The 72,089-nt window shown below is 43.5% G+C and overlaps 1 protein-coding gene across 1 annotated transcript; it reads right to left on the bottom strand.

Moving 5' to 3' along the window:
• Positions 1 to 12,813: 12,813 nt before the first annotated feature.
• LOC149463167 (solute carrier family 13 member 1-like) lies at positions 12,814 to 71,153 on the bottom strand. The gene is made up of 16 exons (XM_089675888.1): positions 70,817 to 71,153; positions 58,811 to 58,939; positions 56,347 to 56,483; positions 53,107 to 53,282; positions 47,974 to 48,010; positions 46,891 to 46,936; positions 44,136 to 44,174; positions 40,112 to 40,260; positions 38,765 to 38,884; positions 34,735 to 34,833; positions 31,404 to 31,505; positions 29,967 to 30,067; positions 27,793 to 27,920; positions 24,003 to 24,164; positions 20,191 to 20,328; positions 12,814 to 20,049 (listed from the first exon to the last, which is right to left on the bottom strand). Exons 1-16 carry the CDS (start codon positions 70,991 to 70,993, stop codon positions 19,909 to 19,911), a joined length of 1,881 nt encoding a protein of 626 aa, XP_089532014.1. The 5' UTR covers positions 70,994 to 71,153; the 3' UTR covers positions 12,814 to 19,908.
• Between the last annotated feature and the right edge of the window lie 936 nt (positions 71,154 to 72,089).

Raw genomic sequence — 72,089 nt, 5'->3', positions numbered from 1 at the left:
TCCCTGGTCTCCTCCTGCCACGCCCGATTGCAGGACTTCTCCAGGACTTCCCCCATCCTCTGGAACTCCCTACCCCAATCCATCAGACTGTCACCTACCCTCCTCACCTTCAGGCGCACCCTGAAAACCCTCCTCTTCAGGGAAGCCTACCCCAACCTCACCTAACACCCGACCTCACCTAACAACTAACCTCCTCCACTCCTCCCGCCTCTCCATCCCCCATAGCCATCTCCTCCTGTGCCACCTTACCCTCCCTCCTAGATTGTAAGCTCGAAAGAGCAGGGCCCTCGAACCCCTCGTGTAGTGTATTGTCACTGTCTTGTCTCATGTACTGTCCCCCCTGCTACTGTACAGCGCTGAGCATACCCTTTGGCGCTATATAAATACTGTATAATAATAAATAGCAGAAAGCAGAAAATATTTTTTTTCAAACTTTTCAATAAATAGTAAATAGAGTCCACCTGTGTATAACTTAAATCTCAGTATAAATACGGCTGCTCTGTGAAGCCCTCAGAGGTTTGTTAGAGAACATTAGTGAACAAACAGCATCATGAAGGCCAAGGAACACACCAGACAGGTAAGGGATAAAGTTGTGGAGAATTTTAAAGCAGGGTTAGCTTATAAAAAAATATCCCAAGCTTTGAACATCTCACGGAGCACTGTTCAATCCATCATCTGAAAATGGAAAGAGTATGACACAACTGCAAACCTACCAAGACATGGCCGTCCACCTAAACTGACAGGCTGGGCAAGGAGAGCATTAATCAGAAAAGCAGCCAAGAGGTCCATGGTAACTCTGGAGGAGCTGCAGAGATCCACAGCTCAGGTGTGAGGATCTCTCCACAGGACAACTATTAGTCGTGCACTCCACAAATCTGGCCTTTATGGAAGAGTGGCAAGAAGAAAGCCATTGTTGAAAGAAAGCCATAAGAAGTCCCATTTGCAGTTTGTAAAAAGCCATGTGGTGGACACGGCAAACATCTGGAAGAAGGTGCTCTGGTCAGATGAGAGCAAAATGGAACTTTTTGGCCTAAAAGCAAAACACTATGTGTGGTGGAAAACTAACACTGCACATCACCCTGAACACACCATCCCCACCGTGAAACATGGTGGTGGCAGCTTCATGTTGTGGGGATACTTTTCTTCAGCAGGGAATGGGAAAGTGGTCAGAGTTGATGGGAAGATGGATGGAGCCAAATACAGGGCAATCTTAGAAGAAAACATTGTAGAGTCTGCAAAACGACTTGAGACTGGGGAGGAGATTCACCTTCCAGCAGGACAACGACCCGAAACATACAGCCAGAGCTACAATGGAATGTTTTGTTCAAAGCAGATTCATGTGTTAGAATGGCCCAGTCAAAGTCCAGACCTAAATCCAAAGGAGAATCTGTGGCCAGACCTGAAAATTGCTGTTCACAGACGCCCTCCATCTAATCTGATAGAGCTTGAACTATTCTGCAAAGAAGTATGGGAAGAAATTTCACTCTCTAGATGTGCAAAGCTGGTAGAGACATCCCCATAAAGGCTTGCAGCTGTAATTGCAGAGAAAGGGGGGCTACAAAGTATTGACTCCGGGGGGCTGAATACAAATGCCGCCACACTTTTCAGATATCTGATATCTGTATACTGTTATTCCCCATATATAACACTGATGTCTGCGATATATAACATTGATCTCCTTACATTTAGTGTTATTTCCTAAATATATCACTGACATCTGTACATTGTACGGCTCCGTGCTCAGATATCAGTGTGCACAGTGCATACAGGAATCAGGGTGATTGGATACAAGGTCAGGTAGGGAATGGCACTCACTGTACAGATATCAGTGTTATTTACACTAACAATTCCCTATATATAACACTGACATCTGTACAATGTCTCTCTCTCCCTCCCTCTCACACTCTCCCTCACACTCTCCCTCCCCCCTCTCCTATCTCTGTTTCTCCCTCCCTCCCCCTCTCCCTCACACTCTCTCTCCCTCCTTAACACTCTACCCCCTCCCCCTCTTTTCCTCACACTCTCCCTCCCCCCCTCTCTGTCTCTCCCTCACACTCCTCCCCCATCCCCCTCTCCTTCTCTCCCTCACACTCCCCCTCCCTCCCCCTCTCCTTCTCTCCCTCACACTCCCCCTCTCCTTCTCTCCCTCACACTCCCCCTCCCTCCCCCGGTCTCTCCCTCACACTCTCCCTCCCTCCCCCTCTCCTTCTCTCCCTCCATCCCCCTCCCTCCCCCTCTCCTTCTCTCCCTCACACTCCCCCTCCCTCCCCCTCTCCTTCTCTCCCTCACACTCCCCCTCCCTCCCCCTCTCCTTCTCTCCCTCCATCCCCCTCTCCTTCTCTCCCTCACACTCTCCCTCCATCCCCCTCTCCTTCTCTCCCTCACACTCCCCCTCCCTCCCCCGGTCTCTCCCTCACTTTCTCCCTCCATCCCCCTCTCCTTCTCTCCCTCCATCCCCCTCTCCTTCTCTCCCTCCATCCCCCTCTCCTTCTCCCCCTCACACTCTCCCTCCCCTCCCTCCTTAACATCCCCCTACCCCCTCTCCTTCTCTTCCTCACACCACACACTCTCTCTCCCTTCCTCCCTCTCCCTCTCTTTCCCTCACACTCCCCCTCCTCAACACTCCCTCCCCCTCTCTGTCTCTCCCTCACACTCTCCCTCCCCCCCCCCTGTCTCTCCCTCACACTCTCCCTCCCCCCCCCTGTCTCCCCCTCACACTCTCCCTCCCCCCCTCTCCTATCTCTCTCTGTTTCACCCCCCCTCTCTGTCTCCCCCTCACACTCTCCCTCCCCCCCGTCTCCCCCTCACACTCTCCCTCCCCCCCTCTCCTATCTCTCTCTGTTTCACCCCCCCTCTCTGTCTCTCCCTCACACTCCCCCCCCCCCCCCCCGTCTCCCCCTCACACTCTCCCTCCCCCCCTCTCCTATCTCTCTCTGTTTCACCCCCCCTCTCTGTCTCTCCCTCACACTCCCCCCCCCTCCTCTATGAAGGTGCAGTGCTGTCTCGGGGGTCAGGGGATTAAACACTGACCTGTAGCAGGATACAAGGCAGGCCAGCTCAATGATAACTCCACTCTGCCAGCCCCTGCAGCTCTCCATCTTCAGCCCCTGTGGCAGGGATATGGCCCCGCCCCTCCGCTGAAACTCTGAGGAGAAGAGGTGTCCGAAGTGCCTGCCCCATCCACCATCACTTTGTGATCCAGGCCGGCCAATATTAGTCCTCCCCTCCTTCTCTGCACTTGCTGCATGAACCAGACCTCACTGTCCGTCCCCTCAAGGCTTGCTTGTTTCCTCCTTTCAGCAGCGGCACATACAAGGACGGAGCCTCTCATGGGGCCCTCTAGTGACCCCGATCCCTCGGGCAGTGCCGGAATGGTCAGCCTGCTCCTGGTTGGGAGCCAGCAGATCTGAACCTTGTCCTGGTGTTATAGGCTTGTGAATCCCATCCATAGACAGGAATAACATGATTTCATTGGGCGCTGGATACATAAAACATGAATAATACAGATGTAAGCTGAGCAAAATATGTCCCACACTTCTTTTACTTGAAAAAAAATGACCCAAAAAATGTGATATACAAACACCACATAGGAAGCCCGATGCTTTATCCACGGTCATGTACCTTCCAAGCCAGGGTCACGTGACCTTATTTAACCATTTGCTGTCCACCCAATAGCAGAAATACTGTTACAGGGCATCAGGGGTGCGCAAAATCACCAATATATACGTGATTTTGCATTTCCAGGTAGGGGGCGCGTGCAAGTCGCGCACGAACCCTACCCGTTCCCAGCCCTGGTGATCGCCGAGTAATACCGTCAGGGAGATATTACTGTACGTAAACAATATAGATCTCTCCCCTGTCAGCTCCTGCACACTGCTTTGTATGGCTCTGCATAGCACGGCCGTACAAAGCAGTGTGCTTACAGTGCAAAGCACAGACACAGCCCCATAGTAAAACACACACAGCACACGGTTAACCCTTTGATTGCTCCACATGTTAACCCCTTTCTGCCCAGTGTCCTTAGTACAGTGTCAGTGCTGTTTATTAGCATTGATCGCTGTATTGGTGTCACTGGGGATGTCAGTGACACCGAGTCAGTCCCCCCCCTAGTGTCAGAATGCCCGCCACAGTCCCGATATAAGTAGCTGATATCCGCCATTACTAGTAAAAAAAAAAAAAAAAACAAATTCCAATATGTATATATGCATTTGTAAACGCTATAACTTTCACATAAACCAATTAAATTACATGTATTGGGATTTTTTTTAGCAAAGAAATGGAGCAGAATACATTTTGCCCTAAATGTATGACAAAATTCGATTTTTACTTTTTTTACTGGACATGTTTAATAGCAAAAACTAAAAAAATATAGTTTTTTTCTCAAAATTGTCAGTCTTATTTTTTTGTTTATAGCGCAAAAAATAAAAACCGCACAGGTGACGAAATACCACCGGAAGAAAGCTCTATTTATGAGAAAAAAGGGCGTAAATTTCATTTGTGTGCAGCGTTGCATAACCGCGCAATTGTCAGTTAAAGTAGTGCAGCGCCGTACAGCAAAAAAATGGCCTGGTCAGGAAGGGGGGGTAAATCCTCAGGAGGGCAAGGGGTTAACAGAGAGCGCAGCCTGAGCACTCACTGTGGTCAGATATCGCATTAGGATTGCGATCTTTTGGTGGTCTAAAAGTTTAACCATTTGCCGCCCGCCCTATGGCCGAATGGCGGCCGGCAAATGTCATCAGCGTTCCGGTTGGACGCCATATGGCATCCTCCCGCACATGCTCAGATTGCACTCCTGCAGAGCCGCGCGATCTGTCACCAGCCGTGTACCTCAAACATGGCCAATGACAGATCTGAGCCCCCGTTGCTGGTACCATGTGACCTGCTGTGACCAATCACAGCAGGTCACATGACAGTTGTATACAATGGATGGCTTCATTCATGCCATCCATTGTATACTAGTGTCTAGCTGTGAATGGTCACAGCTAATCACATGCACATGTCATGTGATTAGCTGAGGCCAAATCACAGCTAAACACAAAAAAAAAAAAAAACCCTGAATGAATCGATGTCATTCAGGTAAATGCTTGCTAAGTAATTTTTTGCTATAAGCAAAGTGATTCTTTGCTATAAGCAAATTGTGTAAAAAAAAAAAAAAAAAAAATACTGATCACTTCCCCACAGTAGTACAATGTTACTATGGTAACATTGTACTACTTTGGTCATAGTGAAATATGAAAAAAAAATCTGAAAAAAAGTAATAAAAAATAAATAAAAAAAAAATTATATATATATATATATATATATATATATATATATATATATATATATATATATATATATATATATATATTTATATATTTTTTTTTTTTTTTTTTCATACTGATTAAATACCACCAAAAGAAAGCTCTAGTTGTGTGAAGAAAATGATACAATTTTAGTTTGGGTACAATGTTGTATGACTGCGCAATTGTCATTCAAAGTGTGAGAACGCTGAAACCTGAAAACTGGCCTGGGCAGGAAGGTGTAAAATTGCCCGGTATTGAATTGGTTAAGTACGGTTACTCAGTGTATAATAGCTGTTAGTGATGTCATGGAGATTTATAAAAGCCATCTGCTGAGAATAGATACCCAGGGCTGAGAACTACCATACTGTCCATGTATGTATAGAACAGCCATAAAGAGAAACGCGTGAAACAAGATTAGCGTCAGAACACAGATTCACTGACATATGTAAAAGAAATACATTTAAATGGCCGCAGATTCTGTTTCACATAAATGATGTGTAAGTATCTTTTTTCTCTCTCTCCAGCCAAAAATGAAAAAACAGCTAATAGTGAGGATGACAAGATTTCACTAGCTACATCTACCATGGACAACAAGCAAGTCACCAGTGAGGGCAAGGAGACCTCACTGGCCAAATCCATGAAGGAGGACAAACCAGTCCCCAGTGCATGTGAGAACCTACAGAGGACAACAAACCTCCTGTGGCTCCAGTCACAAGTGAGGGCAAGACATCTCGTTTGGTTTCAGATATCAGGGAAGCAAGGAACAGAGTAACCTCATCCATTCCACTTGAGAAGGACCACTCCTACAAACCTACTGTGGCAGGCGCAGCACCCTTTTGGTGCCTAGTGCGCTGTGGCATTAGAAAAATTATGCAATTGCTGTTTCTTTGTTTGATTAGACTGACTTTACTCTGTAATTCCTCCAATGCCGCTCTATGGATGCAGTAGGTTTAAAGAGCACACCGAATACTTTAGTTAACTTCTTTAATAACTTCAATCTTCTTCATATAACACTGCTTACAATGGCTTATTTCTTTCATATTACAATGGTTTAATTCGTATTACATTGGGTTGATTCGATAGCTTATGTCGATACATTCGATAGGATTCGTTTGATTATGATTACTCTACAGTGACTTGATTCGTAAGTTCGTTAGATTACTCTACAGTGACTTGATTCGTAAGTTCGGTGGAACTACAAGTAAACACATACAACAGTTTTTAGACACAGATCTACCTGCACTGTTAAACAATAGAGGAACACACAAGTGCATTAAATACCTATTTGGCCTTCTCTACTTCCATGGAGCTTCTCTGATTGGAACTTTGTCTGTTTCCTCCTCTGTCTGGTGAGCATGTGTCTCTAGAACAGTGGTTCTTAACCTGGGTTCGATCGAACCCCAGGGGTTTGGTGAGTCAGTCTCACGGGTTTGGCGGAGGTGAAGACCCACACCCGACTCATATGATTCGTGCAGTAAATATTCATTATGTTTTTGTGTGAAAATCATGTTTTAATGGTTTTGTTCTTAACGGTTTTGTTCATTTTGTGCACCTATGTATAAATATATACCTAAATATATACCTATGTTTTGAATTTTAAAATCATATTTTATTTTTCCAATTAAGAAGGGTTCGGTGAATGCGCATATGAAACTGGTGGGGTTCAGTACCTCCAACAAGGTTAAGAACCACTGCTCTAGAAAATCCTAGCAGGGAGTTTTACACAGGCATAAATGTGAAACTGGCTGGGATTGGTTAAGGCTCTGTATAGTGTGAGGCTGTCTGTGATTGGCTCACCTTATACTAACTCTTAAAGGCATATTTTCCTTTTCTGCTTCTGCTAACACAATTAGTATAAAAATGTCATATAACAATCAAAGACATAAATCACAGCAATGATTCTGCTTTTGGCTTTAACATATGCACATATATACTGTACTGAGGTTATTGGCAGGTTTGGTATATGTGAAACATATTAACCTAGGACTGGTCTTAGCTGGCTAGCTACACCTACCATGGAAAGTTCCACCTTCCATAGAGTACTAGAAGAGGGGACCTTTGGAGAAGTAGTGTTGGCCTCCCATACTGCCATTACCGAGAAGGTAGCAGTGAAAATGGTTCATAAAATTCAACCACTTCACAGTGATCCCAACTTTGCCTTTTTAGAGCGCTACATATTGGAGAAGTGCAGCATCTACCCATTTTTCCCACACCTATACTGCTCCTTCCAAACGGAGACTCGTCTTGCCTTTGTTATTATAATACAGGATTTATATAGCGCCAACAGTTTGCTCAGCACTTTACATTATGGTGGGAGACAGTACAGTAACAATACAGTTCAATACAAGAGGGATTAGAGGGCCCTGCTCCTTGGAGCTTACAATCTAGGAGGAATTGTTATGGAATTCCTGGGTGGAGGGGATCTCAAAGCATTCATTAAGGCTAAAGCTCCATTTGATAAAGGAACCTAACGATGTCTTACTGCCGAAATTCTGTGTGGACTGCAGCACCTTCATTCTCTTCAGATTGTCCACAGAGATCTAATACCCAAGGACATTCTTCTGGACAGCAATAAGCATGCCAAAATTGCCAATTTCAGCTTGTCCAACAGAATCAAAGATCGTATGGGGACACCATGTTGCATGGCCCCTGCAGTCTATGCTGAAAGGCTATACTATTACCCGGCAGACTATTTCTCATTTGGGTTAATAGTATATGAGATGGCCTTAGGGAAGCATCCCTTTTATAATGGATGGGATAAATGACTGACCTTGGCTAGGATCATGTACACAACGCCAACCTATTTCCCAGTGGGCTTGGACTATCACCTAAATAAATATAAAAGTTACGGTATCCAATAAACAGAAAAAACTACCAAACTAAACCCTCTAGCATACAGGTCTATCTTTCACCCTTGAAAGTGTAAATCTCAATATCACCCCAATATGCTCAAAACACTACAATATGAATACAAAATGTGAAAATCCATATAATTTACAAAACCCGCCCCCAAAAAAAATAGTCATTCCAAACTCTGATTCCAATATGGAAAATTCTCAGATCTTTGTTGCCGAGCCCTCCAATTGGCTCCCAGGGAAAATATGAACCTCAAAAAAAGAAAAACTCAAAGTGCATTAACTTTACAAAAATAAATACCAATATCTTTAGGACAATATGCACTGTGCGACTTCAAATCAAACGTGACCATATAAGTGAAAAGCAAACGCTGTTTAACAACCGTGATTATGAGTCACTCTGTGAATATAAATAATCCAAGTGACAATACGGTGTGAACTTCTAAAGTGTAAGGAGTAAATACCCTTACCAAAAAACCATGCCTTAATATCACAGGGGGAATATTCATAAAGCTCCAAAGAACGCCTTCCCAGCCTGAGTAACACTCTTTATGATGTCATCACAGCCTCATAAACGCTTCTCCTGGATGTCAATGGGACAGCACAGTGGCTAAATGGTTAGCACTTCCGTCTGGCAGTACTAGGTATACAGATTGTGGTCCATTAGCTGGAAAATCTTGTGCAGGGTGCAGCTGGGCATGGCATTGTTACGCACGTGACAGCGCGGTTTTAGATTTGGCTAGTCCTTCGGTCACGAGTTTGGTGAGAAGGGCAGGGGTCTGACGCCGCGATCGTCACACATAGTACCCATGCTCCACAGATGTGTGAATGGTATATAAAAAGGATATAGTGTAATTCCATTTGTAATCATAGATATACTTTAATATTATGCTTACATTAAAAAAACACCTTATTCCCATAACTCCAAACCTCTAGGGTTGCTGAGCAGCCTCCAGGAATGTTTGGCATGTATTTCAAGTGTCCAAGATGGCCAATCCGCCACTTCCGGTTCCTCTCTGTGCGTCCGATGTCACTTCCCTTGACGAGTTGCGTCACTTCCAGGACTTAACCATAAGGGGTGTGTTCGTCGGACTGACCAGCCGCACTTTATACCTCTCCTCACAGTGGCTCCAAAACTCCCGCCGCCATTTTAGGAGAGGGAAAGCTGCCACTACCGTTCTCGAACATTAAGGTCACTGCCTATTCGCTGCAACAACGGCTATTGTACTACTTGTCTCTATGTGTATATATACCGAAGCACTTTCATTTGCACCATATATCCCCACAACAAAATATATCTCATATAAATCATCATGCACCCCATATATCCAAAACCCATAACCTACTATAATCCTCACAATATACTCATGGGACTATATCGCCTATAATCCAGATAATGGGGGCATAATCTATATAAAATATAAGATATTTGTAAATATATACAATCGTGATATTACCTAAATCTATATACAACTAACAGAGGTTCCCTTATATATATTTATATAAAACTTTGTAAGGACTTCTTAAAATCACATATTTATATAACCATACTTAAATAAAATATAAATAACATCAATTATTATCCTATTTTCATAATTATCTCCTCTGGTCATGTTCACTAATGATAAATAATAATTAAATATAAGTATATTAAAGTTAAAAATAAAAAAAATAATCCTCAATAACATTAAATAAAATACCATATTATCTGAATCAATGGGATTAAAATACATATATAATATATAAAATCCTATAGACCATAAATTTTTAAAACCCTAATTTTTTATTCTTAAAATATAAAATAATTTTATATTATTAATAAATTATAATACCCCTTATATTACCGATTAAATTTTATTAAAATATTGAGAGAGAGAGATCTATATATATATATATATATATATATATATATATATATATATATATATATATGTGTGTGTGTGTGTGTGTGTGTGTGTGTGTGTGTATGTGTGTGTTTGTGTGTATATACTGAGGCAAAAATTCTGTCGCAAAGTCATGAGTCATGCGAGAGGTAGATTAGATTTCTAGGGATGTTCTGCACTTAAATAATGTACTGAAGTCTTCCAAGATTCCTTACTGCCAGAAAGATGTTTAAATTTGACAATTAAAGGAACAAAAAAGGTGGAAGACAGGTGCTAATGCCAAGCTGCGGTTTCTAAAGCGAGCAAAATCCTCTCTTGTATTAAAAGAGGTATAGACTCCAGAGAGAGAGATATCATATTACCCCGGTACAAATCATTAGTAACACCTCATCTGGAATATGCAGTTCAGTTTTGGGCACCAATTCACAAAAAGAACATTGAGGAACTTGAGAAAGTACAGAGAAGGGCAACCAAACTGATAAGAGGCATGGAGGAGCTCAGCAATGAGGAAAGATTAGAGGAACTGAATTTATTCTCTCTTGAGAAGAGGAGATTAAGGGGGGATATGATCTCCATGTATAATACATAAGGGGGGATATAATCTCCATGTATAAATACATCAGTGGTTCATATAGTGAACTCGGTGTAGAGTTATTCACCCTGAGGTCATCACAGAGGACAAGGGGGCACTCTTTACAGCTGGAGGAAAAGAAATTTAATCTCCAAACACGGAAAGGTTTCTTCACAGTGAGAGCTGTGAAAATGTGGAATAGACTCCCTCAAGAGTTGGTTCTGGTCAGCTCAGTGGATTGCTTTAAAAAAAGTCCTGGACTTTTTCTTAGATACACATAATACAACTGGATACTAACATTTATAGGTAAAGTTGGTCCAGGGAATATCCGATTGCCTCTCTGGGGATCAGGAAGGAATTTTTTCCCCTGCAGGAGCAAATTGGATCATGCTTTGCTGGGTTTTTTTTGCCTTCCTCTGGATCAACTGTGGGTATAGGATTATAACTTCTTTTTTAATGGTTGAACTGGATGGACTTCTCTTTCTTTCAGCCAGACTATGTAACTACTAAGAAAGATTTGGGATCATTTTCTAATCTCCCCAACAGGGACACAAATAGCTATAAAACCTGGCAGGGGAATATAACGCCTCAACACTTAATCAAAAACTAAAGATACAATTTAATGGTCAATTCCATGTGAAAGGGGCTGCCTTAATGCAACGTTTGTTAATATAGGGGCTTTAGAGCCGTTTTTACATCTGGACTGTTTACACGTTGTCTTACCAATCTTCCAATAAGAATAAGGACTTCTTATTATAGTGAAAAACTGTGTTCGTACTCTAAATATAATCCATACAATACATTACTTGGCCCTGTAACCTATTTTTGTCGTCCTGATAATGTCCTAAGTGAGCTCCCGAACCCCTTTTTTTTCCTCTCACATCTGTTTGGAATAAGAAGTGCATGTTCGTTGAGATCATGTGCACTGATCTATCCCAGGGGCGTATTTACCACAAGGCAAACAAGGGACTTGCGTAGGGCGGCATTTTTCAGGGGGGCAGCACCAGAAGAAGGGATGGAAGAGGGGACACGCGCACCATGGGAACCAAGTGGGATCTGAGAGAGGCTGCGGGTTGCTTGATGGTCTATGTAGAGCCTGATTCTCTTTCCCGGGGATGTCCGGAGCTGTGAAGATGTGCGTCTTTCTCTCTATTGCCGGGAAGCGGGGTTAGTGTCAGGCACCGCCCGGCGGAATCTCTAGTGATCCACAGAACGGGATTCCCCAGGACGCGGAGTCTAAGTCCCAGTCTGCCTTTTCACCAGAGCCCCTGATGGTGGGGATGGACTTGGTGCGAGACTGAAACCAGATCGCGACCCCTGAGTGCACCCAGCTGTGGTAGAGGGGTCCCGCCGAGGGTACGTGCCAGGGGGGGAGCCTGCTGTGAAGAGGCTGACAAGTCCAGGTCCCGAGCGGGATGGATGGATGACAGTCAGGAATGAGCGTAGTCAAACTAGCCAGCTCGGTAACGGTGGAGGCAGGTAGGTACCAAACAGTAGACAGAGAGCAGCCGGGTCACAAGCCAAGGTTCAGCAACGGGAGGTCCAATAGTAATATACAACAGGCAGGAGAGTAGTCAGGGACGAGCCGGGGGTCACAGCAGGAGAAGGTCAACACAAATCAGGACAAGCAGGATCGGCAACAGGAACACACTTCAGAATACGGGTACAGGAACTAGACCTTGCGGCAACCTAGTCACCGTCTGGCCAGTTTAAATAGTGCGCCCTGCACAGTCATTGGTGCAATTGCCGATGCCCAGGTCCTAGTGCCTGCACATTAGTGCACCTAGGCAATCTGTGTATGTGCAGACCTGTGCGCCGCTGCGAGACCCGCAGTCCCTGACAGTTAGTGTAAGACTCTCTCAGATGAGGGGCAGGGGTGTTGTTGATCAATGTCAGGCTCTCTCCACGGGAGGGGGAAGGGAGGGTGTTGGTCAGTGTCCGTGGGGACAGATGATTTTTATGTTGGATAGGGCAACACAATCCCTAAATACACCACTGATCTATCCACACTACAAATCCAATAGTCTAATGTCGGGAGTTAGAGAGGGTAATTTGCATACAGTGGGACCATGGAGAAGGAATGAAGCCACCCTCTAACAGGTCAGATCACAGCAAAGACAAAAAAGGATTTGGAGGAGACTAACAGCAATAGAATACATACATGAACGTTAAAGTCCATCCCAATCACAGTATGAAATAATTTGGCAACAACACAAGCATTAATACAATCACTGCATTTTTTATTCAAAATTATTATTATTAAACACTTGGAGTCCATTGTTAGTCTCTCCAGGTTAATAAGATACATCATTTATAGTAAAAAATCCTCCCAAAAACAGAACTTGAGCTTTTGTGCAATCGACCTGTGATAATGCAATTATTTTACCCTACTGTGCAAATAAAAAAATAAGCATTGTCCAGCACATGCCAAAAGGAACATACAATAGTTCTGCCCGTACGGCTGCAGTTCACAGACAGAGCAATTAATGCCAATTCAACAAGAGCATACAAAAGCTTTTAATATCAGTAACAGCTTCAGGTATGCCATGCTCCTGGCTTGTGGAGGGATGTTGTTGTTCCCAGTCGTCTTTTTTTTATCAGCAGCTCTCAGTACTGCACTGCTAAGCCTTTTCTTACCCCTGAGGTACCAGCCATCAGTGAATCCTGCACTGTACAGCCACTCGGTACCCAGGAAGGGAGACAAGTACAAGAACAAACTTCTACCAGTATCTTTTCTACTATGTTTAGCACCAAAAGTAACGGCACTGTACACTTTGGACCTCTTTAACAGTCTGCGAATGCTCAATACAATTCCTTTCCTCTAAAGCTACAATTCTTCTTCACTGTTTAAAAAAATAAAATAAAAAAGGTAAGAAATGCTGTATGGTGGGCTTATATGGAATTTGAACAGTTCGTGTATTAGAGAGAATAGGAGGCATGCCATTACGGGAAACAGTCATGAGACACAAGTGGGCTAGCAGTGCCAAATTCCTCCCGAAAAGTCTAGTTGCCTGGAAGTCATGTAGATCCTTTGGATTTAAAAGGGACTCGGCCACTGCCCATTCAGGGTAAAATAACTTTTTAAATGATCTAGCTGTGCATGGTAGCCAATCAACTTCTAACTTCAAGGATAAATATATACATATAAACCTGCACTAATGAGAACCACAATAATAATCAATAATTCAAAATGAGGTGTAAAACATATAGCAGCTGATACTAGGCAATCAACAATAAATACGTAGGAGTGCAGCGCTTACAAATAATCACAAGAAAACAGATAAAAATGGATGCACTTTTTTTTTTTTACACATTTTTCACTGTTTTCTTATGATTATTTGCAACTTTTTAAGTGCTGCACTTCTATGTACTTAACATCTAACATCAGCTTGTTAAATTAAGCTTTGGCAATAAGACCCAGAAGCCAATTGGTTTCTATGCAGAGTTGGACTAGATTTTGCACCTTCTAGCTTTAGTAAATAACCTCGCATTGTGCTCCCCAATTACTCCACTGGAGTGGCCACAAAAAGCCAGAACCAGCTGCTGATGAATGCTATGCTAGTTCACACTAATAAAACTCCAACTAAACAACCACTAAATCCACATACACTGCATCTTTGTTACATTCTTTTAAGCCCCGATGAAGGAGGTGGAGTTATAGCCCACAAAATGTGTTGGCTCTGTAAACAAGCACTGGCATAAATTTGTATTTGGACTTGAAAATCGTGGTGTGGCGCTTCAAGTCTACATTCACTAAGCTCTACCACAATCCAAGGTGACCTTGGAAGCCCTTCACAGGGAAGAAGCTGCCAGCCCAATATGCAGACTCTTTATACGCACTATTGATACATCAGTGAATTAAAATAATAATATAATAAAAGTATAAAGAAACCAGAGGGTTCCCGCGCCTCATCACTTTTCCAAACATGGGGGTGGAAGGCATTAGAGCTACGCTGTTTAGACCCCAATGCTGTCTGACACAAAACCAACAAAGAAGTTAGAACTGCTGATAAATGAAGTGGTGGAGAAGGATGAATATAGGTGGGTGGGAGCTGGGCTTTAAAGAGACTGTCTCTTTGCCATGAATGGGCAAAGCCATGGTCTCAATTATGCAAATGACTAACCTAGAGGAAGTGTACATCAAAGTGCTGTTTTACGCTTCAATTCTACATTCACTAATTTTCACCACAACGCAAGGGGACCTTGGAAGCCCTTCACTGGCTAGAAGCCGCCAGCCCAAGTTTTAACTCCTTATATTCACTACTGACATACCACCGAAACAAGAATATAAAAGCAACGTATATAAAAAGTTCCAGCACCTTATTCACTTTTCCAAAAGAAGGGGGGGGGCAATGGGTAACATATATTCTGTTTAAGTTCCAAAGCCATCCGACATGAAACCTACACAGGGGTTACATCTGCAGATGAATTAAGCGATGGGGAAAGATGAATATATATGCGGCAGCACAGTGGCTAAATGGTTAGCACTTCCGCCTGGCAGTACTAGGGTCGTTGGTTCAAATCCCAACCACGGCACCACCTGCCTGGAGTTTGCATGTTCTCCCTGTGCCTGCGTGGGTTTCCTCCGGGTACTCCGGTGTCCTCCCACACTCCAAAGACATGCTTGTAGGTTGATTGGATCCTGTCTAAATTGGCCCTAATATTTGTGTATGTAATATATGTGGACTAATGTGAATGTACAATATATATGTAAAGCGCTGCGTAAATTGACAGCGCTATATAAGTACCTGAAATAATATGCGTCAGGGAAAAGCAGCAGTCCCTTTATTACACAAATAACTGACCTGACCCAGAAGTGCTGACTTCAATGGCTGAATACTTGCTGCAGTCCAATGATTCTAAAGGTGCTGAAACTACATGACAGCCAGGCAACTGGTGCACTTAAAGAAGGATGGCACAATATCTCTCATTTCAGATACAGTTCAATTACAATTGAAAAGTAAGCCATACAATTTAAAGGACTTGTACAAATTCACCTAAATCTCCTCCACAAACCCTAAGGAGAAAAGAGAAAGTTCTTCAGGTGTTCCGAGGGCCTGTTTGATCATGCTGGTTCATGCAAATCTAATCTAATTTAAAGATCTATTTCAACAGCATGGATATACCAAGTCATCCCATATTAAGGATTGAATTTAAAGATCTATTTTAACTTTGTATACTACGTCATCCCATAATAAGGCCTGATCTTGCTGTCCATAGCAACCAGATTTTCCCTTTCAATTCCCCAAAATGCAGTGCGTCATGGGAAGGATAGATTGCTATGGATGACCAGATCAGTTCTTTTGGTCTAACCTGATGAGGGCAGAGGTCGGAAGGTGGGGGGGCTAAAAATTAAATTAGAAGAAGTTAGCAACTTTTAAGATTTCAGACACATGAACAGCCGGTAGAGTTTACCCTTCCTTTTACAAGTAATCCTCACCAGTGATGCGGATTGAACCTTCACAAGTAAAGTGAAATTCTTGTTTGGAATATGAAAAATCTTTGCCCCAGATAGTCTATTGTCTACTTCAGACAGATTATAGAAGCTCGGCTAGCATGCTATGGCACATGCTTTAGTACTCCAGCCTCCTATTTCTGAAATGCATGATGGGTAAAGGTGGAAGTTAAACCAATCAACATTTTCCCCTTTTCTTTACAGCTGTGGCTTTGTAGTAAACCTGGCACAGTAAACCAGTATACATTTAACACCACAGTGATATTGTAAGTGTATGCCATTTTAGTTAACCTGGTCATTTGTACACAATGTTTATCATAGACACAAAGAAGATTGTAACAAAAAAGTGCAAAAGCATAGCAATCAACTAAAATCACCTTGTAATGGGCTGACCTCAGCAAAGTGAATGTTGGTTGCTATCTTTTCCTGCACTTTGAACTTTTTTCTTACACTGTTCATTGGATAAGGCCAGTAGACTTGTCTTTCTCTTTAACAGAAAAACCTTTACATGGAACCTGTTCACTTCCATTGTTCTGAGGGAATCTGAGAATGAAGCACCACACCAAAATGTAAGTGTCCCAACACAGATTTAATCCAAGATGACAAACTTTGTTATAAAGCCTATGCATTCCAGCGGCTCAACACGTCTGCTTCATCAGATCTACAGAACAAATATCACAAAATACACAAAGAATCTCAAAATACAAATATCTAATAGAGTAAAAGGTAACCTAATCTAAAAAAGTAATTTTAACCACTTCCCGTCTGGCCCATGTACATAAACAGCCGGACGGTAGCAGTGCAAGGGCGGGTGAGCGTTTATAAATGGCCCCCGCATTCACTGCCTGTGCGCGCTCCCTGGTAGCGGCACTGCAATCCGGTGCCCGCTGTATCCGGAGGAATACCGATCGGTGTACGGGACCTCTGTGTGAAGTCCTGATTCATGTGATCACCGATCGGCCAATCAGTGATCACATGAATAGTAGTAAGCAAGATGTCACTTCCTGACATCATTGCTTACTACTAGTGAAATCTGTGAATGATCAGAGGTCACATGGTACAAGGCTATTCACAACAGCCTTGTACCATGTGCCAAGCTGTAACCAATCACAGCTCTCATAGTATTTCTCAATGGCTGTAAGAATGCAGCCAGAGAGAAGGAGAAATGACTGTTTTTACAGCCTTTATGGGTGTAAAAGCAATCAGTGTAAATAAAGAAAAAAAAATCTTCATCACCCCCCACAAGTAGTACAGTGTCACTATGGTGACACTGTACTGCTAGGGTGACAGTATGTTAAAAATAATATAAAAAAAATTAAATAAAAATGCAAAACCATTTTTTGAAAAATTAATATTTTTTGGTTATAAACTCATTTGGGTTATTTTTTTTTTCTACTAAAAAGATAGATGAATACATTTTTGGCCAAGATTTATGAAGAAAGATTATTTATTTGCAAACTTTTTAAGAAAAACACTTTTTTTCCCCAAAATGTTAAGACTTTTTCATTTATATAGCAAAAAATCCCAGTGGTGAATAAATACCACCAAAATAAAGTTTTATCTGTCTAAAAAAAATGCTAAAAAATTCATATGCGTACAGTGCTGCATGACTGCACAATTGTCATTCAAAGTGTGATAGCACTGAAAGCTGAAAATTGGCCTGGACAGGAAGGGGGTGAAAGTATCCAGACTTGAAGTAGTTAAGGCTCCATGCACACTAGCATTTTTTATAAGCTCAAAAATCACTTAGAAAAAAAAAAAAGCTGTATGAAAAACACTGATAATAGCATTTTTGTGCGGACCTGTAGTAGCGTTTTAAATAGTGTTTGGGACAGTTACCGCATTATTAGTATTGTTACAGTACAACGGGGGGGGGGAGAGCTAGAAAAAAGCCGTTAGGGGCTCTAGTGCCATTTAGGGGTGTTCAGTGTTTTTCCAGAAAAACGCTCCCAAAAACTCTACAAAAACATTTTTCTTTTTCTCCTAAACATGAACACTTAAGAAATGCTACTAGCCCAAAGTAGTGTTCATGGACACATAGGATAACACTGTTTAGCTTCCAGGAGCAGGAAAAAATGTTGATAACAGATTCTAGGAGCTTAAAAAAAACACTAGTGTGCATGGAGCCTAAAAAATAGGTTACTTTACAATATATTAGATGTTTGTATTTTATGTTTGCTCTTTGGCCCTAACGAAGGAGAAATTCTGAGCCCCTGAAAAGCATTAGCTATATGACAATATTCATCTCATCCTAATGTGAATTCTGGACCATTACATTTTGGTGTGGCTCTTTAATCCCAGATTCCCTTAGGCCCCTTTCATGTGGGATGGAATCCGCCTGCGATCCGCTTGCTCCATGGGGGATCTGTCTGCTGATCCCCGCTGAGCAGAGCGGATGACAGATCTGTGTCTGCCCTACTTATGCACAGTGGACACAGGCACAGCACTCTGCTCTATGGGCGGTCGGATGTAAATGGACCACCAGTCTGTTTATACCCGACTGCCATCCAATCTACTCAGATGGAGGGGAACGGATCTCCATCTGTTTGATTTTAGCAGATCGGATTGGATGTAGGTGGGTGTAAATGTCCATGTACACCCGCTGTTCCTTAGAGGAGAATGGAGGGTCTGATCAGGTCCATCTGAAAAACAGACAGGCAGACCCAATCGGACTGCCTATGACTAAGTTACAAACCTAAGACAGTGGAAGTCCTTTGGCGTGGAGAAGCTGCCAGCCTTGGGAATCCTGTCATCCTAGTCAAATACCCTTTAAAACATTAGGATAATTATAAAGTTCCAGCACTAACCTTCCAAATTTCTTTCTGCATCTTTCAAATTTATGACTGCTCTAGCCCGACAAAAGATGCAATTTGATTAGTTAATACCAGTAATACCAGCTTGCACATCTCTTTGCACTGTCCAAATAACAATGTAAAGTCAGTCAAGGAAGAGAAAGATGCTACTAATAAACTACGTGGGGGTCTAATAAAGAGATTATACTCCAACTTACCAAAAGGCCTTCTGGGTTGGAGTCACTTAGTTCATTTAAAAACAAATCCTGGACAATGAAAGCACACATTGTATGAGCCAAATTACTTTAAAGCCCAATTGTAGTCTTATACCTTTTGTTTTTACTTTACAGTCTTTTACTTAGGTATTTTATGCCATGCACTATGTGGAGTACAAATGGTCAAATGGCATATTCTTTGTAGCTTGTAAATGTCCTAAATACTTTTAGTGGAAATGGACCTCCTGCCTTAATACTGCAATGCTCAGTGCTGGAATAGCTGAGTAACAGCCACATCTTTTATCGCATGGCCCTACCAAGACTTGTATGCCGAGGAAACCAGAAGGTGTGTTTGACCTGATCTGTTATAGTACAGAGACCACTGGCCAGCGTTGTCAGACTCCGGAGCCCACTACAATGTGCAGTCATATTTAGACAACCTGCTCAACCTCCACAAGGAAAGTGGAAGACCATGAAAATGTGAAGTTAAAGTAGTATGCCCAATTTGGTGAGCTCTACACAAGGATAAAAATCTTTCATTGCAGTCAAGTGACTCATTTTTTTCATGTCAGTGAACTGCCTTGCTGAATATCCATTTCCATGACTTCAGTTGGGCTTTAAGAGATTTCTAGACACAAGTGACATCACCAATTTTCATGTCTCTGTTGTGTTACAAGCCTCCAGCAAACCCTTGTGATCCTGATGTTTAGCCAGCAATGACCTCACCGGGTGGAAATTGGTAGACAGACTTGTCTAAAGAACGTTTGGGAACTTGGGAACTCAATTTAGTGCCAAAGAGTCAATCTGAATTTGCATTATTCCAGTTAGAAAATGTACGTAGAAAAAGGTCATTTATGGAGATGCTACTGCCGATACGTTGTGTGATGCCCAGTCTGGAAATGTGTTTAGATCAAACATGGGTATTCCCCAAGTATAAAGTCCGAAACATAACGTCAGCATGCTGATAAGGTTTGTCCCCAGTCCAGCTTTCATCTAAAAAAAAAAAAAGGAGACAAGAAGGAAAAGTATTACAGCAAAGCCAATGTACACCATGTTCAAATATAATATATCAAAAACTTTTTCGTACTATATATAAAAAGACACAATATAAATGAATAGGCAGGATCTACTCACCATGTCTGGCACAGTTAAGTGGCCATATGAAAACACAATGGCATTAGGAGGATTGGCAACAGGCAAAAGGAACGCACATGAGGCACTTATAGTAGCTGGTATAATTACTAGAAGGGGGTTCACTCCGATTCCTTCAGCCTTTATCCCAAGGAAAGGAAAAAAAAAAAAAAAAAACACAGGTTACTATTGAAGCTGAACCCTAGGCACATGATACAGACACAAATTAATGCAGTTTTGTAATTATGAATACATTATTAAGTGCATCTTCTAAATGCAGTAGGAGCCATGTTTGTGTGCTGATAGAAGAATAATGCAGAGCGACAGGGAGATGACCTCATCACTGGCCAGTCACAGGCTGGAATCAGATCCAGGATGATCTGGACACAGGGGAGGTGGACTGAATGATATCAGACTGAGGACATCTTATGGCAGAAAATAATTGTTGCAGGGCAAATCTCAACATTGGGCTTTTATTTTTTATCTTCTTATTTTTGGCTGCTTTACAGGTAAGGTTACAGTATCTTGCTACCACAAGTGTACCAAATCCTCAGCTGTGCAAATGTAGCAATCCAGCAATATCCCCAAAAGAACAATTTCTGGCACGGAGACTGAGATTTATATTCAGTAGGTAAAATAACCATTACTCTCCTAGGCATCAGTCAGTTTCCTACATCCTCTGTATAACGAAGAATTATTTGGAACAAAATGTTACCAAAAAAGAAGGTGGATTTTTGGCACAACAAGAGGGAATTTAATTACATCTCGCAAGAAATTGTCATAAAAAGTATTGACTTTTGAGTACGGAGAAACTGTGAACACGAATCTAGTGGACTGATGCCGATACTATGCTATTAAGACATATGATCTACTTATTTGAATGAATATATGTCCTGGATATAGTGCCTGGTTCTAAGCTCCATCCCAGGGTTGGGTGTTTGTCAATATCAGATATATTGTGTTTAGGTGGTGGTTGCAACTGTTCTTTTTATAAGTGTTTTAACCTATGTAGAAATAAAATATGTACCGTATTTTTTTGCTCCATAAAACGCACTTCCCCCCCCCCCAAAAAATGGGGGAAAATGTCAGTGCGTCTTATGAAGCGAAAATGGAGTGGTCGGCCCGGTATTCCCGCCGCGTTAGAATACCGGGCCGGCCGCTCTGCTCTTCTGTGCAGCAGAACCTGCTCCTCCGTCCTACCTGTTCCTCAGTCCAGCAGTGTCCTCACCGTCTTCTCTCCCTGGCTCCGGCATCTTTAGTGCGGGCACCCGGCTGTGAAAGCTTGCGGCTTCACAGCCAGGTGCCCACTGTGCATGCACGAGAAACGCTGTGCTTTGTGAATGGTGTCCCAGAAGACACGGAGGGAGGACAACTCCGTGGAAGTGGGAACCTGTCAAATTTGGGTACCCGCTCCCCCCTCCTTTCCGCTCCCCAAAGGTCTGCAGTCTCTGGTCATCTCCTGTACCGTGTCCGCAGTCTCTGGTCATCTCCTGTACCGTGTCCGCAGTCTCTGGTCATCTCCTGTACCGTGTCCGCAGTCTCTGGTCATCTCCTGTACCGTGTCCGCAGTCTCTGGTCATCTCCTGTACCGTGTCCGCAGTCTCTGGTCATCTCCTGTACCGTGTCCGAAGTCTCTGGTCATCTCCTGTACCGTGTCCTAAGTCTCTGGTCATCTCCTGTACCGTGTCCGAAGTCTCTGGTCATCTCCTGTACCGTGTCCGAAGTCTCTGGTCATCTCCTGTACCGTGTCCGCAGTCTCTGGTCATCTCCTGTACCGTGTCCGCAGTCTCTGGTCATCTCCTGTACCGTGTCCGCAGTCTCTGGTCATCTCCTGTACCGTGTCCGCAGTCTCTGGTCATCTCCAGTACCGTGTCCGCAGTCTCTGGTCATCTCCAGTACCGTGTCCGCAGTCTCTGGTCATCTCCTGTACCGTGTCCGCAGTCTCTGGTCATCTCCTGTAGTACATCTGCAGTCTCTGGTCATCTCCTGTACTGTGTCCGCAGTCTCTGGTCATCTCCTGTACTGTGTCCGCAGTCTCTGGTCATCTCCTGTACTGTGTCCGCAGTCTCTGGTCATCTCCTGTACTGTGTCCGCAGTCTCTGGTCATCTCCTGTACTGTGTCCGCAGTCTCTGGTCATCTCCTGTACTGTGTCTGCAGTCTCTGGTCATCTCCTGTACTGTGTCCGCAGTCTCTGGTCATCTCCTGTACTGTGTCCGCAGTCTCTGGTCATCTCCTGTACTGTGTCCGCAGTCTCTGGTCATCTCCTGTACTGTGTCCGCAGTCTCTGGTCATCTCCTGTACTGTGTCCGCAGTCTTTGGTCATCTCCTGTACTGTGTCCGCAGTCTTTGGTCATCCCCTGTACTGTGTTCGCAGTCTCTGGTCATCTCCTGTACTATGTCTGCAGTCCATTGGTTCAGAATATTTTTTTGTCTTGTTTTCCTCCTCTAAAACCTAGATGCGTCTTATAGAGTGAAAAATACAGTAATTTTATAATTAAATTGCCTCATGTTGTTGGTCCGCCTTTTTTTTTCCAGTAACATTTTGTTTCAAATCATTCTTAGTGTAGCTTGAGGATGTACCATGATTAGGGTCTATATATTCTCCATATAATGAAATCGTAAAAGCAGTGTACGTGGTACATTCAGAACAATTATTTCCAGCATGTAAGTACAGTTCAACAATGCTAACTCAAGGATTAGAAAGGGGGCAAACTGTTTCCCAAAACTTTTAGACAGACCAAATAGCATTACCATCAGGACATGGCCAATAAAGTATTAGTAAAAATGTATTATATAAATTTATAAATAAAATTAGATTGTGAATTACTGTAACACCCCCATCCTCCCCCTTCCCCGGTCCTTGCTGTACTTACCTCTGTGGAACCTGAGTTGCTAGGGCTCCCGCAACTGGTCCTGCAGTCTGGGATTTAAAATCCTCGCTCTATCCCTCGCTCTGCAGCACTTCTGGGATGGACCAGATCTATTCTGGTTGGTCAGCCCCTTCACAGTGAATCGATTTGGGCCTTCCCAGAAACGCTGCAAGAAAAGAGCTGGGATTTCAAATCCCCAGACTAATGGGCTGGTTGTGGGAGCTCTGACAGCTCAGGATCGGGGATCAGTACAATCGGGGACCAGGGGGATGAGGAGGGTGTATGGTGTTAATTCACCTTTACATTTTTTCTGTAAAGGTGAAGAAACCCTTTAAGTTCTTGTATATTGCCTTGAAATCAAAGACCATGCTATTTCTTTGCACTAGGTGGCAGCACGACCAAAGCTTTTCAGTGTTCCTGCTACATTGGGAAGCCATGAACTGCTTGCTACGGCATTCAATGGGGTAATAACATTATTTCAGCACAGTGCATCAAACAATGTGGCTGATTTACAAAACATAAATACTGATAAAGTTGGTGTGTAACCCACATCAACCAAATTTAAAGTGGCCTATTATCTGCAGGGATTAGAAAATGAAACAAAGCAACATGGTTTTCCCCGATGTGAATAACTCTGTTTCAGTCTAATAAAAAATGGATGTCCTCTGTGTATATCCGGACACAGACTTCAGATGAAAACATGACATGGAGGAGAAACCAACCTGAAAACAGAGCACGGCAGGGCAATATGGGTCAAAAATATTCAAAACCTGTTGTTAACCTCAGATCATATATTGCTTATCATAGCAGCTCGGGGGTTACCCATAGACAGGAAATTGCTCTATTATCACGTGGATCAGATGACAATCAGGAAATGGTTATCCCATATCTATGTGTGTGCTAAAGAACACATTATGTACAGTGTTTCTGAATTTGTGACATACCAGAGAAGAAAGGATGGGCTGGAATATGGTGATAGTGGCTGGGTTGCTTGCCACTTCTGTAACAGATGTCACTATTAGACAGACAATCAGTACAATCACCCAGACGGGAAGGCTGCTTAAAGGTTGCATCTTGTGTCCAACCCATGTGGAAAGGCCAGAGACCTGAAATCAAGAGAAAAAAAAATATTACACCATTGCACCATTCAAACAATCATAGCATCTATTTATTACAATGGATTCAAAAATATGCAAGGTGCAGTAACCCAAAGCAGCCAAACTATGCTGCACCAATCTAAAAGGAGAAAAAAGGAATATCCAATTGGTTGATACGGTTTACTTCACTTTATATGATACTACTTAATGCTGCCAATCCTGTATGTCTGCTATATTTGTACAAAAGAAAAATACACAAAGTTAAATCTAGACTCCGGGCAGATATAAAAGACACAAATGACTGCAGCCATATATTCAATAAAAACTCATACTGCAATCCCCTGTATAGCATTCAAAGAGAGATGGATGGGCAGGACTGAGAGCCAACCAGGTGTGCTGCTGTAGGTAAAAATTATGACAAGGAAAGAATGGAGCAATATTTGCCGCTCTGTCCATAAGGGCTCCCTGAATGTTTCTGTCCAAGAACACAACTATAAAAAGGTACTGACACACAGGTATAGAACTCTTAAACTTCTTCACAAAATGTTTCCACAGGTCACCGATACTTGCTGGCGCTGTTGCTCCATGACTGGCACGATGTCCCATGTTTGGTGGGACTGTCCCAAGCTTGGCACATTCTGGATCCAGGTTCACGGATTAATTGTTCAGATCTCTTCCTTCCACATAGATTTTACCCCACTGCAATACTTGATTCACCACTCTGTCTCCATGGGTCGATCCTATCATAAATCTTTGGTCATGCACATGATCAATGCAGCCCGTATGTGTATCCCAGTACTCTGGAAGCAACCCACCACTCCTTTCTTGAAGGACTGGTTTTTGAGACTCAATCGTACTCTTGAGATGGAGGAATTAATTGCCACATCATATGACACTTTGGACAAATTTCGGAAGACATGGTCGTGCTGGATACACTTCCAGACTACTCCTGCCGACAAAACTGTCATGAATATCTGACTGGGCGATGTGGAGGTTCCCTTCTGGGCTTTTTACTTTCGCCTGTTTTCCCCACTTTGAATGGTTCTGCTGGGAAGGAGACTCACCTGCTTTTCTATGCTGCTTCTTCCCTCTTTCTCCTTACTACTTTTTCCTCTCATATCTTCTGTTTGCTTTTGTTATTATCTAAAACTGCGAATTAGACGATTCACTACACCTACTATACATCTTATCACCCAAATTTAAAATTTGTTGATGTTATATACGAAATTGCAAGATACCTCGTAGATGCCTGTTAGCCTCCATTTCCACTGGTTTAGCAAATTTTGGAAAGTCGTGATCATATCGGTACAATTATGTATTTTCACTCAGGAAATTATGCGGCTCAACAAGTGATTGCTCTCTTTTTATTAGCTTCAAATACATTGTGCTGAGCTGCTCTAAGCATTATTTAGATACATACCGTATTTTTCGCTCCATAAGACGCACTTTTTTCCCCCCAAAAAAGGGGGGAAAATGTCAGTGCGTCTTATGGAGCGAATATAAAGCGGCCGGTCCGGTATTTCTGCCGCCACCATGTCAGAATACCGGGCCGGCCGCTCAGCTGTTCTCTCCTGCAGGGCCTTACCTGTTCCTCGCTCCAGCGCTGTACAGTCTTCCTGCGCCGGCTTCTGTGACAGCCGAGTGCCCACTGCGCATGTGCTGCGCTTTGTGAATGATCCGGTGTCTTCTGGGACACATGACAGGTCCCAGAAGGCGCCGGGCCATTCACAAAGCGCACCGCTTCTCACGCATGCGCAGTGGGCACCTGGCTGTCACAGAAGCCGGCCTGGGAAGAAGAGGGAAGGACAACTCCGCGGAAGTGGGAGCGGGTACCTGTCAAATTCAGGTACCGCTCCCCCTCCCTCCCCAAAGGTCAGCAGTCTCTGGTCATCCCCTGCACTGCGTCCGCAGTCTCTGGTCATCCCCTGCACTGCGTCCGCAGTCTCTGGTCATCCCCTGCACTGCGTCCGCAGTCTCTGGTCATCCCCTGCACTGCGTCCGCAGTCTCTGGTCATCCCCTGCACTGCGTCCGCAGTCTCTGGTCATCCCCTGCACTGCGTCCGCAGTCTCTGGTCATCTCCTGCACTGTGTCCGCAGTCTCTGGTCATCTCCTGCACTGTGTCCGCAGTCTCTGGTCATCTCCTGTACTGTGTCCGCAGTCTCTGGTCATCTCCTGTACTGTGTCCGCAGTCTCTGGTCATCTCCTGTACTGTGTCCGCAGTCTCTGGTCATCTCCTGTACTGTGTCCGCAGTCTCTGGTCATCTCCTGTATTGTGTCCGCAGTCTCTGGTCATCCCCTGTACTGTGTCTGCAGTCCATTGGTTCAGAATATTTTTTTTTCTTGTTTTTCGCCTCTAAAACCTAGGTGCGTCTTATGGTCAGGTGCGTCTTATGGAGCGAAAAATATGATATATATATGTTCTACTTTTATTGCAAGATATATTGAGCTTATTTCATAAAGTGCCTTCGGTAGTTTCCAGCAGCCTATGTCTGAACGAAGCGGCCCATTCATTCCTATATTGCTGTATACTGCAATGTATTGTTAATCGTACTGTATTATGAGGTTTCCTCTGGCTTGTATGACAGGACTTTTCCAATAAAGCCTTCTTTTGTGGGAAAAAAAAAAATTATGACAAGGAAAATGCTGATAGGAGAAGAGAATAGACTGAGCAGAGAAATGACCGCATCCATCTGCTGCTACTCCTCTTTCAAGGGACTCTGTCATGAGAGAGTTACAAAGGACGCCACTTTTAAATTCTGCTTTTGAGAGTGCTAGTTCCCTGGCAGTGCTGTTGAAGTTTTGGCTTTAGTCTCTGATCCAGAAGAAGTATAGAGGTAGAGAACTCTTACACCTTTCTGACACTCATTTAAAGCAAGCTTGTTATGGGTCTGTGACTCGTAAGCACTTTAGTCAGGCACAACCAGACAACTATCAATATCACAGGAGGCCAGTTTTGGCAGACTCCGCAATTCTCTCATTACAGCGTCACTTACACTGCCTAGTCAACCGGCTGGAAAGGACAGAAAACACCAAGTTCTTTTCACTGCAACAAAGAAAGCGGGGTAAATTGCCTGGATGTGCTGTGTGATGGTGCTCTATATAATCCAGGATTGCAGAGACAAATAAAAATCCTTTGACAATTAGAACAGAGTCCTTATATGCATTTTATTTAGCAGTTTGTCTAGAGTTCAGCTTTAACCTGCAAGAAGGCACACGAAGAAAAAAAATCATGCCCAAGAGCCAAACAGGGCTCCACCTAAATTTTCTAACCTACACTAGACAGATCACTGGAAAGTGTTTTGTTTCAACATCTCACACATGTACAGTATTGTATGTACATAAAATCAAATAATAAACTGGCAAGCAGCTCGTCAGTTTATTGGCAGAAAGAAATCCCATGTTGGAGAGGCAATTTATTGCAAGTTCCCCAGCTTGGCTTCATATAACATTATAATAAAACCAGAATTCTGAGTTACTGACACACATGGACAACAGACACGATTATTGAAGTGCCACTGTGGTGACGTTCTTAAAGGCACATAATAATTGGAAGATATAGGAACATGTACAAATGTTGGTTGTATTGACTGTAAAGTGTACATAACTATTTAATATATATATATATGAATGACATACTTCACACCCCTTAGCCAAGGCAAAACCACCTCCAACCAATATGACGATATGCCAAGGTATACATTCTTCAAACTCCTTCCAGGTGATCATCGGTGTGGACTCCCCAGTCTGGGAAGGCTTAGACTTTTCTAGGATTACAAAAACGAAGACATTATACATATAGCATATCAAAATTGGTGCAGTCTAGAAATAAAGTGCTGGTGTGCAATCACTTTCCAAAAGTGGGTGCTGCAATTATGGTGCCGTGCTCCCATCCAGTGTTCCTCCATCAACAGTTGTTGACTGTCAAGCAGAGCAATAAGTGCTTTACTTGTAGATATCTTATGGTTGGGCTTTTTTCTGTCCATAATACACGGGTGTAGTAAGATGGCTTAGATATTTTCATTTGTAGGAAGTGGAAATGAGGCATCAGCCAGGGAGTAATGGGTGGTTCCTTAGGTGTAGGAGTGGCCAATTAGTTAAAAGAAGGACCAATCACCAGCAGCCCCATCTTTGCCTGTGGGAGGGGTGAAACGTTAATAGTCAGGGATTTCCAGTGACGTCCCATCTGACCATTGGAACACATATAGGAGGTGCCATTTCCGATCTGGCATTTTGCCTTTTTTCACTACTTTTTTGTGAGTATATTTTACCTTTCAAAATGGTTTAAATAAAAAAATGGAATTACACTGTATAGATTTCTCTTGCTCTCATTTCCATACACCAATACTGAACCTGAACATTGAAGCGGAGGAGTGGTGGATGATAAAGAGGAAACAACCCAACCACAGGATACCTACAACGAAAGCGCTTATTGACTCTTACTACTCTGCTTAAGAGTCAACAACAGTTGGTGAGCGATGTTACACTGGAGGGGAGCACGGCACCATGATTCCAGCATCCACGTTTGGAAAGTGATTGTAGATATAAAACACAAGGTAATGGAACCAAAAACTCACCCAACCAGCAACAAAACAGAACCAGCAAGGAAGGGCTAGCAGGAAGGAGTGGAGGCTGTGACGCACAAATGGGACATATACTATAATTAGAAAAGCTACAATTTCTGGGGAAACTGTGTGAAGTGTTCTTGCCTCCACCAGTAGTCTACAACTGGAGTGGGCATTGAAACAGCTCAAATACTCTCTACTGTAGAAAACTTATTTCCAAACCTTTAACCAGAAGCCAGCCAAACTGTCACAAATTCAAAATTAGATTTCAAATAGGGCAGAGAAGAGCGGTTAAAAACAAACTGCTCCAAATTGCTCACTTCACTGGCATCTTCAAATGGTCGTAGCTTTAAAAACTATAAATCCTACAGCGAAGAGCTTTATATTGTGAGAATCACAAGACCCAGACCTACATTTTGATGCATAGTATGTCTCCGAAATATTAAAAATGAAGGCACAGTCGCAGTTCAGAAATTGCCCTTCAAATTTGAGGTGGAGTGAGGCTAGAGTGGAGTTTCAATGAATATCAATGGACGGCGCGAGTTGCAAACAAATGGTCATATTGTGAAAACTATCAGGACTATAGCTTAGCCGTGGACATTTTTAGTGGCAGCAGGGATAGCTGAACGTTTTGATCTAAGATTTGTGTAGGTGGGCTTGAAAATGAAGGAGTGATGGCAGTTTAGAAATCATGTCCTGATTTTTCAGCTCACACTCTAGCTTTTGTCAGCTCCCACTCTAGTGTTGAACGTTTCGCCATTCATTCCTATGGGACCAATTTCACCACAAAAATGCTGATACTTTGTGGAACGTTTCGCCAAATGGTTCACGAAATAATAGCACACCAATCGGGAACAATCCGCACGTTTTGGTATATTACTGTCTATGTAGTGTAAAAACTGTGGGAGGAGTTAGGGTGGTAAATTTGGCTATAATAATAAGAATATATATGTGAGATAACAGTAAGTGGTCTTGCCATGCAAGAACACTTAATAAAACATCAGACCAAATGTAATAGATATTTGGAAGTCCCTTTTCTCTACAGCCGACTGAGGCTACTATAACAGAGGTGTACAGTTGCGCTCCCGTGAATAAAGTGTTGCAAGTGCAGAGACAGTCCAGCTTGGATGTGACATTTACATACGCGAGGCTCATGATAACCAAGTCTGTCTTGGAATGGTGCTCTAAACTGCTTAACATGCAAAGCTCATCAGCCAGAGGCCTGCAGTAGAGCTATATACAACTTACCTCTTGATCTACAGCGCAGCCAGCTGGGCTTACGTCCAGGTATAATAAATAACAGAAATCCAAAGAGAATAGCCGAGGTAGCGTCCGACTTATACCCTTTTCTGTTCAAGGAAACACATAAAATGTTATACCATAATGCACAAAAATTTATATCACTACAGAAAAGACTCCCTGAGGGTCTACACACAATCGCATTACAGGAAAGGTTTGTGTGACCCATAACATCCACTCTTTTCAGCTTTCATTTTCTTAAGAAGGTTTGAAAATGGAAGGATGGGAATGAATAACCTGGCTTCTATTACAGATTTGCTGTGCCAGTAAATTAATCTGGTTATATACTTGAACTGTTAAAAAAAAAAAAGTAGTCTTGGACAGCACAGTGGCTAAATGGTTAGCACTTCCGCCTGGCAGTACTAGGGTCGTTGATTCGAATTCCAACCACTGCACCACCTGCCTGGAGTTTGCATGTTCTCCCTGTGCCTGCGTGGGTTTTCCCCCACACTCCAAAGACATGCTGGTAGATGAATTGGCTCCTGTCTAAATTGTCCCTAGTATGTGTATGTATGAATGTGAGTTAGGGACCTTAGATTGTACACCCCTTGAGAGTTAGGGACTGATGTGAATGTACTAATATATATATATATATATATATATATATATATATATATATAAGCACTGCGTAAATTGCAGCCAGAAGCTGTATCCTAGGCTTTTGGAAACAACAGACACCTTCCATTGCTACAAGGCTGCCTAAAGTTGATGACATTTACGGGATGGAAGATCTTATTGCTACTGACAGAGGCTCACACGAAAAATTTTAGAAAAGATGGTTTTATTAGCATGAATTTTTCTATGCCAACAAATACAAAAATGTACTGGGGGCAACATAAAATCCCATGACCACAGGAGTGTGTGGTCTTGTCCTTGAGACCTGGGATGGCGAGGAACAAATATACCCTTAGCTAGTTTTCCTTTCCCCTCTTCACCCTTTCTCCCTTACCCACTACATGGCCAGCCTATACTTGCCCCACAAGTTTTGTTCCCCATCTGACTTCCCTCCCAAATAATATCCAAGGGCACTTGCTTTATGATGAGAGGTCCTAGAAGAGCTCTGATACACCATAATGATCCAATGAGCCACACAGATGTCTTCCAAGTCGCACTTTAAGTTGCACTGACATGCGACTTTGAAATCGTGCGACTGATTTCAAAGTCAGATCCAGTGTGAACCTGAACTTAAAGTGGGAAGCTGAATGAATCAAGCTGCAAGCTTTTGGTAAATCTCAGTTATATCTGCCTCACTCCTGTTTGGTTTTGCCTTGCTGTGTGACACAATTGATAAATGTCCCCCATTATGTAGATAAACATTCAGGAGGTGTACATGAAATTAAAGACAGAAAGCATAAAAAATTGTGTTATCCACCTAGCACAACTCACAGTCCAAACAGTGAATCCCAACCTGGGACAAATCCGGGATCCCGGGTGAACCAAGACAAGGCCATTAACATGAATACTGACAGCGTTACAACCTCCTGGTAACTGCGAAGAAAAAATTAAATTTATTGCCAGATCTTTGGAAAACCGAGGTGTCACAAATACAAACAGTAAGGTTAGGACCTGGAAATATAAAATTAGAGCAGAACTTCAAACTATACAAACTATAGCACCGTGGTAGTTCATTGATCCTGTCAATATATCTGCTTGATCATACATCCCATACGGCAAGCTGATATACTGACAGATCTGCACGAGACCTGCATGGCACCAGCGATATGCTGACCGCAGGTGCAATGCTCTCCAGCATCCTTTAACAAAAAAAATAAATGCACATTTTTTTTTTACCTGAAAAAAAATGTGCATTTATTATTTTTTTGTGTAAAAGGTGAACTTCTCCTTTAACCACTTCCCATCCGGCCCGTGTACATAAACGGGCAGATGGGAGCAGTGCAGGAGTGGGTTGCCGTTCATAAACAGCGCCCGCATTTACAGCCTGTGCGCGCTCCCTAGGAGCACCGATCACTGTACGGGACCTCTGTGTGAGGTCCCGATCATGTGATCACTGATTGGCCAATCAGTGATCAGATGAATATTAGTAAGCAAGATGTCACTTCTGACATCATTGCTTACTACGTGTGAAATCTGTGAATGATCACAGAGATCACATGGTACAAGGCTATTCACAACAGCCTTGTACTATGTGACAAGCTGTGACCAATCACAGCTCTCACAGGGTTTCTCAATGGCTGCAAGAATGCAGTCAGAGAGGAGAAATGATTGCTTTTACAGCAGTTATGGGTGTAAAAGCAATCAGTGTAAAAAGAAAAAAATCTTCATCATCCCCCACAAGTAGTACAAGGTCACTATGGTGACACTGTACTGCTAGGGTGACAGTATGTTAAAAAAATAAAAAAATAATATAAAAAAATAAAATTAAAATGTGAAACAATTTTTTGAAAAATTATAATTTTTGGTTATTAACTAATTTGGGTTTTTTTTTTGCTAAAATGATAACGGCATACATTTTGGCAAAGATTTATGAAGAAAGATTATTTGCAAAATTTTATAAGAAAAACACTTTTTTTTAATTTTTGGACTTATTCATTTATATAGCAAAAGAAAAGAAAAATCCCAGTAGTGAATAAATACCACCAAAATAAAGTTGTATCCGTCTCAAAAAAATGCTAAAAAAATTCATATGGGTATAGTGTTGCATGACCGCGCAATTGTCATTCAAAGTGTGACAGGACTGAAAGCTGAAAAGTGGCCTGGACAGGAAGGGGGTAAAAGTGTCCAGGCTTGAAGTGGTTAAGCTGGCCACAGATGGATTGAACCGGCTGAATTTTGATCCATCTATGGCTGTTCTTGTTCCAGAGAAGTGGAACTGCCTTGTTGAAAAGTTTTTCTTCTTTCAGCACTGCAGCCAATCAGCTGCAGCACTGAACAGTGGATTCTGACAGTGGAGGAGTCCCTGATGTCAGAATACAATGCTACATGAGGGAATACATTCAGCTTTTTTCACTCAGCCCTTTGAAAAACTGATCCATATATGGTCAGCCTTAAACATTGGTACCATAGATATCACTATTAAAGGAGAAGTTCAACTTTTGTAACATGCAGCCCCAGCATCCCCCTCCCCTGTTGTGATAGCTAGCTGGGGATCCTCTCCCCTCACCCGCTGTCACAATTTAAATAGCCCACAGCTGTGTGGGGCTTCACCCACCTGGCCACATCATTCATTCACAGAGTTCTGTGAAGAGAACTACAAGTACCGGCAGCCTTTGCGGCTATCAGCTTGTAGTTCTCAGTGAACTACCAGGGTGATTGATGAGCGCTCTAGGAAGTTCATCGATGCTCCCTGTCATTGTGTAATTGTCTGCCCGTATGAGGTAAGAGCAGACAGCTTACACTGACAGTTTGCAGGAGCCTTGCATTGCAATGCTTTTCAGGCTCCTAGTACAAAAAAAAAAAATAAAAATATATGCACTTTTTTTAACCTGCAAAAAGATGTGTATTTATTATTATTTTTTTTTTCTACAAAGATGAACTCCTCCTTTATGATGAATAACCAAGCCTAGCTTTCGCCCACGCTCACCTTTAAATTAACAGCTCATTTCTCTATCCACAGGAGTTTAAAAATAAGATGAAAAGGCCCTGATCAATGCCTCCCATTCAGCACCGCCTAGCAGAATGCAGGAGAAATCCAGCCTCCCAACTAGAGGATTTACATGAACTTCAACTAAAGTTGTTGTAAAGCTTACATTTTTTTTTCTTAAAAAACAAAACACGCAATACTTACCAGCTCTGTGCAATGTAATTGCCCGGAGTGACCATGAACCATCTCTTCTGGGGTCCTGCACTGGCACTCTCGGATGCTCCACTTCTCTCCACACCACAATAGGTAGTCACTGTCTATGCATGTACCTGCGGATTTGATCTATAGACACACTCCCTGGCTCAGCCCTGTCCCCCACTCTCTAAATTCAGGGTTTAACTGATAGCAGCAGAAGCCAAAGTCTTCCACTGCTCTTAGCCAAGGTGGTGAGAGCGAGGAGAGACGATAGAAGACCTACAGATGGGAACAGCACTGATCGATACAGGACTCAGGAAAGTATTTAGGGGGTGGGGGCGAGGTTGGGTAACAGCAACTGGAGGTGTTTTCCTTTATGCACAGATTGCATTAAGGTAAAAAAACTCTTGACTTTAGAACCACTTTAAAGCGGAGTTCCACCCAAAAGGGGAAGTTCGCTTTAAAGATTGGTCCCCCGCTCCCTATTAAGGATTGGCACGTTTGGGGAGCGGGGAGGGGGTTTGGGTACCCGAATTTGACGGGTACCCGCTCCCACTGCGATCGCCTAGGCGATCGGAAACGGAAGTTGTCCTCCTACCCTCCCTCCCTGAAGTCTTGTGGGACACGTGATGGGACCATTCAGGGAGCGCAGCGCTACTCGTGAATGCGCAGTGGGCACCCAGCTGTGAAGCTGCAAGCTGTCACAGCCGGATGCCCACACTGAAGATGCCGGCCTCCTGGAATACAGGACGGCCAGTGACACGGGCTGCGGCGGGGGGCAACGCGAGATCGTGGGACAGGTGAGTGGCTGTTTTTTTTAAAAGTTAGCAGCTACAGTTTTTGTAGCTGCTGACTTTTATTTTTTTACAGAGTGAGTGAAACTCCACTTTAACTTTTCAGCCTAAAATTATTTAATCTCTGGTATAATTTGGTATGAAAAATTGTATCTGGTTACTTGTAGCAGGGTACCATACAACATACCTTAAAGGGCCCAACTTTTCATATTCTTGTCTCAAAATCTTCCTGGAGTCATCTTCATTAGGAGATTTTGATTTTCTACAGCACTGCATTTCTTTTAGACTGGAAAAAAACCCAGAAATATATATTATAAAGTACACATTATTATAATGATTTAGTATAAACAAATGATTATCGGTCAGTACATTTTGTTTTTGGATTTACATGCAAAAGATCAGCTTGATGTAAATCTTATCAAAAGAACATGTTTGAATTATAATGCATGTACATCGGGGCAGCCACATCGGACTGTTACACATGCAGGCACTGCTTACTCCTTTGCAGGGCTACACAATGGTTGCACTTTACTGCTCCTTTTCAATCCTTTAGGTCTGCCAACCTGCTGAAATACACATAGTAGATGCCTTCACTCATCAACTGTTTGGGCTGCGATTGCAGTGAAATGCAGCATTCCCTTGAGTGGCTAATCTACAAATATCTCTCTATGTATATAATCAATCTAAACATGTAACAAAAAGCTTCGAAAAAGTAGATGCTAAATAATTAATTCAAAATATGAACTTGTTAAAATTATAATTTACTTTTCATTTAGAGGACCAGAGTAGGAAAAAGAAAATCGAGGAAAGAGTGTTGCAGAGTGTAAATAGATAAGTTACACCTCCATGCTCCTGGTCAGGAGGTCTGTATCCTCTTAGGTCTGTGCTGCCTCTTAACACCTCTTAGTTCTGCAGACCCCCGTGAGGATGTCTGGAGCAGAGAAGCAGACAGGGGAATGTGTATGTGCCTGGGGTCATTATGCGCAAGATGGAGATCTCTCAAATGTGGGCACACAGGAAAGTAAATTAAATCATTATGTTTAATGTACAATAGCAGCTTGTAAACTTGAGTTTAGGAGCTTTTAGCATTTTTTGCAGAAGCTCCTAAACTCAACTCCATAAAAGCCTGTGTGTCCATGTATACATAGGCATTAGCAGAGTTTATGAACTGCTGCGATTAGGTAAGGTTAAGGGTTCATGTACACCGTAGCTCCTAAACTGACGTTCAGGAGCTGTTCAGCGTTTTTTTCCAGCAGCCCCTGAACTCTCCCTAATGTTTTCCTATGTATCCATGTACACATAGTCATTTCCAGGCAGTTGAGTTTTCAGTCGTTTTTTTTGAACGCTCCAAACTTGCGTTCCGGAGTAGATTTTACCGGCGTTTCAAACACTTGTAAACGCGACTACCCACTTTTATAAGTGTTTGCATTTAGAAGTGTTTTTTAACTGTTCGGTGTCCAGTTGCTGTTCAGAGCTTTTTTTCATCATCAGAAATGCATGCAAAGCATTTTCCATGTATTCAAATGGACCCGGTACACCAGCGCAGTCAGTTCCAGGTTTTGCATGAAGGAAAAAATGGTAGAACGTGCCGCATTATGCTCATGATGGGATCTATAGTGAATACAACCAGTAAAGACAGGTCATCTCAACACACACTGCTCTCTCTGCTTCTGCTCTCTCTATTCCTCTCAAAATGTCTGAAATAGTTAATTTTTACTATTTTTCAGTGCATTCTGGGCATTTGGAAAGGTCTCCTGAGGTTATCTTTTAAAAACGCTTCTAAATGCAAACGCATATAAATGCAATATGCATATGTGGCTAAACTGACGCTTTTGAACCTACGTTTTCCAGCAGTCAGTTTCCATCGTTCAAAAGAGTTTTCCAAACTCCCCGAGTACATGAGCCCTAAACCTCCCTCTCCTGAACGCAGAAGAATCACGTTCAGGATAGGAACGTTTTGACTGCCCTCCACAGGAAAACACAAAATGCTGCAAAAATAACGCAGTAAAAACACAAGTACATGGAGCTTGGCCAAACTCCTCTGTCTTTTTGGAACAAGCTTCTTGAAAAACCTTCTGCACCGCATGCTAGTACGTTATGACAGACTTACCTGCAGACGGAGCCCTCCAGCGGCTTTCATCTTCGCCCAGTCTTCCTTCTGGGTTCATGATCTTCAGCTACTTAATGACCGGGCCGCAGGTGACGTCACTCCCACTCAAGCACCCGGGAGTCACATCACTGCAGCACACAGAGCAGGCCAGAAATGTGGTCTGAGCTGCATGTGTGGCTCAGATCACATTACCTGTTGACAGACAGGGGAGACAATATGACAGAAGAGATCACTAGGATCTCTTCTGTTGTAAGAAACCTGACTGTAAGACTTTATATACCACTTTAATAAAAACAAAATTATAATAATGGTCAAAACAAGTGAAAATTCTAATGCTTCCTCACAATGGTACTCAGTGGAAAAGTGCCGCCTTACATTGAAGGCGAGTGGAAAGTGCCCCCCCCCCCATATTTATGGTCACCGAAAAAAGTGCCCCCTTGCATTTGGAGTAAGTGAAGTATCCATTTACAAGGGTAGTGAGTGACATGTCCGTTACATTGGTGGAAGGCGGACGATCAGTGAAAAAAATACTCCTTACATTAATGGTCAGTGGGAAAAATACCCCCTTACAGATAGCACTGTAGCACTAAAGATGGTCACTGGTGTTAACGGTAACTTATCTGAGATCCAAAAATGGCTCATGGTTCAAGGAACCTCTGAAAACCACTCCCTGGATTAGACATTAAAAATGAGTAGCTACTGCGGGGCTCTCTTCAAAAAGCCCACATACTCTGCAGACATAGTACCATGAAAGAAACTTGTATTAAATGGAAAAATTGGAACTTGTATGTGGTTGCTGTCAAGTCAAATCCTTCAGTGATTAAATCCCCCCCACCAGAAATGCCTTTTTTTCAGCTAACCGCCAAAGAAAGCCAGATGATGACATTACTCTCCCCTGAAGGATTCTTCACAATGTTAAAAGAAGGAAAAAAATTTGGAATAATCACACGTGTTTCAAGCCATGTGAACACTCAAAACTAAAATATCTGCTTTTGGTTGAGTACGTTTTTGAACGGTTATTTTTTCTGATAACATTTAGGGGTGGAATATAACCGCAATAAATGAGGCTCATGCTGTTTAAACAGAATTAAAGAGCACTTGTCATGCAAGCAATATGTTGATTGTCATTTCCAACATCCATCCAAATATGCTGCTTGCTTGATTGTTGTTGGCTCTGAGTCACTGACCAGAACAAAAGCAGACAGCAATCCTGATCTTTACACTTCTTCTAGATCAGGGGTCTACAAACTTGTATCAGTGGAAGGAATAGCGCGCCGTCGTTGTGTCAGTGGAAGGAATAGCGCGTCGTCGTTGTGTCAGTGGAAGGAATAGCGCGCCGTCGTTGTGTCAGTGGAAGGAATAGCGCGCCGTCGTTGTGTCAGTGGAAGGAATAGCGCGCCGTCGTTGTGTCAGTGGAAGGAATAGCGCGCCGTCGTTGTGTCAGTGGAAGGAATAGCGCGCCGTCGTTGTGTCAGTGGAAGGAATAGCGCGCCGTCGTTGTGTCAGTGGAAGGAATAGCGCGCCGTCGTTGTGTCAGTGGAAGGAATAGCGCGCCGTCGTTGTGTCAGTGGAAGGAATAGCGCGCCGTCGTTGTGTCAGTGGAAGGAATAGCGCGCCGTCGTTGTGTCAGTGGAAGGAATAGCGTGCCATCCTTGTATTAGAGGAAGGAATAGTGTGCCATCAATGTGTCAGTGGAAGGAATAGTGTGCCATCACTGGTGTCAGTGGGGGAAGGGGGGGGATTATGCACCATTGTTATTATCAGTGGATGAAATAGTGTCCCAAGGGCCAGATAAAAGCAAGCAAAGGGCTGGAGACCACTGTCCTTTATCATTCAAAGTTGAAGGACTGCCACAACAGTCAAGCAAACAAGCATTCAGAGGGAGATCACTGGAAGCCTATACACTTCCCATAAGACAGGTCCAGTTCAAGGCCTGCATATTGGTTATCATATTGTATCCAATTGTATTTCAACTAGTTCCTCGAGATGAAAGTCTCATCCACCACCTTGTCCTGTATCTTGCCGAGTCCTGATCACCTCCTACAAGTATCAGGGCAAGAGGATAGGATAATGGATAAAATATTCAATAAGCCAATTTTTCACTTACCTGAAACCCAGGAAGAGCCATGTGATCCACATCCAGGTAAATATCAGGATGATGAATGCAATAGGAAATGAGAAGGCGATCCAGGAACCAAAATTCACAAACTGACAACCAGGGTAACGGCTGCATAAAAACAGAAAGGACATAAGAAATGAACATATGCTCTTTCACATCATATTAGAGCTAGTATTTCATTGTATGTCTCATTACATCCTCTACAGTAACAAAATAGAGAGGAGCTTCAATAGAGATAAAGAGAGGGCTTCATTATTAAGGGTAAGTACATTCCGGAAGGACAATGCACTCCAACCGATCCATCCTTGCCCACACCCTCATCAAATTTACCAATTGAAGTGCATAATCCAAGTACAGATTCAACTTCTTGCTACGTGGCCTGCCCATGGCCAGAAGAAAGACTGCATCTTCCAGGAGCCTCTGAAATGACTGCACCCAGGCCAGGCTGTAAGAAATTAAGGTTACCCTGCAGGCTTGTGCAGAGTATGTAGTGGAGCGAACAACTGTGGGCAACTGCAAATCATAGGCTGTCAACGGCCAATCAAAAGCATGAGAATAATGCACTGCCGCGAAGCAACTGCACACGGTTGAAGAGTGGGTTCAGCACAGCCCAATTTACTTGAATGGGTCATGTTTGTCCGCATGCTACATGAGTATTTAATCCCTGCTGTGCCCGCAAACCAAGGCATCACAGCATGTGTACAACCCCAGCGGCTGTCTTTGTAGCTCAAGGGTGAACAGTTGGGAGGGATAGTAAAAACCTGGATCAATCATGTGGTTATACCGCCCCCAACTGCACATGTAAATTAGCCCTAGATGACCACACTTCATTACACTTTGTTCAGACAGGAATGAGATATTCAAATGTGCTCATTTATACTGATCACAGTTAAACATATTGCTGACCAAGAAATACTACAATGCCTAAGGCATATGGCCGCCATAATATGGCCTTAAGGTGCTGTTTTTCTGAGGCTCATGATTGTTGAAAAAATTTCAGGTTTGACTGTTTATTATAATATATATGCAGTATCCAGCTTCTTGGTTTTATATTTATCGTATTGTGTGATGCACTGTATTAATACATATACTGTAAGTAAAACAAGTAAAAATCATAGAACCAATGCATATATTTACTGCTTATTATTCGAGTAATGCCCATTATTCCTAGTGAACAAAACACATAAGACCAGATCAGTTTTGTTTTTTCATTATAAAAAAGACCAGTCTTGTTAGCTTCTTTGTCAGACCAAACCATACATGAGACCTAGTGTGTTCAATGAAGCAGAAGAACATGGAACGTACAGCTGCTGGTCATGTGACCCGAGTACTTACGTTTCGAACTGTTCAATAAATATGAGATTGGTGGAAGTCCCCGTGAGCGTGGCCATCCCACCAATGGTTGAGGAATATGCGATGCCCAGAGAGAACGCTTTGCACATCATGTGATCACGCTTAGTTCGGTAGAAGCGACCTGATTTAGACTGTGAGGACAAACAAAGCAATAACAGTTACTTTTATACTGTATTCAGCAATAGCCTTTTCATTTCATAAACTTTCTTATTTTATTTATTACAGGTACTTGCCGTCAATTTACACAGCGCTTTACATATATATTGTACATTCACATCAGTCCCTAACCCTCAAGGGGCGTACAATCTAAGGTGTCTAACTCACATTCATACATACACATGAGGGCCAATTTAGACAGGATCCAAATAACCTACCAGCATGTCTTTGGAGTGTGGGAGGAAACCGGAGAACCTGGAGGAAACCCACGCAGGCACAGGGAGAACATGCAAAGTCCAGGCAGGTGGTGTCGTAGTTGGGATTCGAACCAACGACCCTAGTACTGCCAGGCGGAAGTGCTAACCATTTAGCCAGTGTGCTACCCATTTTACCATATGATCATTTTCTCAACAAAATAATCAATTCACATAACTTCTGCATAAGTAGGGAATCTTTCAACATAGAAATTGATCTTTAAATGATTTAAATATAAATATATTTTAGTGCATTTTCTCTTATTTCAAATTGCACTTGTCTTTTCCTGCCTTAACCCTCTCATGAGCAGAAGTCACTGAAGCCTAGATGCTCAAGGCCTGGTTTTGCAGCAACAGCCTACGTTGGTAAACTGGATTAGAACTCCGAGGGCTGGTTCACACAAGATGCCGTCCAGTGCGTTTTCAATCGGCATAAAAACACATGTACAATGTGTGCCATGGATTCCAATGGCCCTACTTCACACCAGTGCAGTGCATTCTAGTGCAGTCAAAGAAAGTAGAACATACTGCATTTTTTTCTCTGTATGGAAGGCATATGGAACAAGGCAAAATGCATCAAAAACACACTGGAATGCGTCACAAATGTATGAATACATCTGAAATGTAGAAATTGTGGTGTAAACTGGCCTTAAATAATTTGCATACCTTCCTGTGTATATACACACATTTCTTTCACTCCCCGGTGTTTCATTTTCCACCGGAAGCAAAGAGGAAAATCAGAACTTGCTGGTATGGTGAGGCATGTGACTGGTTTCCCTTTCTATAGTAAGACCGTTATGGTGATTGTGATTGGCCCAGTGCTGTCACAGGGAGACACTGAGAGCTTGCACAGAGCTTCCTTTTCTCCCTTCTAGTGGCAGGGGAAGAGAAGGTAAGTATTAGATGCAGTGGGATGCCTGACATTAGGACCTGTGTCTATGGGCTTTAGACAGGTTTTACATTTCCATACAAGTCTTTAACCACTTCAAGTCCGGACACTTTCACCCCCTTCCAGTCCAGGCCAATTTTCAGCTTTAAGCGCCATCACACTTTGAATGACAATTGCACAGTCATGCAACACTGTACCCATATGAATTTTTTTGCATTTTTTTGAGACAGACAAAACTTTATTTTGGTGGTATTTATTCACCACTAGGATTTTAATTTTTTCGCTATATAAATGAAAAATTCCCAAACTTTTGAAAAAAAAGTGTTTTTCTTATAAAATTTTGCAAATAAATAAATCTTTCTTCATAAATCTTGGCCAAAATTTATTCAGGTATCTTTTTAGTAAAAAAAAAAAAAATAATCCCACAGTTTATAACCATGAATTATAATTTTTCAAAAATGTATTTTACATTTTTATATTATTTATTTTTACATACTGTCACCCTAGCAGTACAGTGTCACCATAGTGATACTGTACTACTTGTGGGGAGTTATGAAGATTTTTTTTTTTTTTTTGTAAAAGCAATCATTTCTCCTTCTCTCTGGCTGCATTCTTGCAGCCATTGAGAAATACTGTGTGAGCTGTGATTGGTCACAGCTTGTCACATGGTACAAGGCTGTTGTGAATAGCCTTGTACCATGTGATCTCTGATCATTCACAGATTTCACCGTACTAAGCAATGATGTCAGAAGTGACATCTTGCTTACTACTCTTCATGTGATCACTGATTGGCCAATCAGTGATCACATGATCGGGACCTCACACAGAGGTCCCATACAACGACTGGTGTTCCACTGTGTCCGGATCATGGTGCTGCGCGCTCCCAGGGACCACGCACAAGCAGGGGGCGGGGAGGCTGTTTATAAACGGCCACCCACCCCTGCACTGCTCCCGTCTGGCCGTTTATATATGTGGGCCGGACGGGAAGTGGTTAAGGAATGCGTCTGAGCTTGAGGTAGGTAAAATGCAGCTTAGAAGGAGGTCAACTGCAACTGTCAACAGATTCTGAAAGATCTCAGAAAAGTCTCAAACTTATGTTATGGACACGAGCCCAAAGCCCATCAACTCAGGCTCTAAAAGCAATCCTTTTGCTTGACCCTGGGATAGGCATATGTTAACATTAGAAATGCATGAAGCTGCATGGATAGTAATTGTAACTTCGATATATTACTGTCATTATGGGGACAACCGTGCTGGTCTAAGACTTCATCTCACTTTATGTTTTCATTGCTGCCTACGCAGCTTACACTTTGTATGTTGGTAATTGAGGTTTCAATAAAGATATCAGAAATGCAGGGAGTTGCAAAACTCATTTCAAGAGCTTTTTCTGACTACCCGTGATCTCTACATCCTGGATGAAAACGGTGGTTGGGATCTCTGTGCAGAAAGAAGCATTACCTGGTCTGCCTGCACAAAGACCCTGCCACAGCTACAGCTCAGATCTGGAAGCAGCAATATGATAGTAAGCAGAAAAAGACGGAAGCTACTTTATGGTAAAATTATTGTAAATATTTCTGCAGATACCAACAGTCTTCATTCTAGCTCAGGTTAAAGCAGAGTTCCACTCACCCTGTCAAAAAATAAAAGTCGGCAGCTACAAAAACTACCAGCTACTAAAAAACAGCCACTTACCTTTCCCGTGGTGTGTCCCCCGCAGCCCGTTTCACCGGCCGTCCTGTGTTCCAGGAGGCCGGCATCTTCAGTGTGGGCACCCGGCTGTGACAGCTTGCGGCTTCACAGCCGGGTACCCACTGCGCATGCGTGAGTAGCTCTGCGCTTCATGAATGGTCCTGTAGTCTTCTGGGATCTGTCACGTGTCCCAAAAGACTACAGAGAGGGAGGGCAGACACCTTCCGCTTCCGATCGCCTAGGCGATTGAACCGGAAGTGGGAGCGGGTATCTGTCAAATTTGGGTACCCGCGCCCCCCGCCCCCCAAAGGTGCCAATCCTTAATGGGGAGCAGTCCTTAAAGCGGAACTTCCCCTTTTGGGTGGAGCTCCGCTTTAAGGGCTAACAGGGAAATTCCAATGTAGGACAGAAAGGATAATAATGTTGAAAGTTGCATAAAAAAACTACTTTAGATTTCTGTGCATAACATAGGAAGACCCCTAGATGAAATATGTCTGCATCTATATCTGCAATTCACTGCAACTGGTGCAAAAATACAGAGATGAAGCTTCAACTGCATAGAGACAGTCTGCGCTTCAGTCAGCAAGCAGTGATAACAACTGCACTAATTGAAAGACTAAGGCAAGAAAATCGCTCAATTCTCCCATCACCACAGTCAGTGTTGATGGGGGAATCCCTCGCGCAGTGTTATTGTGCTCTGCTGGTGGGGAGTGCGGGGAGCCTTCACAACCAACAAAATACAATGACCACTGCTGGAAGCTATAGCCGCTGGCAGTCACCAGGACACAAAAAAAGAAAAACGCAATAGGCTGGTTGTATTGAAGTCAATCAATCAATGGATCAACTTCAGTCCAACCAGCCTGCCCATAGACTGACTGAATTTTGGTGAACTAGCCAAATTTTGATACATCTATGGCCAGTTAAAACCGAAATTTTGAGACATGATGATGTCATGGACAGAAATGATGATAACATGGAAATTATGTAGCTTTAAGTAGCATTAAAGGTGGCTAGTTACCTGCTTTGAGTATCGTCTGCTTTCGAATGTTGGTTCTTCCTGCAAAGGAAAAAAAAAGACATTTAAAAAGATATATTAACTCTTACAATTAAAGTGTTACTAAACCCACAACAGTAAAATCAGTCTGTATATGCAGTAAAGCATGCTTGTTACACTCACTGTGGAACCTAAGGGGTTAATCCCCCACATTGTGTAAAAAGGCTGTTTGATCCTCCCCTTCTTCCACAGTCCCCAATCCATCTGCTGATAGTACAGAACCCTAGGAGGCACTCTGCACATTCTCAGTTTGGTGTGTATTGCTAGTGAGTTACTTTTTGGGGAAGGTGCATGTGATCGACACAGAGCCAATCAGCACTGTTCAGACAGAGGGTCAGGGGTCATGCAGCCTTAATGGACAGTCAGAGCAGAATGAAAACTCCTACAAGCTTTACCCAATACTAAGCCAGACACTGATAGAAGTCACAAGACTGCTATATACTGCTGATGAGAAAAGGTATTTAGTTTATAATAAAGTAATTACATTTTCATGTTCTGTGTACTGTGGGAGACCAGATATAGCAGGGATAGCAGGGATGTGCAACCCTGGGACATGCAGTTACGGGCTCTGGATAGGTAGTTTTCTTTTACCTCTAGCCCTGCTGAGGGCAAGCAGCAGGGCTCACCTGTCTGGTGGAAGCATTCGGGCGGTAGCACTGCCACCCGATTGTTTCCACACAGTCCACAGTGTCAAGCTCTCCTCCCTGCCCGCTATATGTCTCGGGACTGGCTCAGTGTGCACCGGCGGGATACGGTATAGGGCATGGAGGAGAGAGTACACATCCACTCCCCTCCCCTTCTCCTGATGTGATGTCACTTCCGGGTCCCCGTTTGACACATTCCTGGTCATCGAGGCCGGGAAAGAATGTAATACGGTGCCATGTACACTGCATTACATTCAGCGGAGCACAGGGGAGACGTCTTTTAGACCCTGGATGTCTAAAAAAAAAAAAAATAAAGAGAACCTGTCACCCCTATGTGATTAAAAAAAAATTTTAAAAAATGAAGTAAAAATTAAATATTTTTTTAAAATAGAAGTTACACCCAAGCATATAACCCCCCCCCCCCCCACCAAGTTTTTCAATGACCCCCACCCCCACATATACGCATGCACAAACATAAAAGCACACACTAGGGCGCCTACACATGAAGACGTCGATTGCGATACACATCGCTGCGCACGCCAGAATGAGAGCAATAATTCTAGGACCAGACCTCCTCCGTAACACTATTCTGATGACCTATAAGGGGCTTTAAAAGTGCCACCTATATATATGTCACCATCCTGCCTCTCCACCTCATCCAATCAGAGAATGCTTTGCATTCATTGAGAATATGCAAAGTGATCTCTGAATGGCATCTGTGCCGAGGGAATAACCTCCTGTGTTAACAATGCACCAGAGCAACTGCTCAGCACAGGACCCAGATACAAGTGGAGATCACTGTAATGGCGGCTCCTACTGCAGTGATTTCCAGCTTCCACTGGGATCAGCCAGGTATTGAACACACAAACATACACTGGTCCAAGCTTTACCAATGTTAACAAATAAAAATATCCATAGAATTCATCTTTAAAAATGTACCATTGCTGTATATTCTGGTACATCAGTAATGTATTCATGCAGACTTCTAGCAGTTCCCATATAAAGACCAAATACGTTGGTGAGTTATCAAATTTGTGATTTGTATAGCTTCGTTAAATTGGTTAATCAAACCAGGAAGCAACACATGATCATTAAAACTGAATAAAATATTTTATTTAACTAAGCTATACAAATCAGAAATTTGATAACTCAGTCTATCATGAATGCTGCTGCCAGACTCATCCACCTTACTAACGTTCTATATCTGCCACCCCTCTCTACCAATCCCCCCACTGGCTCCCATTGCCTAACGGATAAAATTCACAACATTAACAATAACATATAAAACCATTTATAACTCTGCCCCAAATTACATCACCAATCTTGTCTCCAAATATCACCCAAGCCGTCCTCTCCGCTCCTCGCACGACCTCCTACTCTCTAGCTCCCTAGTCTCCACCTCCCATGCTCATCTCCAGGACTTCTCCAGAGCTTCCCCTATTCTCTGGAACTCTCTACCCCAATTTATCAGACTATCGCCTACTCTGCTCACTATTAGGCAATCTCTGAAAACCTCTCTCTTCAGGGAAGCCTATCCTGCCCTCAGCTAATAATGGAGTCTTCTATTCCTCCTACCAGTCCATGCACCACAGTTATCTTTAGTACCACTAGCCCCTCCCTCTTAGATTGCAAGCTCCAAGGATCAGGGCCCTCCTAACCCTCTTGTATTGAACTGTATTGTCTCCCGTTATCTTGTAAAGCTCTGAGCAAACTGTTGGCGCCATATAAATCCTGTATAATAATAATTTTATCATATAGTTCAATTATCATATAATTCACAAATCAATCAATTTTAATCTGTTTAGTATTCATTGAAAGAAAAAAATCAATCAGCAGTGTTTATTGATTCAAATCAATTTGTTATGAATTGTTGAGTGTATGACATGTGTAAGTCACGGGTCCCCATAAAGAAAATATGATAACCTGATGACAGATAAATCTTAGATAGAGGTGGAGACTGTCAAGCAATGAAAACGGACTTCATTTGCATGCTCTGTTATAGTAATCAAAAATAAAACAGCTTCCGACAAGAAGAAATAAGAATGATGGATAGAGAACGATGTGCGCCAACAAACCTCATTTTCTTCAGTATTTGCGGTTCCATTATCCAAAATATTATTGCTGAAAGAAAACCAGAAATACAATTCAGATATCAATATTTTCACAGAGGTCGCATCTACTTCCCAGCAGTGCAAAGTGATTACCCTCAGATGACAGATAACACTCACTCTGGTACAATGTTGGTATTCTCTTTCATCCTGCAATTAAAATGCCAAGCAGATGCAGGGCTGAGAACAGAACTGGGAGATTTCCTCTTAGCTTAGAAACTATTCAACTAAAAGCTAAAGAGCAAGAGAAAGGAAGCATGCACATCTCTATGTTGGGCCTTGTTTACATGGATGGACGCGAGGGATGGTAAAAACAGCTGACCAACCCCCCAAACCAACACAGCCAGCGGTTGTGGCGTGACAAAATTTATACAAGTCTTGTTCTGCAGGCAGTACGGCCACCAAACACGATCCATTCAAGAGAATGTGGCTGTCCTGCAATTATGTGTAATGCAACCTGTGTGTAAGACCAACGTGCAGGCAAGAAATTAGGGGTTCAATGGACACTTGGGGGTTTATTTACTAAAGCTGGAGAGTCCAAAATCAGACTCCCTTCTGCATAGAAACCAATCAGCTTCTAACCTCAGCTTGTTCAATGAAGCTTTGGCAATGAAACCTGGAAGTTGATTGGTTTCTATGCAGAAGGGAGTCTGATTTTGGACTCTCCAGCCTTAGTAAATAAACCCCTTGATGTCTTCATAAAAAGGATCTGCCTCCTGCACAATGCTATCATAAAGGGGCATGTAAGCTGCCAGATCAATTTTTGTTTTCATTTTCACACATTCTAAAGTATGTGTTTTGTTGAATTATATTTCCTCAACTCTTTTCCAGGTCACATTATTCCTCTCTTTCTCTGGCATGCACAGGGAAACTCAATACAAGTTGTGCACGCTGAAATTGTTGTACATACAGTATGGGGATTTATATACAGTATATACATTGATTATTCATTTTAGCAAAAAATATTCCGATTTATCTTTTCCCTAGATGCCATAAGCACACAAATCAAATACAGAATTTGTGACATTAAATGCAAATTTTAATGGTTACCTTTCAGGAAAAGATGCAAGATCAATCTTTGTAGTATCTGTTACAAAACAGAAAAACGGAGATATAGATATACTGTGTGTATATAGATAAATAAATACAATACATGTACACATAAATGAACAATAGTTTGCTGAAAATTGCATTTTGTTTAAAGGGCTCATGATACCAACCCAAGATATGAACCGCTTCCCCGCCACCGTATAGCAGATATACTGCTACACGGTGGCACGGGTGCACAAAATCAGGTATATATACGTGATTTTGCATTTCTGGGTGGGGGGCACGCGCGCCCTACCCACGCCACCATTCGCGGACGTCAATCACCAGGTCCTGGCCGGCAATTACCGACAATCACCGATAGGGAGGAAGACATTTTTGTTTACAAACAGTCTTTCTCCCTGTCAGCTCGGGCACACTGCTCGGGATGGCTGTGCACAGCACAGCCATCCCGAGCAGTGTACTTGCAGTGAAGCGCACACCCCCGCCCCCTAGTAAAACACTCCCTGCACATAGTTAACCCTTTGATTGCCCCTCACATTAACCCCTTCCTGCCCAGTGCCATTTGTACAGTGTCAGTGCTGTTTTTTTAGCTGTCACTGTATTGGTGTCACTGTGGATGACAGGGACACCAAGTTAGTGCCCCCCCTCAGTGTCAGAATGTCCGCCGCAGTCCCGCTAAAAGTCGCTGATCGCTGCCATTACTAATAGAAGAAAAAAAAATCCCAGTATCTACTGTATATCGCCAGTTGTAAACGTTATAACTTTCACGTAAACCAATTAATTTACACGTATTGGGATTTTTTTTTAGCAAAGACATGTCACAGAATACATTTTGGCCTAAACTTATGCCAAAATTTGTTTTTTTAAATTTTTTTACTGGACATGTTTTATAGCAAAAAGTTAAAAATATTGTTCTTTTTCTCAAAATTGTTTTTTTTTTGCTTATAGAGCAAAAAATAAAAACTGCACAGGTGATCAAATACTACCAAAAGAAAGCTCAATTTTTGGGCAAAAAATTACGTAAATTTCATTTAGGTGCAGGGTTGCATGACCGCGCAATTATCAGTTAAAGTAATGCAGCGCTGTAACACAAAAAAATTGGCCTGGTCAGGAAGGGGGGTAAATCCTCAGGAGGGCAAGTGGTTAACCAGATTAAAGTTGTTTATACACCAATTAAATCTTGGCCGGTTCAGCAGTTTCAATAAGCTTGTGGCCGTCCTTTTTTGACAGAAGTCGATCGTCTGATCCAATTCTGTCCAAGGGAAACGCTGTAAAACATTTGGTATTCTGACAGTAGCAGGTACCAAGGGGAGGGGGAATTTCTCCATCCTCTTGGCTTATATGGATGGAAGAATCTGTTGGTCTCTCTTATTCAGCCTCCTGACTGAACAGAATAAAAAACAAAACAAAAAAAACCTATCTATGGCTGGCTTAAAGGATAAGTTCACCTTTTGGACAAAAATATTAAATGCATTTTTTTTGCAGGTAAACAAATGTGCATTTATTATTTTTGTCCAAAGCAGCCTGGAAAGCATTGCACCAGCGATCAGCAGATGGCTGATGCCATGCAGGTCTCCTGCAGACCTGTCAGAATATCTGCTTAACATACAGGATGTACTAGCAAACAGATATTCTGACAGGAAGCTTCAATGAACTACCATGGAGCTCCACAGCGCCATGGTAGTTAATTGAAAACTACAAGCCGATGGCCTCTAAGGCTGTCAGGACTTGTAGGCATTCATTCACAGAACAATGTGAATGAGTGAGGCGGTCGTGTGGGCGGAGCTCCGCACGACCACGCTGTTTTCAAATCTGACAGATAGTATGGGGAAACTTCTTCCCGTATTATCAGTCAGAGGGAGCGGGGCGATAGGCACAGCTGCGGCTATGGGAATATGTTACATGTTCCACTCTAAAAAAAGGGTGAGATATGTAACATGTTCCAAAGATGAACTTATCTTCTATAAAGCAACACATAAACATTAGATAATGATTAGTTTAAAAATTGTGACACAAACATATATGCAAGTTGAAGGTGAACTTGTGGTTTGCTGCTAACTAACCTACCTCCATACCAGGGGCGGACTGACAACTCATGGGGCCCCCGGGCAATAGGGGATCATGGGGCCCCTGTGTCCTTGCCCAAACTCAAAAAATCCTATGAAAAAAGTACCAGGGGCATCTCATGGGGCCCCCTACTGACCCCGGACCCTTGGGCAGTGCCCGAGTTTCCAAATGGTCAGTCCGCCCCTGCTCCATACACAACACTTTAAAGCCATTAAGGCAGTAGGTATTTTTTTTCTCCCTTTCAGAGAGAAAAAAAAAAGTTTTAAACTATATGAATAAAAGCTGATCATTGTAAGCACTCCCGGGCAGTGTTATATGGTTTGCTGGAACCCCTATAATGGTCACTTTTGCTTGACAGCTTGTTCAGCAAGCCAGTGTAGTAAAAGATTATATATATATATATATATATAAATATATATGAAAAATTAAAAGGATTTTATTTACTGAATGTTAGAACAGGTATTAATCATACACCAGAGTACAATATTTTTCACCATAGTGGGCTTTAAGAGTGAGGCTGTTCCATGAACAAAGCACGGATTTATTTCAAAACACTGTGCAGACAATTCCGGCACAAGACAGCTGCCACAGTTACGAAACAAGGAAGAAGTTCATATCTAGACTTATTAATGGATGACTCATTACAATTTAGTCAGAAAAAAATTTAAAACATCAGCACAAGGGACACTACTTACTGATCTAAGTAGTAAGTGTAATTTAAGTGTGTACCTTGTGCTGCTGGCTGGTGCTTTAGTTGAAATCTTCCATTATCTGATCTTCCCTTTACTCTTGCTGCCATAATTTTCCAGTTTGGGGGGGGGGGGGTGTTAATACAGCTGAGGGACCAGTCCTATGCACTGCCCTTTCTGCTCCATCCTATATTCATAGATGCTGTACTACAGCTTCCAGCAATGAAAAGTGCTCTAGGAATGGAGGACGAGGGGATGAATGAAAGTATCCCCTCTTCTATTCATAGATCACTTTTCATTGATGGAAGCCACAGTACAGCTTCTTTAAATAGATGAGTGGGGTGGAAAGGGTGGGCATAGTCGGCACTCTTGATGAGTGCATGCGACAGGTCCCTTGGCTCTATTATCCCCCACAGCACAGAGAGATTACAGCAATGGAGATAGGGAGGTCATCAGAAGACAAGATTTCAAGCAGTAGAAGAGACACATCACATTGACACATTGATTGTAAGTAATGTACCTTGTGCTGATTTTTTTTTACTGCACTTAGGCTTTAAAACCTAAAGTAAAAAAAAAAAAAAAATGTATAGCTAGAGTAACGAAGGGTTAAAAACACTGTCAGTTTTCTCTTCTTGCCATCTGTGTCTCATTAGGGAGATTTCCCTTCACTTCCTGTATTGTAGACTCAACAGGAAGTTGGAGGATATCTTTCCAATGTGAGGAACATCTCCTCTCAAATAGTTGTCCCAGGCACAAAGGTCCCCAATGGAAGATTTCTTGTCTACTCCTGTTCTGGAGGCAACCCACACATTTGGATTTACCATCACTTTCACTCCCCGTGACATTGATGATTAGGACAACTCTCGCTAATGGGGCAGCAATAAAAATCTTCTGACTCCTAACTACGCTATTCAAATGTAATAAAATATTTTGCCTTTAGTTACACTTGAACAATGGCTTTGGCTCATAGCAATTCATTAGTTTAAACCACTGAAGAACAAGAAGACAACCACTGAATAGTTGAGAAAGACAGACCATTTTTTAAATTAATAACAATTTCATAGTTTAGATTGGGCCAACAATGAGATCTTTATGTAGCGAGGAGCTCTGGCGGTCCTATAAATGGATTAGGAGCACCAGCACTGAGATACACATATGTAATGAAATCATTTTCCTTCCTGATGAAGATAGCCCACCCTTGAAATGGGTCAGTTAAAACACGCAGGTTGTGACAGCTGACAGCTACTGAGACTACAGTGGGGAGATTGTGAATGGAGTTCCTTGTAAATATTTGCCGCAATTTGATTCCATACAACAAGCCTGATATATCAAGTCAGTCTGAATACCTTTCTGGTATTTGAAGAGAATACCTACTACAGGATCTCATGATGCCAGTGTGCTTTTTGTTTCGGCTTTTTGTTTGATTGATGTCCTGAGATGTAAGACTCATTCACAACAGCAGCTGAATTATACCGCATTAGCTGGTGTGTGCTGGGAGGGGAGCAGTGCTGAGGTTTCATAAACGAGGTATCAAACCACTTAATTTCTTTTTTAACATTATTGAAATGTCACAAAGTGACAGCTCATTCATCTTTGATTACCGCAGCAATGAGTCGCAACATGCTGTGCTAACAAGAAAAAAAAAAAAAGTAGTGCATGTCCTAGTTTTTGGGGGTTTTTTTGCAGCACAAATGTTGTGAGCTGAAATCATAGGACTTGAAGTAGAACTAAAAGGCAAACTTTTTGTCCCCATTTTGGTCAGAGTAAAAGAGGGTTAAGCTATGTTCACACGGGCATACTCAAAAGTACGCTGAATGCAAGGGCCATACACAGGTTTTTAGTGCATACCTTTGCAGGCAGTCCCATTCAAGTCAGTTGGGAAGCAGCTGACAGCCATGCAGGTGTATGATCTCGAAAGTACACCGTGTTCAGGGCTGCACGCTTGTCAAATTGGATGCAGCGACTGTGTTCGTGAAGCCGCTCCTCCGACCTCCTACTCTCTAGCTCCCTTGTCTTCTTCTCCCATGCTCGTCTCCAGGACTTATCCAGAGCCTCCCCCATCCTCTGGAACTTTCTACCCCAATTTATCGCCTACTCTGATCACTTTTAGGCGATCTCTGAAAACCATTCTCTTCAGGTAAGCCTATCCTGCTCTCAGCTAATAATGGAATCTTCTATTCCTCCTACCAGTCCATCCCCCACAGTTACTACCTTTTGTACCACTAGCCCCTCCCTCTTAGATTGTAAGCTCCAAGGAGCAGGGCCCTTCTAACCCTCTTGTATTGAACTGTATTATTGCTGTATTGTCTTCCTTTATATTGTAAAGCACTGAGCAAACTGTTGGCGCTATATAAATCCTGTATAATAATAATAATACCTTCAGTGTTGGGTGCTGGATTTGGTTTAGTGTTTGTTAATGCTCTCTCCTCTGGTGTAGCACTGTTTAGCTGGTACAGCACGGCATCTACGATGGGCATCACCATGGCAGCTGTAGATGTATTACTTAACCACATGGACAAGAGAGACGTGCAGCTCATGAAGCCTAGTAATAGCCTTAGAGACACAAAAAGAAAATGAACAAGATGAAAACAAAAATTTAACATTTGTTCTGAACATGCATAGAAGATATCCTACAAAGCAGGCATTCACCGAAATTGCGGTGGCCCAAACGTTTAATCCGAAAACACCCCTTTCGGGCTGTTGGCCGAAAAAAAAAAAAAGCACCAATACAGGTGCCAAAAAAACTGCGTCGCTAGCTGCCTGCCCACCGCTTGGTAGTTCTCAGCCTTACCTGAAAAACCATCAATCCCGGCGCTGGGCATAGAGATGAGTAAAGGAAAGATGGCCGCCTCTCATCTCTATCGGTGATCCGTTGTGTCCCAGAGACACAGCGCACCACCGATCGCTGAACCGCGATCCCCTGGGGGTGCGCATGCGTGGTTGGAGTGGGAGGACGTCATCAGACGTCCTCCCAGAACGAGAGAACCGCCTTGCGCCCATCATTTCCTTATATGGTGGGCGAGAGATGGTTAAAAAAGTGGCAAAAATGCAGGTGCACAAAACGCAATGCAAAATGCAATGCAGAAATGGCTCAAATGTAACCTGGATCTGCCTGAAGTTCAGCAAAAAGAATCAAACCTATGCACTGAAAAAGGCCAATAGGAAAAAACAAAAAAAGGTATAAAAAACTTTGAATACATCCAGCAATTCTTGAAAGTATGCAAAGAAGAAAAGTAAAGCAACTAAAACTGTAGGAAAGATAATTCGGAAAGCTGGGTTAATAGTGGAGCTTTCCTTTGAACAGTCAGCTTTTTATTTTGCTTGAGCTTGCAAGCTTCACTGCAATAGAACAATCTATACCTCTACCTCGATCAATTCCACACACAAGGATGCTGCATTTCTTGACAAATACTGAGAAACCATTTGTGTGCAATAGTTTATCTGTAACTGCAGGAAACAAGCTGACACATTGCCCACATCTGGATCATGACATCACCGTGAAAGGAGAACCAGGCATAGTGACGTCTTGGTAATAGACAAATCACTTGTTCCCAGCAGTAACTACACCCGTGTAAGGCCCTCTGTAGAACTGCCCAGAAGTATCTGCAATTAAATGTAGACTGCCATAAAAACAGATTGCAGGGAAATTAAAAGCTTTTAATTTTTGGCTGTCTTGGGAAATTGGTATCATCTAAAGTGCATTTAAGAAAAATGTCTTCTATCATCAAAAGCACACAACCGTTTATCACTCCCTGTACAATGGTGTAATAGAGCTATAGGGGAATCTATTATATTTTACATTCCGCTGCTTTTAAAGTGCTGACACCCATTCAAGTGAATCTGCCATATGCATCACGCAGTACATGAGCTGCTTAACTGCCTGCCATGCAGCATACCCCCACGGAGCACAGGAGGCACCTAACGGCCCCACACGCAGCACAGGAGGCACCTAAACGGCCCCACACGCAGCACAGGAGGCACCTAACGGCCCCACACGCAGCACAGGAGGCACCTAACGGCCCCACACGCAGCACAGGAGGCGCCTAAACGGCCCCCCACACACAGCACAGGAGGCGCCCAACGGCCCCCCACACACACAGCACAGGAGGCGCCCAACGGCCCCCCACACACACAGCACAGGAGGCGCCCAACGGCCCCCCACACACACAGCACAGGAGGCGCCCAACGGCCCCCCACACACACAGCACAGGAGGCGCCTAACGGCCCCCCACACACACAGCACAGGAGGCGCCTAACGGCCCCCCACACACACAGCACAGGAGGCGCCTAACGGCCCCCCACACACACAGCACAGGAGGCGCCTAACGGCCCCCCACACACACAGCACAGGAGGCGCCTAACGGCCCCCCACACGCACAGCACAGGAGGCGCCTAACGGCCCCCCACACACAGCAAAGGAGGCGCCTAACGGCCCCCCATACACAGCACAGGAGGCGCCTAACAACCCCCCACACACAGCACAGGAGGCGCCCAACGGCCCCCCACACACACAGCACAGGAGGCACGAATAGAGTGGGCTTCACACTAACAACAACTTACAAAGCCATCCACAACTCTGCCCCCAGCTACATCATCAACCTGGTCTCAAAATATCAACCAAACCGCTCTCTTCGATCCTCCCAAGACCTTCTCCTCTCTAGTTCCCGTGTCACCTCCTCCCATGCTCCCCTCCAGGATGTCTCTCGAGCTTCTCCCATCCTATGAAACTCCCTACCCCAATCTGTCCAGCTGTCTCCTAATCTATCCACCTTCAGACGTTCCCTGAAAACCTCTCTTTAAAGAAGTATATCCTGTTTCTACCTAGTAAACCGCCATTTATTTCCTCCATCAGCTCATCCCCCCACAGCGATATTACCTTTTGTATCACTCAACCCTTCATCCTAGATTGTAAGCTGTAACGAGCAGGACCCTCTGTTTCCTCTTGTACCAAATTGTATTGTAACGGTAATGTCTACCTTCATTTTGTAAAGCACTGAGCAAACTGTTGGTGCTATATGAATCCTGTGTAAAAATAATAAATGATACACTCACACATGTACCTCCAAGGACAGCAGAGATCTCGGTGCTGGCAGTGTGCTCCGAGCACAATGACCAAACTGCTCCTGGTCTCTAGTAATGAACAGGAACCAGCAGGTACTGGCTCCTGATCATGTGACCACTGTGACAGCCAATTACAGTAGCCTTGTGGTCAAGCAGACCTTCCCCACCCCCTGGGCATAAAAACCCAGTTAAAGGGACGATGGGGCTGGGCAGGAAGGGGTTAATAGACAATTTTTATAGGGAAAGGAGTGGCCGTAGGTAGAGGTGGTCCACATTTGTTGACCTGGAGGACATGGCCTGCAGAGCACAGACCACTGAGCAGCGTTCTCCTGAGAACATGCAAGTTACATTACAAGTTTCCCATTTGTGGAGGTAAACTTCTACACTGCCGTACTGCCAGATGTATTCCTGACCCAGGAGATCAAGAATACTATTTTCGTACAACATATGGTAGTCAGGAACCGTGAGAACCATGGTCCCAGGGTGCAGACTAATTTTTAGCTTGATACGGACATGACAGAGCAAGCTCAAGAGCAAAAAAAAAAAAAAATCTTACCATCCAGGCTGGCTGCCCACAGACAAGACCATCCAAAGTGCTATCCGCTTGTGCAGGTTCCACTTTTGGATGGAGGAGGCCAGACAGACAACACCAAACAGAAGCAGATGGATGTCCTTGAAGTATTCTGATGCTACCTGTGAAAAACACCACATGGTTAGCTATCCACCGACATTGCAGAAAACACAACCTAAAGCAGTGTTTCTCAACCTTTTTTTAGCCAAGGCACCCTTTCAAATGATTTATATAACGAGGCAACATCCACACATGTAGGACACCCAACATTAGAGGTGATTTATTCTTCCAAAGCAAATACACTTTTGCACACTGGTACTGCCTAGTATTCCATTGTTTCTCCTCTCTCTCAGTTTTTCTCCATCTCTGAGCTAACGTGAGCCCAGGACTGATGGAGAGGGGCAGGGGAGGGTCAAACAAGGATGCTGTGCAGGCAGCTGACATCCTCCCTATCAACTCCTGATGTCATTGGTTGTCAGGACGCCGGCGGCTAGAAGGTCGTAATGGTGAACAATGAAAACCTGTGGCTTTGTGTAACTAAGTGGCAGGCTTGTTCCACTTGCTGGCTTGTATACAAGTTTTGGGCAATTTTGCCAAGGCACCCCTGAGGAAACCTCAAGGCACCCTGGTTGAGAAAGGCTGACCTAAATGTCGATACTTATATATAAAAATGTGAAATGGAGTATAGCTGGACATACATTCTTTTCTTCACCCCTCACCCATTCACAAAACTCCTTTGTAAGAATGTAAGGTACTCTGTGAATAGACAAGTGGATATCCTGTTAGCCCCATCCCTCCTCTACCTTTGTCCATTCATAGAATACCTTGTAATGCAGGGCTTGACAAATTTGCTTTGAATCTAGGAGCCAGATAAAAAAGTTAGGAGCCAGTTTTTATTTAACATAATGTGGGCTCTCAGCGCCTGGGGCAAGGCAACTTTTGGGCAACCAGCTTCAAACGATGCGATACAATCACGGCAAAACCGCACCACGTTTTAGGTGCCATTGAAAATAATGGCATCTCAACCTGCGTTTTGTGATCACAGGAATTTTGCCACAATCCCAAAATGCCCAGGTGTCACTGGAGCCACCCTTGTTCACACATATGCGATTGTGGGTGCATTTTCAAACTCACAGATTAGCACGACAGGCTAGATATTATTTGTTCCTACTGAGGTGGTTCACACAGATCCACACGCACTGGGTTTTGAGTGCCATTACAAAAAGGGTCCTGTGCAAGTTTGTAGCTGTGCGTTCCACGCTCGCAAGTGATAGAGTAGAGTGGCATGTGGAGATAAGTGTTCTCATAGGATTGCTATTGACAGGAAATTTGCACTGAAGTCAATGGGAGGCATTTTTGCATCTAAGTCAACGGTAGGGGTTTTTGCATTGAATTCAATAAGACACAATTTTGCATTGAAGTCAATGGGAGGCAGTGTGTGAAACCCAAGCACCAGGATGCAATTTCTAGCCGCCATGGCAACCGGGGATTTGTCAAACCCTGTTGTAATGCCAGATAATTTACTGAGTACTGACTGCTGACAGCACTTGGTCTAACCCTGGTGTCCATTAAACTACGTAGTCATAATTAGATACCAGGTTACAGCAAACGTAACTGGAAAATGGATAGAACACTGAGAATTTTTGATTTAAGTGAAATTTCCATCTGATGTCATATCCATTTCTGGGACTTCAGTTTGGCTACAAGAAGTTTTTGTCTCTTTTGGGGATGCCTGAAATTCAAGTCTATGCCAAGTATAACAGCCACACAAAGAGACTTCATAAGGCAATGAAATCTGCATCAAAGCTCTGCCTGCTTCCTATCAGTACTTGATATTACATATTTCACATTTTTTAAAATACAAAAATCCTTAAAGCAGAACTTCACTCTCTCAATCAATATTGACTATTTGTAATCCTCATGTTGCTAGCATTAGTGAATAGGTAGGAAAGTAGATCTTATTTACTGGTTTTATACTTGTTTTTTTCTTCAGTTATTTCCTGGTTTCCAGGCCTAGGCAAATGATGTCATACATCCCCAGAATCTTCAGGAGTGGAGAAGAGGTTTTCTCAGCTAAGCACACCCTTCTACATGCATGCTGAACTATGGGCAGATGGATTCCAGGAAGTAAATGCTACATGAATCATCTGCCCTTACTCAAGATGGCCATGGACAGAAATGCTAGGGTGGTGTTTTTCAAAGCGATTTTCTCAGCAAAATAAAGCATGGAGACATGGATGGAAGGGGGACTTTGATTTGAATATTAAAAATGAATGAGAGTTTTTGATTTGTGGTGCTCAGATGCAATGTAGATCTGCTTTAAAAAAAAGGGTATACTTTAGTACAGAATATAATAGGTTATTTTAAATATGAGAAATTATATGTATCCTTTACAGATAAGGGGCTCAAGAGAAAGTTATTACAAAGTAAACACCAAGAATATACGAACCTCGCTGGACTTCATGATACCAAAGAGTGGGAACATAAATGCCGGGACCAGAGCTGCAGCACCCAGAGGAATGGCCTCCGAGATCCAATATGAGGCCGTGACCAGTAGTACATAAGCACATGCTGCTTCCTGAAAAACAGAAGAATTATACAGATTGTTACTAGTTGTGTTCTTATTGCTTCTTAGTTAGGGGACATTTTGTGGTCCCTATTCATCACTATTAGAAACCTAGTGATACACGAATCTAAAAACGCAGTCTAGCCCTTCCAATCATTTACTGACCTCTGTTGGGTTGCATAGCATATGGCAAAAATACAAAACTTACGAGACCCCTGCTTGTCCTTTGGACTGCTAAGAAACATCTCCAAATTAGTGATCCCCCCCCTCCATGAGTTCTCTCCATCCTACCTATAATTTACAGACACTCCCACTGCAAGCCTGAGCGCAGCTCTCAGCTGGTATACGGCAAGTCAGTATAAAGACAGATGTCAGCTTATTGAAATAAATTGCAGACTCATTTCACTACTTTAAAGGAATATTTCAAAGGGATGTATATATATATATATATATATATATATATATATATATATATATATATATATATATACACACACATACATACACATATATGTACATATACATACACATATATATATATATATATATATATATATATATATACACACACACCTCTGTGTGAGGTCCCGATCATGTGATCACTGATTGGCCAATCAGTGATCGCATGAATAGAAGCAAGCAAGATGTCACTTCCTGACATCATTGCTTACTATTAGTGAAATCTGTGAATGATCACAGAGGTCACATGGTACAAGGCTAGTCACAGCAGCCTTATACCATGTGACAAGCTGTGACCAATCACAGCAGTCACAGTATTTCTCAATGGCTGAAATAATGCAGCCAGAGAGGAGAAATGATTGCTTTTACAGCCTTTATGGGTGTAAAAAAAAAAAAAAAAAAAAAATCTTCATCACCCCCCACAAGTAGTACAGTGTCACTATGGTGACACTGTACTGCTAGGGTGACAGTATGTAAAAATAAAAACACAAATATTAAAAAATAAAATAAATATGTAAAAACAAATTTTGAACTATTACACATTTTTGGTTATAAACTAATTTGGGTTATTTTTTTTTTTACTAAAAAGATAGGATGAATACATTTTGGCCAAGATTTATGAAGAAAAATTATTTATTTGCAACATTTTATAAGAAAAACACTTTTTTTTTTCAACATTTTTGGACTTTTTCATTTATACAGCAAAAAAATAAAAATCCCAGTGGTGAATAAATACCACCAAAATAAAGTTTTATCTGTCTCAAAAAATGCTAAAAAATTCCTATGGGTACAGTGTGGCATGACCGCGAAATTGACATTCAAAGCGTGATAGCTCTGAAAGCTGAAAATTGGCCTGGACAGGAAGGAGGTAAAAGTGTCCGGACTTGAAGTGGTTAAGTGATACTAAACTCCGGACCCTGCATTCACTATATCTGGTCTCCTAAAGTACACACATGGAAATGCAACTAATTTAGTAAATATAAACTGCTAAATACCTTTTCTGATCAGCAGTATATAGCAGTCTTGTGACTTCTATCAGTGTCCAGCAGAGCACTGGTTAAAACTTGCAAGAGGAGTTTTCATTCTCCTGTAGGAGGATGCAGGACCCCTGACCCTCTGTCTGAACAGTGCTGATTGGCCCTGTGCTGATCACATGCACCCTCCCAAGAAAAAAAAAAAAGCCTCTCTAGCAATACACACCAAACTGAGCATGTGCAGTGCAACTCCACACAATATGTCTTATCAGAAGATAAGTGGAGGATCAGAGAAGTCAGCTTCAGAGTTTTTACACAATACAGAGGATTAACCCCTTAGGTTCCACAGTGAGTATAACAAGCATGCTTTACTGCATATACAGACTGATTGTACTGTCGTGGGTTTAGTAACACTTTAAGGCCTGCCATACATGGGTTGAAATTCGACCGATTTTTTTGTTCGAAAATCAGACCCAAGAATAATCGGCTGATTTTCGCTCTGTTAGTGGGTCAATGGCACCGGTCGATTTTTGTGATTCCTCCCCTTTTCAGTGATCAGGCATGTTTGAAAATTTGTGAAAAATGACTGATTTTCGACTCAGTGATGGTCACATCGTACGATCACTTTTCCGAAAAGAATATGCGCATGAGCCATGACCTGGAAGGAACAGCAGTTTCGCTTGTTACATGGGGTGAACTTTATGACTTAGTTGGACGATTTTCAAAATCATTGATGGCACCATCGGATTACCGAGCGAACGAGGTTTGCGATTTTCGAACGAAAAATCGTTCGGAATTCGAACCATGTATGGCCTGCGTAAGAGTTAGCAAAATTACACCAATACACGTGTACCTGTAAACACAAGTGCTGACATTTACAGATGTATATCCACGTACAGCGTGCTCTTTCAATACAGTCCTATGGGCGGAATTACACACCAACTGGAGCTCCTGGGTGCCACAAATACGGACATGTCTTATGCTGTACACCCGTATGCTGCTATTTGTGTCTGTGTGTGCATGGGCCCTGACTGCAGAAGCAATTAAGTGGCGCTACACGTTTGTTTCTGAAAGGGAGGCCATAGTTCCTCTGTAACCTCCCTAGTGGAATGATTATGTCCATATTTCTGTGCTCAAAGTGGTACTTTTTTTGCATGGAAATATGTATTTTTTTTATTGTAGGCCTGTAATTTTTAGGAATAACTCACTGAAATCTGTCCGAACAAGAGTCTAGTAAACATCCCAGGTATGTTAAAATTTGAAACACAAAATCATAAATTATAAATTTAATAAATAATCATAAAATTCAAAAATATAATCAAACCAAAAACACTGAAATTTGAAATATAGCGCCAAGTTCACACATCACTGAGCAAAGTCGCAAAATCGTTTTCAGTGTCTGATGACGAATTTCCCCACGAATCATTATCATTCAATTCTGCAAGTGGTTCTGATTTACTATCGCTGTTCTCTAGCCGGTCTAAAACTGCTTTTGACCTAAAGGGACACTTTTTGGACGCCATGGACATTTCTCAGTTTCCAGGCAGAAAGAACGGTAAAAATGCAGGCAGGGCACAGGACAAAGCACTCGGGACAAAATGTATGTGAAATGGTTTGATACAGTAATGTTATACTATGTGATTTTAGTGAATGTCACTTTTACAGCTTTCAAATTTCCCGCCGTTCCGTCCCCCGTACGTCCCAACGCTTGCAGGGGACGGAACCCAGAAGACGGATGCCGGCATCCGCTGGAGGACATTGCCGGGGACACTGCAGGAGGGACATCGCGGGAGCGCAGAACAAGGTAAGTGAAGAAGAGATCCCGCAGCAACGCTGCAGGGTATTCCTGAGTGTAGCTCGGGGATACCGCTTGTGGTGCTGAAACCTTACCCCGAGCTACACTCGGGAATACCGCCAGGGAGGTTAACGAAAGCATACCCTGGAAAAAAAAAAAAAAAAAGTACAGAAAATCTGAAAGTCACAAAAAAATAAAATGCTACAATATGGGCGGCACAGTGGCTTAGTGGTTAGCACGTCTGCCTTGCAGTAAATGGGTCATGGGTTCGATTCCCGACCATGGCACCTCCTGCATGGAGTTTGCATGTTCTCCCTGTGCTTGCGTGGGTTTCCTCCGGGTGCTCCGGTTTCCTCCCACACTCCAAAAGACATGCTGGTAGGTTAATTGGCTCCTGTCTAAATTGGCCCTAATATATGAATGTGAGTTAGGAACCTTAGATTGTACGCCCCGTGAGGGTTAGGGACTGATGTGAATGTTCAATATATATATGTGTGTAAAGCGCTGGGTAAATTGACAGCACTATATAAGTACCATAAATAAATATCTCAAAATGTACAGAAGCAATAAATGCACTGTAAGTTCATTAGGAACCAAACGATATCACTCCTGACAGTCCTCGTTTCAGATTCTTCATGTCTGTGGCCTTTAGCTGTGTCTGGCACTATGTAACCGCCGGACGACGCAACATGGCGTGAAGATTTCCTGCGTGCCAATTTCAGCGCTTCTCCTTTGAGAAGTCTATACTATGAGTATGAATGGCAGCATTTCAGTACAGTGTGTACATTGGAGGCAGAGAAATCCAGAACAGACCCCACACTGTGTCCTCCGACTTCCACAAAAGATCTAGTTTCCTTACAGACAGGATTCTGCTCAATACGTGCCGTCCATGAAATGAATCACAGACATTGCATCAGATCTCCAGATTCTCTGGAAACGTGGAACGTGCTCTCTGAGGGCCTCATTCACAACTCAGCTCCTGCGTTTGGATGTTCTAAAGCAAGGGTGTCAAACTGGTGACCCTCCAGCTGTTGCAAAACTACAAGTCCCATCATGCCTCTGCCTTTGGGAGTCATGCTTGTAACTGTCAGTCTTGCAATGCCTCATGGGACTTGTAGTTTGGCAACATAAAAGGAAAGAAAGCATAAAAAAAGAAAAGAAATGCAGCCATCACATCCAAGAATTGGTAAGCTGCAATATATTAAATGTTTGCATTTCAGTTCAATACTGCCTAAGGTGATTTATTTCACATTTATCTAAAACATTTTAAAAAACAGAGTTCCTCTATTTTCTTTTTTTTTTTCCATTTAAAGTGATACAAAACCCATGACAGTAAAATCAGTCTGTATATGTAGTAAAGCATGCTTGTTATACTCACTGTGGAACCTAAGGGGTTAATCCTCTGCATTGTGTAAAAAGGCAGTTTGATCCGGTCTTCCCTGATCCTCCCCTTTTTCTACTGTCCCCAATCCATCTTCTGATAGAACAGAGCCTTGGGGGCAAGCTGCACATGCTCAGTTTGGTGTGTATTGCTAGAGACCCTGGCAACAGTGTCTCTCTAAGGGGAACATGAGCTTTGCCCATGCACTTTTGCTCCAATCCTTGCTGCAGCATGTACTCATTTGACCTTTGCTTCACTTCTACAGGGAGCACCAAGAATGAACTCCCTATCTTATGGAATGGAGCACATGCATGGGTCAGTCTCAAAATGTTTTTGAAAAGCTCATAGTTTCATGAATGATCAGGGATAGAAGAGTATACGCACTCATGAACAAGGGCGCATTCCTCCTTACAGCGCAAACACGGTGCCGTATTATGGTACCAAGAAATGTAAGCAGCGCTTAGACAAATTTATTTCAGGTACTTATATAGCGCCATCAATTTACGCAGCACTTTACATATATATTGTACATTCACATCAGTCCCTAACCCTCAAGGGGCGTACAATCTAAGGTCCCTAACTCACATTCACACATACTAGGGACAATTTAGACAGGATCCAATGAACCATCCAGCATGTCTTTGGAGTGTGGGAGCAAACCACATTACCCGAAGGAAACCCACGCAGGCACAGGGAGAACATGCAAACTCAAGGCAGGTGGTGCCATGCTTGGGGTTTCGAACCAACGACCCTAGTACTGCCAGGTGGAAGTGCTAACCATGTAAGCTGTAGGCAGCTGTATGCAGGTATGCACCACTACTGGTGGAAAGTGGTACATGTGTACAGACAGAATTCTCTGAAGGCAGACATTCAGGACCTTAGATCAATATGCAAGTAGCAGCGCATACCTGCCTTCACCCATTCATTATCTATGGGCAGCTATACGCAGCACCATAGGGCTCCCAGGCACCAAAATAGGCCAACTTATTTACATTTTAGACCCCATTCACACTTTCCTGCGATTTTGGTTGAGCGATTTGCACGCAATTTTGCATGTCACACATAGGACAGCCCATCCTTGTCATGTTTCATATGACTGTCATATGCCTTTAAGTGTTCCTTATATTTGGTCTCTGCTCCTCCCTTTCCTTTGGTTTAGTTAATGCTGTATAGATAAGCCCACCCCCTTTTCCCAGAAATGCATTGTAGCTTCTAGCCACATGTCATGAAGCAGGACACATTATGATCTTTTGACCTATCCGATGTTCATTATTGTAAGAATCTCTCAGTTTATGGATTAAACTTCACAAGATCTACAAGGTGTCATCTGATCGAGTCACTGCCTGTGTTATTCAACTAAGATTGGAGTTATCGCTATCTCATCACAACTGTAAGTTACAGAGATCACACTTTCAATGCTTAGATTGGAGAGACAGAACACTCCTTTTTTGGAGCGACAAGATTCTAGCGATTTTTAAAGGAACGGTTTGCTGCGATTGCCAAGTAACAATCACAGCAGAATGGCACATTTAGGGTGCAAATAAAGGACAATGGCACCCAAATGCATGTCACGCATTGTGCAGCAATTTGGAATCACGGGGCAAAATTGCTGCGATTCTGCCCGATTCCAAATCGCTGCACAACGCTCCAAATCGCAAAGTGTGGATGGAGCCTTAAGCTGGAAGTGTTTCTTTGCTTGTTTAAATAGTTAAAAAACAAAAGACGAAAAAGGTAACCAGCATGATATATTGTAACAACGCATTTCACTGCCCGTACACAACGCACACGCGTCATATGCAGTATAACCCATACAGGCTGGGGAGAATGGGCAATAACGGAAATACATCTAATGGAGGGCATAGCGACCGGCCTACACACCCAACCACCCTGTGAATGTGCGGCCTCAGACACGTCCCTGGTCAGGTCATCCAACAGATCATTATCCTGCACATTCCATGCCTCTGGCTGAAGATTTATTACACTTGTTGCTCTTCTTTTATTTCAGGCTTTTAATTAGTGAGAAGATCGGCGTACCGATTAGTTGCACAGATACCACGGAAATCAAATTATTCGCCAAACCCTACAATAAAAATTCATTTTGCTCGCTATTATTGTCAAAATTTAAAGCAGAACTAAAAGGCAAAACATTTAGATAGAGTGAGGGAGGGTTATAAACCCGTCAATTTTTTTTTTTTGCCACGTGTTCCATTGGGGGAGATTTACCTTCACTTCCTGTCCCAGAGCAAAACAGGAAGTTGGAGGAGATCCCTGGAATTGAGGAAATTGGTCAACTAGTTTACTCATCGCAAGGTATCCTCTCTATTCCTGTTCTGTAACAACCCAAAATTTGGGATATTCTTTCACTTTGGTGATAATGGTGGAAAGGACCCGACTGTAAACATTCATTTTGCTCGCTATTATTTTCAAAATTTAAACCAGAACTAAAGGCAAACTTTTTAGATAGAATAAGGGAGGGTTATAACCCGTCAGGTTTTTTTTTGCCATGTGTTCCATTGGGGAAATTTACCTTCACTTCTTGTTCCAGAGCAAAACAGGACGTGGAAGGAGATCCCTGGAATTGAGTCAACTAGTGTACTCATCACAAGGAATCCTCTCTATTCCTGTTCTGTAACAACCCAAAATTTGGGATATTATTTCACTTTGGTGATAATGGTGAAACAGACTCTACTGTAAACATTCATTTTGCTCTCTATTGTCAAAATGTAATATCTTTACCAGAACTAATGGATGAAAAGCACATTCACTGCTGAAAATTAGACCATTCGAGACAAGAAAATTCAAGGGAGTAGGATATAAAATTTTTCGCACTTTTTTTTTTTTCTTCTTTCATCTCTTCTAACATTCTGCTAACTTTGTGAGTAGTACTACTTAGACCTTGAAGAAGGGGACATTCCCCGAAAGCTTGTCCTCAAAATTGTATGTTAGTGCAAATAAAAAAAGTATCACGGACAGTACTCAATTGTTCTTGAACGCACAAATTTCTAACGGTGACTGTGGTTTCATTGGGAAAAGTGCGTTCACTTCTAAATTGAATGTTAACCCCTTGGCACCGGCGCCTCCTGGCCCTTTAAGGGTTCCAGAAGCCAGGAGGCAAGCAGGGTTTTCGGGTCATGTGACCTCTGTGATTCGCTGTCATATGATCAGGAAAGGTCCCGATCGAAAAAGGAGATCGGGACCTTTCCGTGAGTACCAGACGTGTGCTGGGAGCGCGCGCTCTCAGCACATATGGTTTTTTTTAATAGAATGTAAATGTGGGGCTGCTTGGTGTCTAGGCCCTGACACCGGGAGGCAGCACATTTGCTTTCGTCTGGCGCCAGGAGGTTAAGCAAACGAAACGTATAACTACTTTTGCATAACATTAGTCGAATGTACTGAGTCTTTTTGTTCGAATGTTCATTTGGAAGTCTACTAGTGTATGACCACCTTTACCTGATCCCGTGAGATTTCCGCACATCCACATCTTCCTATGTGCTCTGGAATCCCCATTCATTCCTATGGAGAGCTCACACCCCCATAGGATTGGATGGAGATTGCGGTACATGTATGGGCTTGGTGTAAAAGATTTTGGCACATCATTTTTTGTTGTGTTTCCCCCGCACGGGTAATCTACTGTATGCTAATTTTTTTGCTGCAACAATAGAAATGATTGTGCCAGAAATATGTTGGCACTGAGAAAGCCATAAAGCCAGGCTCAGAAAGGCGAGTTCAGGGCCCCATTCACACCTGAGCATCTTCGGTCCATTTTCGTACAGCATTTTTGTGCATCTTTCAAGCTTGAACAATTTTTTTTAGCCAATGAAGAGCTAGTTACTAAGTAAGAAAAAACTTTTTTTCAGGTTCTCCCATGAAGGTCGGTTAGGGCCAAACCGCACAACAACCCAAAAGAAGCTCAACTTTTTTCCAGCAATGAGCTTCAAGCAGCACTGAGCTCAGGTGAGATTGGCCACCACTGGAAATAATGGAAGTCCCAGAGATGAGAGTTCTGGTGACGGTTCAAACTTGGAGGGTCTGAATGGGGTCTAAGGAACTGGGAGGGAGAATTAAAAAAAAAAAAAAAGAATAGACATGAAAGAAACCTCTACTGAAGTACAGAGGGTGCCACTGCAGACCTCTCCTCTCAAAAATGCTGTCTGCCTGGCTGTCATACTGAGCCAGGGGATGACCCAGGAGTCTACTGTTCAGCAGTTTAGTCTATTCTGACCGGCATTGTTCCAGCCAGGAAACTAGAATTGTGAGAAGGTGAGGACAGCCAATGTATTCCCAATATTCCTCCCAAGTCCGGATTCCATGAAAATACTGATCCCGGTTTGAAATGGGTCACTTTCTATCTCTAGGAATGAGATCCATCAGTACAATCCCTCTCCTCCTATGTGTAGTGGAGGAATCGACTCCATACATTCCCAGACCTTGTATGAGATCGGGGCAGGGAACCCTCCATACAGCACACCTTCCATCACGTACCAACCAGACCCATACATTGGTATACTTCACTCCCCTGTACAGGGGACTTGGACCTGATCAGGACTGTCAATCAGGATAGGGAACTGGAACTAGAACCGGGACAGGGACTGGTACTAGGAATGGCATGGAGACAGGGACTGGAACTAGAACTGGGAATGGTACTAGGAATGGCATGGAGACAGGGACTGGAACTAGAACAGGGACTGGAAATGGTACTAGGGTTGGCATGGAGACTGGGACTGGAACTAGAACCGGGACAGGGACTGGAAATGGTACTAGGAATGGCATGGAGACAGGGACAGGAACTAGAACTGGGAAAGGGACAGGGACTGGAAATGGTACTAGGAATGGCATGGAGACAGGGACTGGAACTAGAACCGGGAAAGTGACAGGAACTGGGAATGGTACTAGGAATGGCATGGAGACAGGGACTGGAACTAGAACTGGGACTGGCATGGAAAAAGGGCCTGGAACTAGAACCGGGAAAGGGACAGGGACTGGGAATGGTACTAGGAATGGCATGAAGACGGACTGGAACTAGAACCGGGACTGGGAATGGTACTAGGAATGGCATGGAGACAGGGACTGGAACTAGAACTGGGAATGGTACTAGGAATGGCATGGAGACAGGGACTGGAACTAGAACCGGGACAGGGACTGGAAATGGTACTAGGAATGGAATAGAGACAGGGACTGGAACTAGAACTGGGACAGGGACTGGAAATGGTACTAAGAATGGCATGGAGACAGGGACTGGAACTAGAACCAGGAAAGTGACAGGGAATGGTACTAGGAATGGCATGGAGACAGGGACTGGAACTAGAACTGGGAATGGTACTAGGAATGGCATGGAGACAGGGACTGGAACTAGAGCCGGGAAAGGAACAGGGACTGGGAATGGTACTAGGAATGGCATGGAGACAGGGACTGGAACTAGAACCGGGACAGGGACTGGAAATGGTACTAGGAATGGAATAGAGACAGGGACTGGAACTAGAACTGGGACAGGGACTGGAAATGGTACTAAGAATGGCATGGAGACAGGGACTGGAACTAGAACCAGGAAAGTGACAGGGAATGGTACTAGGAATGGCATGGAGACAGGGACTGGAACTAGAACTGGGAATGGTACTAGGAATGGCATGGAGACAGGGACTGGAACTAGAGCCGGGAAAGGAACAGGGACTGGGAATGGTACTAGGAATGGCATGGAGACAGGGACTGGAACTAGAGCCGGGAAAGGAACAGGGGGGCTGGAACTGGGAATCGAACAGGGAAAGGAGAAGGTAATAGGACAACAGAAGGAACTGGGAAAAAGTCAGGGAATGAGAATGGAACTGCAAAAGGTACTGGAACTGGGAATCGGACAGAGACCGGGACTGGAAAAGGGACAGAGAGACTGAAAATGGGGAATCGGAGAGGGGCAGAGAATGGGAGAGGGACAGGTAATGGGAGAGGGACAGGTATTGGGAGAGGGACAGGTAATGGGAGAGGGACAGGTAATGGGAGAGGGACAGGTAATGGGAGAGGGAATATGGCTGGGATTCGCACTTGGAATGGGACTGGGATTGAGACACACACCCACCTTCCAAAATCCTAACTGCAGCTGATAGGACTCTTCCTCTGGTGTAATAATGGAGGATGACATTATTATTATACAGTATTTATATAGCACCAAAGGGTTTGCTCAGCGCTGTACAGTAGCGGGGGGGACAGAACATGAGACAAGACAGTAACAATACAATACACGAGGGGTTCGAGGGCCCTGCTCTTTCGAGCTTACAATCTATGACATGCCCCAGTATAATGTTACCCTGTATAGATCTGGCTATCAGGGGCCCCCCATCACCTGTCAGGAACCCCCCCTGACTGTGCTCTGTGCCCCCATCCCCTTCACTTTGCTCTGTGCCCCCCACCACCCCCATACCTTTCTTTGTGCCCCCCCTTCCATTCCTTACTCTGTGCCCCCCATCCCCCTCACTATGCTCTGTACCCCCCCCGTCCATTTCTTGCTCTGTGCCCCCCACCCCCCTTATCTTGCAACCTGCCCCGCATACCTTGCTCTGTGCCCCCCATTCCCGCTGTGTCCCCCCACCTTGCTCCACACCCACCACCCTTATACCTTTCTCTGTGCCCCCCATCCTCCACTCTGTGTCTCCCATGCCCTGCTCTATGCCCCCCCTGTATCTTGCTCTGTGCCCATCCCCCATTCTGTCCCCCCTGCACCTTACTCTATGCCCCCCACGTACCTTGCTCTGCACCCCCCATCCCCTGCTCTGTCCTCCCATACCTTGTTGTGACCCCCATTCCCCGCTAAGTGCCCTCCCACCATCCGTACCTTGCTTTGTACCCCCCATCCCCCACTCTGCATCCCTGTACCTTGCTCTTTGCCCCCCATACCTTGCTGTCCCCCCCCATTCCCCGTACCTTGCTCTGCGCCCCCCCCCATACCTTGCTGTCCCCCCCCATTCCCACCGTACCTTGCTCTGCCCCCCCGTGTCCCCCCATTCCTTGCTCTGCCCCCCCGTGTCCCCCCATTCCCCCGTACCTTGCTCTGCGCCCCCCCGTACCTTGCTCTGTCCCCCCCCCCGTACCTTGCTGTGTCCCCCCATTCCCCCGTACCTTGCTCTGCCCCCCCCCCCCCCGTACCTTGCTCTGCCCCCCCCGTACCTTGCTCTGCCCCCCCCCGTGTCCCCCCATCTCCCCGTACCTTGCTCTGTCCCCCCCGTACCTTGCTCTGTCCCCCTATTCCCCCGTACCTTGCTCTGCCCCCCCCGTGTCCCCCCATCTCCCCGTACCTTGCTCTGCGCCCCCAGGGGCAGCGGTAGTAGTATCAGGGGGAGGATGAAGGTGATGATGACGTCCTTCTGCTGCCAGAGCCCGTGCAGTGCGGAGCCGGCCATGTGTACACACAGCAGTCCGGGGATCCAGACGGGCAGCGGGCGCCCCAGAGGAGGAATGTCCGGGGCAGGCATCGGGGGGGCCGGGCTCTGTCCGCTCTCCTCTCCTACAGCCGGCCGGGCTCCAATCACCTCACCATCCCTCCCCCACCTTCCGATGGGCCGCCGGCGAGTCCGACACACACAGCCGGCTCTACCACAAAGGAGTCAGGACTACGGAGGGGGGGGGGGGACACCGAGCCACGTCACCGGAGGAGCCACCAACCAGAGAGGAGATCACCCTCCAGGGCCGGGGGGAGGGAGGGGGTCCTCTCCTCCTCCTCCTCCCTACACTGAATGCGGCATTGTCAGCTCATCGCCCCGCCCCCTCCGCTCTCATCTCCGATGCTGGACCAGGCATGTCTGGAGGAGCCTCATCCATCCTCCTCATGGAAGGGTGCCAGGGTGTTCCTGGTGAGGCTGAGCCCTCCGCTTCCCTTCTTCATCCTCCTATGGCAACCTCTCCAACATGACATCATTCCTCACTTCACAAGAGTCGCCCTTCAGGTCACACCATATTAGCCCAACAGTTTACCAAATGCAAAATTCTGCTAAAGTTCATTGTAGAGCCCAAATACGCCATAAATGACCCAATTCTATGGTGAGATGTAAACGATGAAGCTGCACCGAGTACATTGATACCCAACATGTCATGCCTTGTAATTGCAAAAGCCTGTGACATGGCAAAAACTTCAGTTCCCTATATTTCCCATAGAGGACGCTCTAAAAGCCCCTACAGGTCATCAGTTTAGAAGTAACTGTGAATAATGCCCCATAATTAATGCTCTCACTCCGACATGTACAATGATGTGTAACATGAGTAGCACAAGCAACCTTTTCATTCTGAGCGCCCCCAACACTGGCATCTACCTGTGGACATGGCTGTGTGTGTGTGGGAGTGCGGGGTCACATTTTTCGGGAGGGGGATTCTAAGTGCTTAGGTGCAACTTTAGTTTTTTTACACTTTTTTATATTTTTTTCTAACCTTTCTTTTATTCATATAGGGCAGTGGGCTCCAAACTGTGGCCCGGGGGCCAAATGTGGCCCTTGGCTTGCCTTTTTGTGGCCCTTGGGACACTTCCACCAACTGACGCCCTTGACAGGGCACTCTTTTTCCCACTGATACCAACAA

Source organism: Staurois parvus, unplaced genomic scaffold (assembly GCF_062004578.1).
Source record: "Staurois parvus isolate SC_StPar_1 unplaced genomic scaffold, SC_StPar_1.0 ptg000159l, whole genome shotgun sequence".
Lineage (NCBI taxonomy): Eukaryota > Metazoa > Chordata > Amphibia > Anura > Ranidae > Staurois > Staurois parvus.
This window is presented reverse-complemented; position numbering and strand designations above follow the sequence as displayed.

Excerpts from the sequence above, each read along its gene's own strand:
- LOC149463167 (XM_089675888.1), bottom strand. The coding sequence starts at position 70,993 with ATGCCTGCCCCGGACATTCCTCCTCTGGGGCGCCCGCTGCCCGTCTGG. Across the intron at positions 53,283-56,346 it reads GTGGGCAGCCAGCCTGGATG|GCTATTACTAGGCTTCATGA; the intron begins GTAAGATTTTTT and ends TGTGTCTCTAAG. Across the intron at positions 20,329-24,002 it reads AGCCCATCCTTTCTTCTCTG|GCTGAAGGAATCGGAGTGAA; the intron begins GTATGTCACAAA and ends CTTGGGATAAAG.